Source organism: Pleurodeles waltl, chromosome 7 (assembly GCF_031143425.1).
Source record: "Pleurodeles waltl isolate 20211129_DDA chromosome 7, aPleWal1.hap1.20221129, whole genome shotgun sequence".
Taxonomy (NCBI): domain Eukaryota; kingdom Metazoa; phylum Chordata; class Amphibia; order Caudata; family Salamandridae; genus Pleurodeles; species Pleurodeles waltl.
The window spans coordinates 822,177,247-822,249,335 of record NC_090446.1 but is presented as its reverse complement, the minus strand read 5'-3'; positions in this window follow the sequence as shown (position 1 = coordinate 822,249,335).

Below are 72,089 nucleotides of genomic sequence, written 5' to 3'. Positions count from 1 at the left end.
TAAGAAAACACCAAAGGTAAGTAAAATACCTCAACCCAGAGCCCAGGAAATAAGGAGTAAAACACAGCAAGTTTCCTAAAACACACAAGAAGTCATGATAGAAGATAATGCAAGAACCAGAAGAGACTGCAAGACACCAATGATGGATTCCTGGACCTGAAGACCTGTGGAAGAAGGGGACCAAGTCCACGAAGCACTGAAGAGTCCAGGGAGAACAGGAGCCCATGCTAACCCGGATGAAGGAGCAAAAGTGGAACCACCAGTGAGAAGACAAAGTCAGTATTGCACCATAGAAGACAGATGTGGGTTTCTGGTTGGTGCAGAAGATGTTCTACACCGGATGGATGAATGCAGTCTGGTTTTTGTCGCTGGATCCTGCCAACAAGCATTGGAACCCGCAAAGCTTGTGGTTAGTGAAAAATGGCACTGCCTGGGACCAGGAGGGATCTGGTGGCCTCTACCCAGGAGGGGGAAACCGAGAGAGATCTCAGCAACTCAAAGAGCCCTCAGAAGACAAGGCAGAGTGCACAGGAGTCCCAGAGCACGAGGACAAAGGAGGTGCAAATGAAGGCCCACACAGCATGACACAAAGGATTCCCACGCCACCGGAGAACCACTCAGGAAGCTGTGCGTCACAGGATGGAGTGCTGAGGGCCTAAGCTGTGCTGTGCACAAAGAACTTCGTGGAAGGTCGCACACAAGCCTTAGCGACTGCAAGTCACGCATTGCATTTGGGTACTGTCTTGCATGGGAAGGCAAGCTCTTACCTCCACCAAAGTTGGACAGCTGGACAGTAGGACTGCCGGAGTCACTTTAGTGCACCACCCGTCTTGCTGGATCCACACCTGTCATCTGGAAAGGGGGTCCAAGCCACTGGTCGTAGCTGTAGAAAGGGGTCTGCTGAAGCAGGGAAGTGACTCCATCTCTCCACAGGAGATTCCTTTGGTTCTTCTGGTGCATGCTGAAGACGGGCAGTCCTCAGAGGACGGACGACCTGGAAACTGTTGCAGTTGCTGGTGGGAGCTGAAGTTACAAGGTTGCAAAAGTCATCTTAGCTTCTTTGTTGCAGTTTTGTAGAGATCCTGGAGCAGTCAGCGATTGATCCGTCGGTAGAAGATGAAGTAAAGGATAAAGAGGATTACTGCTGGAGTTTTGCTATCCGAATCTTAAAAAACACCAAGAGAAGAGACCCTATATAGCCCTGAGAGGGGGATTGGTCACCTAACCAGGTAAGCATCTATCAGGAGGTGTCTCTGATGTCACCTGCTGGCACTGGCCACTCAGATGATCTCAGAGTTTCCTGACCATCCTGAAAACAAGATGGCAGAACCCAGGGACATGCTGGAGGAACTCTGGGCACCATCCCAGGGGTGGTGATGAACAGGGGAATCGTCACTCCCTTTTCCTTTGTCCAGTTTTGCACCAGAGCTGGGTGTCCTTGAACCGGTGTTGACTGGATTATGCAAGGAGGGCACCATCGGTGCCCTTGAAAGCATTTCCAGAGGCTCTGGGAGGATACCCCTCCCACACATGTAACATCTATTTCCAAAGGGAGAGGGTGTAACACCCCTCTCCTAAAGGAACTGCATCCTTCTGCCTTTCTAGTATTGAGCTGCTCAATCCCCAGGAGGGCAGAATCCTGTCTGTGAGGTGGCAGCAGCTGGGGCTGCAGTGAAAACCTCAGAAGACTGGAATGGCAGTAATGGGGGGGGGGATGGTGGAGCCCCCAGTGTGCCTGGGATTATGCAACCAATACTGGAATCAATATTGGAGTACAATTCCCAGTTGTTAGACACCTTAAATGGCCATATTCAGAGTTGCCAATGTGAAGCTACATATATGTATTGACCTACATGTAGTGCAAACTTATAATGGTGTCCCTGCACTCTCCAAGTCTGGGAAAAGGGGCCTGAACGATGTGGGGACACTTCTGCTAGTGCAGGGGTGCCCTCATACACAAGTAGTTTGCACCCAGCCTTCAGGGTTGGAAGGCCTGACATATAGGTGACTTATAAGTGACCTGGTGCAGTGAAAATGGCTGTGAAATCATGGATGCATTATTTCACACAGGCTGCAATGGCAGTCCTGAAGAAGTGTTTGTATGGTCTCCTTATGGGTGGCAAAAGAAATGCTACAGCCCTTAAGGATTCCCTGGAAACTCAATGCCCTGGGTACCTATGTACCATCTACTAGAGGCTTATAAGGGGGGTCCAGAGTGCCAATTTGGAGTGAAATATGGAGTCAATAAACTGTAGTGACAAATTTAGAACGAGAGAGACAGTGACACAGTCAAAAACACATTGACATCAGGCAGAAATTGGGGGTAACATGCCAAAAAGAGCATACTTTCCTACATCCTGTCAGCAGTGCAGTCCTTTCCGGGAGCATTGTGACTGTAGCAGGCGAATGAGAAGTTGAGAGCAGGGTGTGTGGAGCCTGCAAACAGCCAGTTACAAGGGCTGAGGCAGCTGCCTTTACACCTTTACGTGGCGCATATTCATGGAGAGGCGGGTTTGCACAGACTCACACCGTTTTAGTGCTGAAGTCAAGAAGCCAGGATTAGAGCTCTGTCACGAGTTCCAAAGTTCCTCAGGACTTCAGGTGTGTTACTTTGTTGAACTTACTGAAGCAAACGGCTCACAGTTAAATTACCTGCTGTTGTGTGTGCCAATGTTTGTCCCTCCTTGGGGCGGTTTTGTTATGCCTTACAGACTGTCCTGATACATGATATTTGCACGATTGCCAAAATCTTTGACTGTGTGTGAACTTCTTTTTCCTTTTGTGTCTCTCCTTTGCACTCATGTTCATGGTGGCTGTGGCGCTTTGAATTGGCTTGCTTATCTTAAATAATGTTTTACTTTTCATTTTCAATTTATGTAGCAAAAAAGTCCAGTTAGGAATTTACATCGGCAATAGCTCTAACTGGAGAAAATGCAAGACCCATTGCATTGCAAATGCTTGTTGAACATGCCATTAATGGTGCATGTTGGGTCAATAGTTTGATTTCATCTGTTTTGTAACTGAGCAGTTTCTATTATAACAAGTCTGGCTATGTTTTAACATTTTGTCTTGTGTGTTATGCACGTCTGGCAGGATCCCACACAGTAAAAACATACTTAATTGTGAGAGTTCTTAATTTCTTAATTTTTTTCTCCCACATTTTGTTTTGGAGATTTGAATACAAATCTATTAAGAGCATATTTGTCTCTCTGGGTACTGTTAGTCTTGAACTCATGTCTACATTAAGATAATGTCAATTTCTTCCATAAATCACCTGTGTATTTACATAGGGAATTTGGTTTGGGAATCAGGAAGTATACTGTTGTCAAAGAAACCAATTATTTAGGGTAATATTATGGAATGAAATGTACCTTGGTCTGGGAGACTTGTTAAAAGCTAAGACATATTAGACTTGTATATCCTGGGAAACCAGATTATGCCTCATGCTGCTGCTTCTTTTTTGTGGAATATGTAAATGTGGGAATTCCAAATATTTTAGATTGAAAATATCAAGCTAAAATACCTAAAAACATTTCAATTGCCCTGGTATACAGTATGTTTTTTCTTTAATACATGTTTATAGATTCTCACACCCTAGCTTTAACTTTAGATCTGTTGATACTGAATCCTAAATCTAGAGTTTGATTACAGGTGCCTCTATTGATATGGAATAATTATTGCATCTGATAAAATCTGACATTGAGGGCCTCTAAATTTTTCAGGTGCGGTGATGATTCTCTATCCCAGGTTTTTCTGTGAAATGTGGATGTTTACTGCATAAAACTCCACTTGTATAGGTACTTTCCAAGTTGTATTCAATCTTTAAATTCCAACAGACGTGACTGGCTTCAAATTAATTAAGTGTGCAGACTATCACACCTGGCATGTCCAGGTGTGGTAAACATTGAGCCACTTCCAGATGTGATCCTTATAAAGATGTGTTTGCGCAGGTAACACAATTTACTGTGCTGTTCATAGTCAGGCTCACAGAATGTAGATTTAAGTTATGACAAGTTATTGGACATACTGTGATGTCCTTGCTAAGACTACAGCATCATTTGCTTGGAAGATTACAGCTGTTATCCGTTTTCCAATTGCAAGGACATCGTTGCCGGTTGCTAAAAAGTTTCAATTAAACCGTCAAAATGAGTGCACAGAGGAACACCACTGATAGACAGTGATAACAAATATGCCACTAATATTTTATGCTTGTTTTCATCCTTATTGAGCCAGCGTTTTGTTGGCGATTGAGACAGCTTTAGTGGAGTTGGAGGCTGAACAGAGTACTTCTGTTTGTCTATGAATGGAGGCACCAACATGTAAACAACTTTCAATTTTCAGCTCTTTCAAGCGACAAGGAAATGATGACTCCTCATAACTGCTAGTTTTATCTGTCTCAGCTGTCATGTAAACAAAAGCGTAGGCTGCTCTCCTGGGAGAATTTGCATTTGAGTAGAGGTGAATGCGGTAGTGCCCAAAGACAGAGCTTCGTTAATTATGACAAAATGACCTCACAAAACTGATCTGAATTCACAAATGAAGTAAAAAAAAGAATATTTGAAAGATCGCGCAACGTGGGAAATGGAAATTCTTGATTTCAGTAAAAAGTACACGGGGTGGGATTACAGAGCAGGGAATATTTTTTATCAAACAATCAATTTCATGATGCGGACATGGCCATTTCAACTGCAGGTCCCTTTTCTTATAGAGTCTACTTTCTAATAGATTGATCGACGAGTGGAGCGTTCACTGTTGAAATCCTATGTGCAGGGCACATGTTTAGATTTCGACCGGGCCACGAAAACCCTTTATCCTATGGTGGTCTATACATTAACGTAATTTATTTTGACGTTAATGTGACCCAACGAGGCCAAAATCCTCTTGCCTAATTTTAAGGGTGGTGCAATCCATGCATTGCGCCACCCTGTAACCCTTTGCACTACGTTACGCCTGCGCCAGGCATAATGTATGCAAAGGGGAAGTTCCTCCGTTAGGGGAGTAAGTAAAATGGTGCAAGGAAATCTATGGGATTTCCTTGCGCCATTTATTACAGCACTTTTAATACCTGATCAAGAGTAGGCATTAAAAGGGGGCTTCCATTCTTTGAAATGGGCCCCTATGAACTCTGCAGGAGTAGCGCCAAACTGTGCTACTCCTGCAGAGTACATCAATAGAGTAATAGAAAATGACTCTATTGCCCCCTACCCTGCACCATGGTGTGCCGTATTTTAAATACGATGCACACCTGGTGGCGGTAGGAGGAGGGTGCCAATGGGCGCAGGGGAAGTGCAGCTGCACTCGGTACAGCGCCACTTTCCATAAATCTGCCCCTAAGAATTGTTTAGTTTGTAAAATCAGCGCCTTGTATTGGCTGCTTTAAGAACTGCAAATCTAAGCTGTAAAACGTGATAAAATCACAAAATACCTCATCTCCCTAACCTCGGTCCATTCCTTGCAAGTGGAGTGAATGGCACAATCACTCTATTAATAAGTAATGGGAGGAGTAAGGAAGATTCAGAGTAATGGAGATTACCAGTAAGTAATCAAGGCATTCCACAACCTAGTGATGGCTGTCATTTCAATAATTTCTGTTTTGAGACAATTTAATTCACCCCATTCCAATGCTTTAAGTAGTATTTTATGTGGTTAGAAGAAAATGTGAACTATACTTATAATTATAATAATATGATATGATGTAATCTGATATAACATTGCAATGTAATATAATAGAACCAAAATAATCAACATAATTTATTGTATTATATAGCGGGAATCTTATAACCTATTTGGCACATTTATATTGATCGTTTCCAACTTCAGTCCTTGGTGTTTTCCAGAACAAGAATATAATATAACGGACCAGAGGCTATTAGATTAAAAGGAATGCATTGTTAAAGTGTCAATCAATTACCTGAGTGGCACAGTATTGAAATCACAGTGTGACAGGCAAGCTCAAGGTGACACTGGCGCCCTGCTATTGTTTGCTTCATGCTCAAAGAATGGTTCTGGAAAACAACCAGGAATCGAAAATGTGATAGCGGTAGGAGGCGGGGTTGGAGAGAGAAGAGAAGACTGCTTAGTCTTATTGAGAGAAGCAGAGAGGCGAGGAAGATGGAAGCATTTTTGCCTTTCTATTGGCCCCTGTTTTTAATGCGATCTGTCTGTTACTGTGCGAAGTTTGTGTTTATTTGTTTATATGGCACATTTGCCGTAACCTGCTTGCTTCTAGGATCTTTAGAGAGCCGCCTTCCCTGGCTGGTGGTCACGATTACGACAGCCAGAGCAACAAATTATCCAGTTGTATTCCTAGGTATTGTCGCAAGCATGTCAGGACACTAGAATAATTCACAAGTACAATTGTTACTGGCTACATGATCAAATGCACATCTAACACACTGGACACGTGTACGCCTGTGCAGGTCTATATATGAATACCCCTGAAGGTTCAAATATAAAAGGTTAGTCGCTTTATGTTGCCTGAAAGAAGGGTACCTATTATTGACGTGCATATTTTTGTTTGGTATATTTCTAATTTCTGTGATTTAGCCAATGAGAGACACGTGTAAGAAAAAGATATAGAAAATGTGTATTTTTAGCATTAGAATGAAGTTCTCTGACGTGAATAGCAAACAAGAAAAATCTGATGGGAAGATATTCTATAGGACTACGCTAGCAGTCACAACCAAGGACGTCAAATAGTAGTAGCCAGGGCAGAAGATGCTACACCTGGATACTACGCTGGTGTAAGAGGTGCCAGTGTCAGCAGCATGAACAGAAAGTAAACAAGCTCCAGGTTCCTTTACGCAGGACTGCCCCTTGAGATTGCTTTCCATATCTTCCCAGACTTCAGGTTCCCACATGATATACTTACAAAGTGACACGTTTGGACGGCGGGCTTCAACAATTGGTCTCTTACCTTGTTATTCATACCTTGCTTCTGCCACCCATAGAATGCTGCATGGGGCAATTAGCAACATTTACCCATTGGCTTTCTTCGTTTTGAGTGACTGCACAAAGCCTGTGCAGTCTTCACATCTGCCAAAACTATTTACTTTATTTTGAGCGATACGTTCGGCTTTAGTTCGGCTGAACTTTGGTTTCCTAAGTTGATGTAAGAACGTCTGCACGTGGCACTGTATATAGCATTGTGGCTGACTGCAGTTTGAGAGCCAGGTTTGGCTGTGATTTATTCTAACATCTTTAACAAATAATAAATGCAGGTCACAACTAAAGGCTGTGAAAAAATCACTAGTAAAGGAGCCACATCAGTAAAAAAAAAAAAAAAAAATATATATATATATATATATATATATATATATATATATATATATATATATATATATATATATTTATTATTGGAAGCAAATAGCAATGACAACAGGTGGATGCATGTTTTTTCCCTTTTTCGTGGCATATGCTTGCATACAAAAAATAGCGTTCACAAAGGATTGTGAAGGCCACATCTTTTTGCTTTGCCTTTGCTTGTTTTTATTTTTTGTAGCTTCTACCCATTGTCCTTCCCCTTGCACCTCATTAGCAAATAGGAATCTGATGAGGCAGGACAAATGGAACAAGATATCAAGACTGTGATGAGTACCAATAGCCCTACCATCGAAATTAATGAACGTACGTTGATGTTGTGTCCAAGAACTGCCCGTGCAGTTATCCCATTTTTCAAACAAAGGATTTCAATCGTGTTAAAAATCATTAGTGCTTCAAGTTATGGAAAATGCAGGTATGTGACCATCACAAGACCAACACGATAATCAAAAATGTAACTACAAGAAACGTATTGATCCATTTATAGACACGATAAGAAACCTTGCATCTTCAAACAGGCTCGAAACACTTCTGTAGCAGCCTATAAGCTCCATAGTCTGTGCTTACTTTGTGCTTGTTGTTTCCGGGGCTAAGCACCTGCACTTATTGTTGAGGGCCTGGCGCTTATTTTTCTGCCCCAAGCATTTACTGCGAGCAAAAGACACATATGGGGAAGTCAGAGGAAGAGAAAAATGAAAAAGCGCCATAAAGGAGAAAAGAAGAAAGCTGCAAGAGTGATCTGAAGGGGCAGGGAGTGGCTTAAAAATATATAGAAGACGCCTGAGATGGCTTCAGGATTATGCTCACTCGGTATTCTGTGCTCGCAGCAGCCACGAGTTTAAGAGGAGGACTTTGAGCACCGACACGTTTTAGTTTACAAATTAAGCACAGTCCATAGTTATAAGTCACAAAGAGTTTGATTTAGTTAGAACAATACCTGCTGGAAGTCTGCCCGGCAATGTGTTATTGGTTGAACTGTGTGTTTCTGACAGCATTTCTTTTGGTCCAATATAGTCGTTTTTTTGCTAGGTGGCAAGTTGATTGGGTTTCTAATTCTCTGTTCGACACGGATGAGGGGTTTTGCTGAGTGATCTGATGTGTTTTTCGTGTACAGAATTTGTTACAAGGTGATGTTTGTGGCACGATAGATGTGTTGGGGTATCGTAAAGTGTGATATCGTATGGCCACCTGAATAGTAGTATGGTATGAAGTGGTGAGGGATGGAGGATGCTTGTATTTTGTCAAGCTATTTGGGATGTGAGATGTAGCAGAATATGACGCAATATAGTAGCAGTACATTGTATAAAGAAGTAAAAGTCAGGGGTGTTGTATTAGCTTCGCATTATTATACTGCATAATTCACCCTATATGGCAGTAGAAATATGCGACCCGGTGGTAACTAGGATATCCGGTTTGTCGATCTAGGGGCACACTGGGTGGAGTGTGGTTCTGCGTAAAGCTGTTCATGATTTAGGCACGTTTTGGGTTACTCGCTGGTATATGAGCATAATTTCTTCTGTTGGCTTTCAAAGGATGAACTATGGAGTGATTATTTCAGGGTTACATACTGTTTCCATGATTTCTTTATGGTGCATGGAGAGCGTCTTCTGTGCTTGGTGTTGATGTTATGTTGAATACATCTGTAGGTGGTGTGATGCATGATGCGGTGGATAGTGTTCTTCGTGCTAAGGGTGGAGATCTGGGCAGATGTAAATAGTTAAAGGTTTTGGTGCAGGCAGAGTGTGATGAAGTTGTGGTACAGGTATATTTCGTACCCTTTTTTGGAGTGTGTTGTGGACAGTTATACAAGAGTACACGGGACTCAGTTTGTTGGATTTAGTTTGTGATAGTGACATGGTTGTGAGTTATGCAAAAGGTCTCTGTTCAGGTAGTTAATGCTTTATGGGTGTGGTGTATGAGGTGTGATGTGGTTTTCTTCGCGCCACTTTGTAATTTTTATGCTGCTATTGCTGTCAGATGGTGAGTGCTCTGTTATGTCAGGTATTAAAGTGGGCCTGTCTGGAGTGATGGCTTTCATGTGAGGAACAGCTGTGGAGTGAAAGTTGCATAAAGAATAGTGATAAAGTGTATGAAGGCTTTTGGATTGGCTAGAAATTGTATGGGAAATAACATGCAGGGGGTTTTGGAGATGTGCTGTGCAGTGTTACATAGTGGGCTCTGTTGATTTTGTTTGTTTAAATCTGTTTTATTATTTTCAATTTTTGTAGTCGAATTTACAGTGAACGGGTGTATACAATGGTATTGTCCGGTTTATGACTGTTTTTATTATGATAGATGTTGTTTAATGATTTTCATTATGCACAACACCATAAGTAAAAATGATTGAATCACCTTCAGCAAGAGCAATGTTTTACCTGGCAGGTGCACAACAGGTTTCTTCCGATTAACGACCATTCTCTGAGTGTAACCTCAGTTAACAGATCTTATAGATGTAAGGGTGTTTGATTACCTCGACCAATAAATAGCGGACTTTGAGTTTTACAAATACATCCACAGTATGAGTGAAACGAGGGTCCTAGGGATCCCACTCCGATGGCGCAATATGGGTATAGCATGTAGTTTGGGGCAGTGCTATCGTATATTGAACAAATACCATCTGTGTTTGCGTGTTGCATGTGGTCATGGGAGTATAAGTGAAAACTTTCTCAGCCCGACATTGTGTTTATTGAGGCAACTGATCCTTCCGTGCGGTGTCAGTGAGAGGTGTATGTAAATCTGCTAGTATTGTGTCCAACTGGCTCGCTATGTGGTATTTGTGGAAACCCAGCACATCCTCCCAGCAAAGTGCTACACTTTCCGCCTGTGCCAAATGGTCATGTATCGGGACTAGGCTTCATAACATGGCGCCTCAGTTTTCTTCCATCTTTGGGCAAATCATGTTTTGGCTACAATAAATCCTAGGTCAAGAAATCTGGAGGTTGCACAGGTATGTTTAGTATGGTGGAGTAGTCCTAGTACACATGTTTACCAGGTGTTAGTGATTTTTCGGCTCATACAATGCCGTAGTCTATCCATCACTGTCCTCCAGTAGTCCTGTAGCATGGGGCAGGACCACAACATGTGCAGAATATCTGCATCCAGTGGTTGACATCAGGGGGAGCTCATGTCAGTTTTGTGAAAGAAGCAATTGATTTGCTGTGGCCTCAGGTAAGCTCGATGGACAATATAGTATTGGATGAGGTGGAATCTAGCATTACATGGCACCCTCAGTGGGCTCTCCAATATTTGAGAGCATTGTTTATCTGTGTATGGTGCATGCTAATGAGCCTCCCAATGCTCACATCACGTTTTGAGTGGAGGGGAGGGGTAGTATCTCAGGGATTCTGCTAGCCAATGCACCAGGTGTGTTCCTGCACCAAGTACGTGCAAATATTGTAATGTCGGGTGTGTGGGAGGTTCTTGATTAATGTCCCCTCAGGCCTGCTGCAGTGCTCCAGTGAGAGAGCGGAGTAGAAGGAAGCTGCCAGGGGGTATATTAATATCTTCCTGTCATGTGGCATATTGGAGGGGAGTGCCGTTATGGTATAGGTCCACAAGTATATGTATCCCAGCTGCACTCCAGGTGGCCATGTCTGATGTTGACGTGATATGTGTTCCACGTGGCGTTTAAAACAAGTGCTATCGCTGGTGCGTATGGGATCACTTCTTTTGTGAGGGATAGACTGCTGCGATAAGTACGATACACTGTTAGCAGTAGAGAGGCCTCTGGTGTAGAATGTTTTGAACATAGGTGAAATAAGTTGAGCAAGTTTGGAAGTGTCCATGCCGGGGTGAGGGTTGCAATGTCGCCCAGATTCCTGCCAGCAAACCAGTGCAATACTCATTGAAGTTGGGCCGCGTCGTAATAAAGTTTAAAGTTAGGCAGTGCATTCCGTCCTGATCAGTGGTTCTGTAAAGTTTTGGGAGTTCTAACTGGCAACATGTACCATGCCATAGGAACTCCTGAAGGTAACATTCCAGTAAATGAAAATATGACACAGTATATGTTAGAAATGGGGTTTCTGGTTGGCTAGGGTATGCACCTCAGCCAGGCAGAACTTACCCACTCTAGTCAGGGCAAGGGAGTTACACGTCCAAGATAACCCCTGCTCACCCCCCTGGTAGCTTGGCACGAGCAGTCAGGCTTAACCTGGAGGCAATGTGTAAAGCGTTTGCACAGCACACACAACACATGTGACGCAATATCCCCACCACAAAGGAAACACAACACCAGATTATATGAAAATATACTGTATTGTACACAAGGCAATTATCAGACCAAACATCACATATCAGTACTATCCTGCTACCTTATCAGTTGTCAGAACATTACACATTAGTAACTCTGCAACCTAGCAGTAGTCACACATAACACACAGGTTACTCAGTATTCTGCAACATAAGCAGTAGTCAGGAAAACACGTTATTACATCACAGCACTTGTCATAAGAATATCATAAAATGCCCATAGAAGGAACATTAGAAAACATATGGCAAGTAAGAAAAACATATTAGCAATCATGTCCATGAAAGGAACATTTGCATACACATATGTAAAAAATCAAATGCAGGTAGGTAATATATGAATCAAACAAAAGTCTGTAGAAACAACTTTGGATTGCAACTATATTGGTCCTTTAAACAGTACCTGTTTGGATGAAGGCACCTCCAGTGCCTAGAAGGTGAACAATGGGGCCCCCAGCGCTCCTATGCGCAAAACGGGGGCCTCCCTTATACTCTGGGGTCAGAAGAGGGCGACATGCACCTCCTCTCTTTTATAGACAGGCCCCTCTGGGGACCGTGATTACTGGGGGCCCCCCAGCGCCTCAACCGGCCCTCATGAGGGGGGGCCAAAGCCAGCAAAAACAACTTAGGGCAGGAGGGGGACCACCACGCACCCCCTCCGGTTTAATGACAGGCCCCTCCCGGGACCCGCGATCACTGGGGGCCCCCCCGGGCCTCCACTGGCCCTTCCACCAAGGGGGGGCCCACAATAATGCCCGTTTTACCTAACAGCAGAAAAGGAGCGTCCTGCTCCTAACGCAGAGGCCAGAGGGAAGGGGGCACTCCCCGCGCCTTCCCCTGGTCCTGCCATGAATCCACAAGAAGATCGGACCCCTCCTGGGGCCCGAGCAGACAATCACCTTACCCGATGCGGTGCGCGAGTGTTCTTCCAGCTTCCCGGGCCGCTGCAGTGATCTTATTTAAAGGGGCACAATGCAGCAAGGAGCCTACGAGCTCCCAAGGCTCCATAAGCATGCTGCAATCAGCGCTATGGCAGCCGCAACCACGGAGAAGCACCCCTCGTGAAGAAATGGATGCAGGGGTCAGGGGCCACAGCACCCTGCCCCTTAGGAGCAGAATCTTAAGACAAGGTCCTCAGGTGGAGGGCCCAGCTACAGGCCAGCACAAGGGAAAGGCAGCAAGTGGCAAGTCTTTCACAGTGACCAGGCAGGTCACAGGTCAGCACAGCAGCAGCAGTCTATGGCGGTTCCTGGTGAGTCCTTTTAGCCTTTGGTGTCCAGTTCCAAGATGATTCCAAGAGTCTCCAAATTGTGGGGAAAATTCCCCTGTACTTATAGTCAGTTCTTACAGTGTTTTACAATGGTAGGGAGAGGAGGTTCCAGCCAGTTACAATGGTTCTGGGAGTGCCCCCTCTCTCCTTTCAGCACAGGCTCCAAACATCAGTGGGGGGTTAATGACCCTATTGTGTGAGGCCAGGGCACAGCCTTTACAAATGTAGGTGTGCCCCGCCTCTCCCTTCTCTCAGCCCAGGAAGACTATTCGTATGCAGATGCACCTCTGTGACACCTCCACCCTCCCTGTGTACAGGCTGTCTGAAAAGTATGCACAAAGCCCCAACTGTCACTCTGCCCAGACGTGGATTGGAGTCAAGCTGCAAAACACCAGAGTCATAAGCACAGATAAATGCGCACTTTCTAGAAGTGGCATTTCTGAGATAGTATTAAAAAATAAACCCACACCAGTAAGCAGTATTTATTATCACCATCACAACCATACCAAACACGCCTACGCTACCCCTCATAAATCAGACAGTACCCTTTACACATAAGGCAGGGCATTTCTAATGCAATCCAATGAGAAGGCAGCACTCACAGCAGTGAGACACCAAGTTAGGCTGTTTGTCACTACCAGGACAGGCCATGCAATATGGCACATGTCCTGTCTTTCTACATACATGGCACCCTGCCTATAGGGCTAGCTAGGGCGTACCTTAGGGGTGACTTACATGTAGTAAAAGGAGAGTTCTGAGCCAGGCAAGTAAGATTAGATGCCAGGTCCCTGTTGCAGAAAACTGTGCACACAGGCCCTGCGCTAGCAAGCCTGAGGCAGGTTTGAAAGTCTACTTCAGTGGGTGGTTAATTTACAGGCCCTGGGTATAGAGATACCACTGTACAAGGGACTTATAGGTACATTAAATATGCCAATTAGGTATAAGCCAATCATACCAACTTAAGATGGGAGAGCACCTGCACTTTAGCACTGGTCAGCAGTGATAAAGTGCTCAGAGTCCTAGAGCCAACAGCGAGAGGTCAGAAAAACCAGGAGGAAGGAGGCAAAAAGACTGGGGATGACCCTGCGTAAGGCAAAAAGTCCACCAGTATATATATTGGGAGATTTGTAAAGTCATATAATAAGCAAGGTAATGCAACTAGTTTTATCAGTGCAACTCGACCTGCATAGAGAGTGGAAAGGATTTCCAGAAGGTCATTTGTGTCCTCAAAGAGGTCACTGCCCACGTTATGTTGCCTTCCATCAGGTGATCATCTGTGCTTTATATCTGTATCCCAAAATATCTCATTGTTTGCAGTTCTATACCAATGGCGCTGCGACTGGGGAGGTCCAGGATCTGGTGTGGTAGACGAAAATGGTTCTGCAAAGGTAGTAAATGTTTCTATGCTAGAGATAGGCAGATGTGTGACATGCCATAGGTGAATGTGGATGTCATCCGCATATAACGATAATGCATGCATGCCATCTCCTTGGGGTATTCCCCGTTCCTGTCCCACTGTCCCAGTGCCACTGCTAAGGGTTTGACCACAAGGGTAGAAAGGAGGGGGTAGAGAAGGCATCCCTGGTGCGCACCCCTCTCTATAGAAATGGGAGGACATAGCACAGATCCTGTGCGCACTCTAATCATTGGTGATGTATAAAATAGCTGCACCATATTAGTGATTTGGGTGCCCAAATCCATACATTGTAATACCTGAAATAGGTACAGCCATTCCAGGGAATCAAAGGCCCTCTCCAAATCAAGCACCAGACAGGCGGCCATTGGCCACTGCATCAGTGTGTGTCTTTGGAGCTGAAAAAACCTACAGATATTGAACAATGATGTTCGGGTTGGTACAAAGACATTCTGATCTTTGTGGGCCAGGTCTGGTATCAGGGGTGCTAATCCGTCAGCTATAATCTTAACCAGTATCTTACACTTGGTGTTGATGAGCGCTATCAGCCTATCGGAGCTGGTTTGTGTTGGGCCCGTCTGTGGTTTTGGTAGGGTAATGAGAAAGGGTATCAGAGTGTGGTGGGGAGCTGAGCTAAGTCCAGTTCCTCCTCATAGAGAAGAAGCAAGTGGGGCGCTAACTGTGGGGCATGTGTTTTGTCAAATTCTGTAGGGCCAGAGGTTTTATTGGTAGACAGGGCTTTAATGGCGGACTGAATTTCAGATAACGAGATGGGTTCGTTCAACACTACTCGGTAATCTAATGACACCTGCGATAAGTGCAGACCCAGCAGGAACAAGTCTATTTCTCCCTCATGGGGAGTGCCAGTGGTGCGATATAGTGTAGTTAAATGGTGGGTCAACTCTGTATGGATTTCACGTTGAGTATACAATAATGCTCCCATGGAATCATGCAGCGCTTGGGTCTGTCTTGTTTTACTAGTCAAGCCAGAAGGGAACCAGCCCTATCTGCTGCAGTGTGAGTTCTAGCTGCAGGTGCTGAATAGTTTAAGCAACTTAATTTTTCTAAGAGAGACAATTGTTCCCAATGCTTCAGGGGACAGAGACACAGGACAACAGGGAAGCTGGGAGGACTGCTGTGCGACAGGAGGAGGACAGGCCCAGGAACCGGCTCTCCAGGAGGCACTTGCAGGGATCCTCGGAACATACCACCATTCCCAGGAGACGACTGTCCAGATACTGGACAAGTTGCAGGAGAGCCAGAGGCTGCAGGAGGGACAGTACCTGGGGAACAGGGAGGACCTGAAGGACATCAACACCACCCTGGTTACCATTGCAGGGGTGCTGGCAGGCATGGCCAACACCATGAGGGAGGCAGTGGCACACCACTGGGCCCCTGACACTAGCCAAACCAATGAACAGCCCTCCACCTCTGCTGCCGCTAGTGGACAGGAGGCCCTGAAACAGGAACAACAGGCAACCAGCACCCCTCCCCCGGAAGAAGGAGAACCACCTCACAAACAGTCCCTGCGATCCAGGCAGAAGCCAGAGAGCATTGCCAAGATCCCCGCCAGGAAATAGGACTCCCCTGATTGTCACCCTTGTGTCCCACACTGTCACCCTGTCCAACTTGAACTGCCACTGCTCCACTTCCTATGCCCCCTTGGACAATGCACCTGTGATACAAATATACTGGACTCTATCCTGGACTTTACTCCACCATCACCCTAGCCCATTACACATACCCCTCTACTTATAGGCACTTAAATAAACAACATTTAAAAAAATACAAGTATGGAGTCTGGCAAATGATTGAACTATGTATTTGTTTAACAAGCTTTAAATGCTGCAATAAAACTGTACATGAATGTATACATAGGAATGACCTGTAGTAGGCTGTTCTGTTGTCCTCATCCTCATCCTCTGCCTCCTCATCTTCACTGTCCACAGTGTCCACTGCTGCCACACGCCCATCTCCAGCCTCATCCTCCTGCAGAAAAGGTGCCTGGCGTCTCAAGGCAAGGTTATGCAACATGCAGCATGCCATGATTATCTGGCAGACCTTCTTGGGTGAGTAGTACAGGGATCCACCAGTTAGATGGAGGCAACGAAACCTGGCCTTCAGGAGGCCTCTCGATAATCCTTCTTGTCCGCCCAGGTGCCTCATTGTAACATTCCTCTGCCCTTGTCCTGAAAATCCTCACTGGGGTTAGTGGCCATGAGAGGTTAGGGTAACCAGAATCACCTGCAAATATCAAGGGACACCTGTTAGACACACACTAAACCTTAGGGCCAACACCATACTCATACACCAACATCCACTGGGTGAGAACCAGGGCTCACCTATTTGCCGTACCCGGTGCCTCTGGGTTTGAGCCATCACATTTGGGATGCTGATATTCCACAGGATAAAGGCATCATGCACAGACCCAGGATACGTTGCATTGACATGGGAGATGTACTGGTCTACCAGGCACACCATCTGCACATTCATGGAGTGAAATCTCATTTGATTTCTGAACAACTGTTCATTTCTCCAGGGGGGAACAAATGCAATGTGTGTACCATCAGTAGCCCCAATTATTTTGGGGATAATATGACCCATTGCATAGAAGTCAGCTTTCACTGTGGCCAAACCCTCCACCTGGGGGAAGATGATGTAGCTGTGCATGTGTTTAATCAGGGCAGCCAACAGTCTGGTCAGCACTATTGAGAACATTGGCTGTGACATTCCTGCTGCCAAGCCCACTGTCACTTGGAAGGAGCCAGTTGCCAAGAAATGGAGCACAGATAGGACTTGCACAAGAGGGGGGATCCTGGTGGGGTGATGGAAAGCAGATATCAGGTCAGGCTCCAATTGGGCACACAGCTCTGTGATTGTGGCCCTGTCCAGTTTATAGGTGAGGATTATGTGCCTGTCGTCCATTGTTGCTAGGTCCACCAGGGGTCTGTACACAGGGGATGTCTCGATCTCCTTTTCATCTGCAGTGGTTGTAATCTAGGGGGCAAAATGGGGAGCAGCTGGTCAGTATTCCACATTTCCATACACTACACTACATTGCATGTTGTGACTGTAGCACAATACTGTTGGATAGGACCAAATGGTGCATATATGAACTGTGACGCAGTTAGCTGCTATGGCCGGCGAAGTTGATGAGGACAAAACAGGGCTCGGCCTCATGCCAGAGGAAGCAGGTGCGGGGGAGGCCACTACATCCACAGAGAAGGAACGCGAAACGGGTCCGGGGGGGCGACGCAGAGAGTTGACACTCTGGGGCATAGTATTAAGGGACTGCCTGTCATATGAGGTATGTGGCGCAGTGTGACCGTTGTAGGGCCATACTATAGGTAACTAAAATCAGCAGGAGACAAGGGCAGATTGGGAAACCACTGCAACCTAGCAAAGACCATGAACACTGTGAGTAGGGGAGGCACTGAACGCCTACCCAACGGCCCTGGGGTACAGAGTGAATGCAAAAACCATGAAGTGGGACTCATGGTGCTGGATGTCTAATCACCCTAATCACTGAGGCCAAAGTGCTAGAAACACAGGCACATTTAATGTAATCCATGGCAGATAGCAGAGACAATTACGCTATAGACATTGCAATAAGAGATGATAATCGACCCAAATAAAGTGCTAAAATATTGCCATTTCCTGACCCATAGGAGCAACCCTGTGATGGCCCAAGCACCTACTATTGAAGGAATGATTGTGTGATGTCATCCCTTGTTCTTGGGTGCTGTCCCACGGCGTTGACATTGTCCACGATTCTCCGCCATAGCTCCATCTTCCTAGTGATGGATATCTGCTGCATCTTTGATCCATATAGCTGTGGCTCTACCAGGATGATTTCCTTCACCATGACCCTTAGCTCCTCCTCTGAGAACCTGGGGTGTCTTTGTGGTGGCATGGGTGTAGTGTGAGTGGTGTGTGTGAGGGTGTGAGGAGTGATGTTTTGGGATGTGTGCTGTAAGGTTCGTGGATGGTGTATGGGTGATGGTGTTATGTGGCTCTGGTTCTGTGGGTGCTCTTGGTCTATCTATCTCAGTTAGCATTTTGTTTAGTCGTAAAGGGTTGTGGGTAGTGTGTGTGTGTTTTATAGTGGTGTGGGTGTGGTGTGTGTATGTGTATCTGATGTGTGTAGTTTGAATTGTCCAATGTAGTGTTGTTTTGTTTGAGTATGTGTATTTTGAGCGCAGCAGTATGTACTGCCAATGGTTTAGCACCATTGAATGTCTGCTGCGGTTATTCATGGGTCATAATGCTGTGGGTGTTGTTGTGTTAGCATAACGGTGTGAGTTTTGGTACTGCCAGTTTATCACTGACCTTTGGGCAGGCGGACTTGTGTGAGGCTGCATAGTGAAGGATTGCTATGTGTGTGTCATAACATGGTGTGTGAGGCGGAGGAGGGGTCAGTGATACAGAGGACTCGGACTCGGATTTTCAGGGCCCTATACGGGCGTAAGTACTCTTTATTTATTGTAGTAAGCTTATTGAGATAATGATAATGGCTGTACTTCTTCTCAATTCCTCCTTGGAGAATTTCTGTCGGAAACTTGGTTGGCTTTTATGAGTCTTTAATGGTCTTTCTTTTTCTCCCTGTTCTTTAGGTGGTGTTCTCCAGACAGCGTCTTCTTGGTTCCCGTAGACACTCGGAAAAACAAGAGGATACGTCTAGGTAAGTAGGAAGGTAGTTTGCTATCTCTTTGATCTGTTAGTAAAAAGGGGCTGTGAGGGAAGAAACTACAGAAGGTGGTGTGTTATCCGAAGTTCTGGCACCAAGGAGGGAGCTACAGTGGCTATTTAGATAATAGGGTGGGAAGGGTGTCTCTAGCTCCCCGGTTCCCAACACCCAACACACCCTGTCCTGTCCCCTCTGTGTCCTCCCCGCCCCCTTATCCCTCTAATGTCGGTGCCCCTTAAATATGGCCCGTACCTTGTTCAGCCACGACCCTCCTGGGTCGTGGCAGGACTTCTCTCCTCCTCGTGGTTCTTCCCCTGCTCCTCCACTCGGACTGGGCTCCTGCTTCCCGTCGTTCGCGTTGGTCGTCTTCTCTCTCTCTCCGGTTGTTTTCGCCGTCTCTCCCTCTTCACAGGTCCGCGTCTCCTCGCGTTCGGCGTCTTCTTTGCTTTCGGCGTCCTCTTTGTTTTTGGCGTCCTCCTCTTTCTCAGGTGCGGCAACCCGGAAATCCAGTGTCGCTCGGGTGCTCCGCCCCCACGCGTCCCCTTGGTAACGCGGGACAGGGACGGAGTAGGTGCGCAGTCGGCGCCATGTTGGAGCGCCGATAGGTGATGTGGACGACACCCGCCTACACACCCCATCCCATGAACGGGACTGGTATAGGACCGTTGAATCCGGGCAGTGGGAGAGAAAGTCAGCGGGGCACTGGCTGGATCCAGGGATGGGACGGACCTGAAAGGTAAAGGGCTGGAGTTCAAGGAACCAGCGTAACACCCGGGAGTTAGTATCCTTATGGGAAGCTAACCAAGTCCGAGGGGCATGGTCGGTATAGAGAACGAAAGGGTGTCCCAAGAGATAATACTGTAGACACTCAATTCCTTCTCAATAGTGGGGTAGTGGGTTTCCCTAGGTAGCAACTTACGGCTAATATAGACGATGGGATGGTCATGTCCCTGATCGTCGGGCTCTGCTACTACTGCTCCTAGGCCGACGTTGGAAGCGTCGTTAAAAAGATGGAAGGGTTTAGAAAAATCAGGACATCTCAAAACTGGTTCGGTTGAGAGGGCCTCCTTAAGTAACTGAAAACCCTGAAGTTGAGAAGGAGAAAAATAAGGAAGAGTGGTAGGATATTGCTTCTTTAGCAAGTCTGTCAGGGGGGCAGTAATGGTAGAATATTGTGGAATGAATCTACGATAATACCCCACCAACCCCAGAAATGAACGAAGTTCCTTTTTAGTTCGGGGAAGGGGTATCTGTCGAATAGCGTCTACTTTATCTTTCTGAGGACGCAACACTCCCATACCAATGACATACCGAGATATGCTATTTGGGTTTGACGTAGGACACACTTTGTAGGATTGGCGGTAAGCCCTGCCCTTGCTAGGGTGGAAAACACTTTTTCTAGGTGTTGGAGATGTTCGGCCCAGGTTGTACTATAAATAACAATATCGTCAAGATAGGCTGCAGTGAACTCTTGAAAGGGCCGTAGGAGTCGGTCCATCAAGCGTTGGATTGTAGCGGGTGCTCCGTGGAGACCAAAAGGAAGGACAGTGAACTGATATAATCCAGAAGGGGTCGCAAACGCTGTCTTTTCTTTGTCTTGTTAGGGCTAAGGGAATCTGCCAATATCCCTTAGTTAGATCAATAGTGGAGATAAAACGTGCATGACCTATCTTCTCTAGGACCTCGTCTACCCGGGGAATAGGATAGGTATCGAAGAGTGATATCTCATTGAGCCTTCTGAAGTCGATACAAAACCGGACAGAACCATCCGGTTTCGGTACCAAGACGACAGGGGAACACCATGGACTTGTGGAAGGTTCAATGACATTTAAAGATAACATCTTTGTTATCTCTCCCTCTATAAGAATCTTTCTTGCTTCGGGAATTCGGTAGGGCCGGAGGCGCACAATTCGACCCTCGGATGTTCGAATATGATGTTGGATCAGAGATGTTCGCCCGGGGAGTTCAGAAAAGAATTCGGAATGAGTTTGTATTAACTCAAATAATTGACATTTCTCAGTGTCGAGTAGGGTATCATTAACACAAGGGTTTATTTGTTTTTCTGGTTGGAGGGAGGGATAGAGGTTTAGCCCTAATGAGTTGGTCGGTGTAACTAGGTATCCCGTAGCGGGAGGATCAATATTGTTCCCAGGATTCTCCCATTTCTTCAATAAATTAATGTGATAGATTTGAGTCCGTTTAGGGCGATCGTTTAGTTCAATCAGCTAAGTAACAGGGGTGACTGCTTTTATTACTCGATACGGCCCCTGCCATTTTGCCAGTAACTTATGTTCAGAGGTAGGTCGCATGATTAATACCTGGTCATCGGGTTGAAGAACCCGCAGTTTCGTACCTTGATCGTAATAATTTTTTTGAGTTTCTTGGGCTTTCTCTAAATGGCGTCTTACATCTTCCCAGACCGTCTGGAGGTGTGACTTTAAATTGTGGATATAATCTAGGAGGGGTCTCTCCTCATTGTTCTCTTCCTCCCATAACTCTGCCACCATGTCCAGTAAATTACGGGGCTGTCTCCCGAATACCAGCTCAAATGGACTATGCCCGGTAGAGGACTGTTTGTGTGTCCTTATTGCATAAAGCACTAGGGGTAGTTTTTGATCCCAGTCTTTTCTCGAATCGCTTACTATCTTTTGCAAGAGAGTTTTAATGGTGCGGTTATACCATTCCACTAAACCATCGGTTTGTGGATGATACACTGCTGTCTTTATTTGGGTAATCCCTATGGTTTTACATATCTGTTTTATAAGCCCAGATACGAATGGTGTCCCTTGATCGGTAAGAATTTCTTCGGGGAACCCAACCCGTGAAAAAAATGTTATCATAGCTTGGGCAACGGCTTTGGTAGTGGTAGTAGTAAGAGGGATAGCCTCAGGATATCTGCTGGCATAATCAACCAGAACGAGGATATGGGTGTGGCCCTTAGTAGAAGGTAAAAGAGGTCCGACCAAGTCCATGCCTACTCTTTTGAAGGGAGTATCGATAATTGGTATCGGACGTAACGGGGCTCTCCTAGTGGTTCCTGGTTCTACTAGTTGACATTTTGGGCATTGGGTACAGTACCTTCGGATATGGGCATAGACCCCTTGCCAGTAAAACCGTCTCAATAAGTATTCCTCTGTTTTTTCTCGGCCACAATGGCCTCCTCCCAGTTGGTTATGAGCTAGGAATAATACCTGGGTCCGGTACGGCTCAGGGACCACTAGCTGTCTCTTCTCGCCATTTGCTGTCGCGGAAACTCTATATAGTAGGTCCTTATGTACTATAAAGTGAGGACCTACCTCTCCGGTAGAGTCCTTTTCGGCACTTCTCCAGGTGTGCTCGAGGGTTGGATCTTCGCGTTGGCTTACTCTAAACGACACTGGGGCACTGGTTACATTGGCCACTGGTTTTTCTGATTTCTCTTGTCTTTGTTTAACAGCATATCTTTGTTTTTCTGCCCTTCTCTCTTTCCGGGTTAATTTTTTCCGCTCGGGGGGGGGGGGCTATAAATAGGGGTGTTTCTAAATGGAGCGTCAACCCACCAGTCATCGATGGGGTTGTGCTTCCTTGTTTGGTCTAAAAGATCATGAAATCGCGGATAATCAGTCCCAATGACACAGTCTTCCATTAATTTATCCATGAGTCCCATGGGGAGGAAATCATGATAGGTGTCCCACTCTACTTCTACCAACTCAAGGGGATACTGAGCTCGATCCCCATGGATACAACATATCGTCACACCAGTGATCTGCAGTGGAATTTATTGACTTGACTATATCTCGACGTATCACTGATTGACTACACCCGGAGTCAACCAAGGCCATGACCAATTGTCCATTTATTCGTAGGGGGTGTTTGAAAGACTTCTCACCTTTCCCTATGCACAGGACTCTCCCTCGAGTAACCCCTATCTCCATAGGCTCTACTCCCTCATGTTTCTTTGGACACCCTCGGGCTATGTGGCTCCACTCCCCACAACTGAAACACTGGGGTTGTTGCATGGGACTTCGGTCTGTACTCCGGGAGGATCCGGACTCCTCTAGGGTTCGTCTCAGGGTATATTGAGGAGGAGTTATGGGCATTCTGCTCTGGGGTCCGGAAGTTTGGCTTTTAACATCCACCGACCGGTGATAGGAACAAGCCAAGTCGACGGCTAGTTCGGTGTCGATTTTAGGGTGCTGCCTTATCCAATTCCGAGTGCTCCCAGGAAGAGAATCCAGATATTGTTCTAAAATGCTGGCCTTAATGACGTCTTCTCGGTTAGTCCCTAAGGGCCCTAACCACTTCAGTCCTAGGTCCTTCACCCGGTAGTAAAATGTACGTAGATCTTCATTCTGGCTCCATTTGACTTTGCGGAACTTCATCCTATAATATCCAGTATCATGCCCTACTCTCTCAAGAATGCTCTTCTTAACATCGGAATACGGGGTGGTGCCACCAGGATTTGCGGCCTGATAGGCGGACTGGAGGGTGCCGGTTAAAAGGGGAGCGATATATTGTCCCCATCGATTTTCAGGCCATTGAGCTGAGGAGGCGACTCTTTCAAAGTTTGCAAAAAAGGAGTTGGGGTCTTCGCCCTATTGATACTTTTGTAGAACGGAAGTAGGCACATTTGGGTGTACTTTGCTGGCGGCTATTGTATCGGTCAATTTCTGAAGGGCGGTTTCATGAACTAGTTGATTATTGGCCATTATAGTGGCCTGACTCTTCAAGGCGGCTTGGAGGGCCTCTCTGTCTTCTCTGGCCTCCCTTTGTTGTGCCTCCCACACTAGATGGAGGTGACGTTGACCCTCCGCCAATTGTTTTATCATGTCCTCTAGCGTTGGTTTTTCCTCCATGTTCACAACACCTCTATACGCCCAAAAGGGGCGGGGGGGGAAAGACTTTTGATCCCATTTCTGACACCACTGTGTGAGGTGGGGGAGGGGTCAGTGGTACAGAGGACTCGGACTCGGATTTTCAGGGCCCTATACGGGCGTAAGTACTCTTTATTTATTGTAGTAAGCTGATTGAGATAATGATAATGGCTGTACTTCTTCTCAATTCCTCCTTGGAGAATTTCTGTCGGAAACTTGGTTGGCTTTTATGAGTCTTTAATGGTCTTTCTTTTTCTCCCTGTTCTTTAGGTGGTGTTCTCCAGACAGCGTCTTCTTGGTTCCCATAGACACTCGGAAAAACAAGAGGATACGTCTAGGTAAGTAGGAAGGTAGTTTGCTATCTCTTTGATCTGTTAGTAAAAAGGGGCTGTGAGGGAAGAAACTACAGAAGGTGGTGTGTTATCCGAAGTTCTGGCACCAAGGAGGGAGCTATAGTGGCTATTTAGATAATAGGGTGGGAAGGGTGTCTCTAGCTTCCCGGTTCCCAACACCCAACACACCCTGTCCTGTCCCCTCTGTGTCCTCCCCGCCCCCTTGTCCCTCTAATGTCGGTGCCCCTTAAATATGGCCCGTACCTTGTTCAGCCACGACCCTCCTGGGTCGTGGCAGGACTTCTCTCCTCCTCATGGTTCTTCCCCTGCTCCTCCACTCGGACTGGGCTCCTGCTTCCCGTCGTTCGCGTCGGTCGTCTTCTCTCTCTCTCCGGTTGTTTTCGCCGTCTCTCCCTCTTCACAGGTCCGCGTCTCCTCGCGTTCAGCGTCTTCTTTGCTTTCGGCGTCGTCTTTGTTTTCGGCGTCCTCCTATTTCTCAGGTGCGGCAACCCGGAAATCCGGTGTCGCTCGGGTGCTCCGCCCCCACGCGTCCCCTTGGTAACGCGGGACAGGGACGGAGGAGGTGCGCAGTCAGCGCCATGTTGGAGCGTCGATAGGCGAGGTGGATGACACCCGCCTACACATGGGTAGCAGAAATCCGCCACAGCGGTGGTATGTTGGTGGCAGTCAGCATGGCGGTAAGCAGGACTTACCGCCAATGTCATAATGAGGGCCATAATATGTTCCTGTGACTTAGCTCCCTTTGGGAGATTTACAACCTCATTACTATTTTGGGAGTCTTACTCCGGGACTGTCAAACTCACAGGGAGGATGCCACCACCATGACTATGGTGCCCCGCCTTATTACAATGTTCCTGCTGGTCTGACCATGGGAACATTGCAATAGAGCATTCCCTCTGGTCAGAACAACAGAAACAGTGCTACAAGATAGCACTTGGCTCCCTTAAAGAAGCCTAGTGCTATCTCATTGCACAGAGGGGGCCAACTACCAGCCTCAGAATATGCACAAAGCATTCTGATGTTGCTCGACAGAGGGGTCCCTGCACTGCCTATGACATGGGCAAAGACATTGGCCCCATGCACACCCTCACTGCCAGCCTTTCATGCCGGGTAGACCGCCATGGAAAGTCTGGCGGTGAGGGGAGTTATAATCAGCCAGATGCCCTGGATGAGTACAACTCTGGCTTCTGTCATGCCATCAAGAACCATGTTCCCCGCAGGGACGGCGGTCCCCTTGTGGGTCTGCCCACCAGGGTTGCTATTGGCCAGTCGTACCACCTGGAACACAGTGGTCTGACCATCAAGGCGAGTGGGGTGGCGCTTGGACCACCACACTCATAATGAGGGCATTAATGTAGAGGACACAGTCCTACTCAAAACACCTTTCTTGCTGGAGGAACTGCAAACTGCTATATCAGATTTGCCCTCGGAAAAGCAGTAGAAGGGGACAAGATCCCGCTTGATTTTTATAAAGTTTTTTTACAATTAAAATCAGATTTACTATCTACATTTCTGCGGATCCAAAAGGTGCTTGCCAGCTCTAGACTCATAGCCTTTTGCAAATATTATTGCTTGCCCAAAAAAAAGGTGAACCGCCACAAGAACCAGGGTCATATAGGCCGATAACCCTTATTAACAGCAATACAAAAATCTATTGGGAAATCCTATCCTCACGCCTGAGCCTAGTTATAAGTAATTTAGTCTTGCCAAGACAGCATGGGCTTATACGCAGGAGGGGAACTACAGATCATACTTGCTGTGTTATCTTTTTGATGCCTTGACTGCGTCTGGGAACCCTATGGCCTTGATACTTATAGATGCAGAAAAAGCATTTGATAGGGTTTCCTGGAAATTTCTATGGACAGTTGTGGACTAGAACCAGAATAGAACCTGGTATATCAAGGCAGTGAGAGCAGTGTATGGATATCTGACTGCTTGATTGCAACTGATGGTGGGTCAACCAGGGGAAATTCAAAACCAAGGGGCTCCAAGCAGGGGGTCCTTGTTCCCCTGTAGTAGTAATGCTATAGTTTTTAACCCTTTAATTTCAAAATTGGAGCTGAATCCTTTAATAGTACCTATGCAAAATCAGAGCTGGGTTACTAAAGTGCTTGCTTACATGAAGTATCTGGCAATAGTTACAGCTAACCCCACGGTAGCCTTAACCCAAATTGAAAGAGAAGCGCAGGTATTTGGGCACCTCTCAGGTTACATGCTCAACTGAAGTAAAACTTAGGTAGTAATAAATTTATATCTACAGTTTAGTTATAATAGAGTAGTTGGGAGTGCTGTGTACCTGGGAATTACCATGATAGCTGAGCTGGGTCAATTGGTTGGACTCAATCTTGCCCCCATTATCAGGAGGGAAAATAGGGATTTGCATAGATTATATAATTTACACTTATCTATAGTGGGCCATAATAATATTATTAAGATGATCTTTTTGCTGAAAGTTTTTCAATCTGTTTAAGGCCATCCCTCTAGAACTTAATAACTTTTGGTTTAAGCAATGAACAACATGATTACACAGTTTATTTGGACTTACTTCAAGACCATAAGGGCACACACATATTTAACCCTCCCTAGGGATAGAGGTTGCTGGGCAGTACTGGATTTAAAACTTTATTATGAGGCAGCGGCTCTTCAATATATGTGCTCACTCTTTACGGCAAAGATGACAGGGTTGGAACTCTGTCTATATATGAAGTTTTGCTTGGTAAAGAAGCCAGAGGATTTTTTTATGACAAGTTGAACCCAGCTACTTTAAGAAAACTTGGTTTAAGACTTTACAGGGAGCATATAAGAATTGGGTCTCGCTTCATAATAAATTGGGGCTTGGGTGCTTTCATTATTATAGCTGCTACAAAGAAACCCGTTACTACTGGACATCTTTTCGGGTTCTCCAGCCTCTCACTGGAAGACCTGTGGAATAATATTAGGTGATTTCTTTACATAGGATGGAATAGTTTCATTCAAAGAGTTGCAGGATAGGTTTGAAGTGTTCCGGAAAGATTTTTTTAAGTACTTACAAATTTGGCATTTTTTTATTAAAAAAGGGGGGGTCAGGGGTTTCAGACAATTGAGTTGTTGGATTGGTAGTTCGCAACTGATTTAATTTTACTATTGGTCAATATTATAAAGACATGAATGTCGTTATATTAGAATTTTTTGAAAGACAATCCACAAAAAGTCAGAATACCTTGGGGTCAACTGATTGTCCTTTTCTGGATTCATTGGAGTTAACCTGCAGTACACTACTTTTGGCCAGTTTGCAACCACAACATTATAAGACCATTATTGATGTGTATTATATGCCCTGGAAAATTGCTGGTTGGGAGGGATTGGCAGGTACTACATGCCCACATTCTTAACATCCTGAGGCTGATCTAATGCATGTGATTTGTAGTCACTTTTGCCTGCAACCACAACAAAGTGAGATTTCCACATTTTTTTATTCTTGTTTGGGAATGAGGATTGTGTTAACCCCTAAATTTATCTTGTTGGGGTACATGATGAAGTACTTCCTGGCACTGCCCAGCAGTTTACATTTATTGCCATGGCAGTGGTCAATTTGGCACTACATCATCCTGGCTAGATAAAGTACCTCCGACCTTTCAACAGTGGTTTGCCAAATTTCTGGCAATATTTAATCTGAAAATGGATCTATGTTAAAAAAGAGGTAAAAAGGGAAATCCGAAAGGGAAACAGATTTTGCCACCTTTTTAAGATTGCTCTAACCCTTTATTGTCAGACAGGTTGGTCATTCAAGGGGTGGAGGGAGAATGATTGATATCTGCTATCAAAATGGGGTTTTTATATGCTTTTAAAATGTATCATTTGCAGGTCTTGGCTTGCCCATAAGAGCAGTCAAATTTTCCCTATACACTTAGCACTTGAAGATTTTGCTGCAATAGGAGTTTTCCTTGAAGGGGTTTTTAGGCAAGTATGTTTTTATGTTAGCCTCCTGAATTTTATAATTATGTTAGTGATTAAATGAGCTTTCTCCACATGTTATGAATATTTATTAATTCCTTTCACTTGTTTTAGTATTTTTGCTTCTTTGGGAATAATTTTTATTTTAGTTTTATAAATACTCTGCTTATGTGCTGCTTTTTATTTTTTCAAATTTCAATAAAAATATTTTATTTTTAAAAGGATTATAGTTTGGATAAGTGACACATTTGATGGCTCGAGATTTGAAGATGTTGTACACATTCATCCTAAGGGGAATTATTTCAAATTTACTTTCTAGCGCTACGCTATCCCCTTTGTGTCTGGGGCTCCTCACTCTTTGGTGAGGCTTTAGAAAACCTGTTGGTTGCAGAGTTGAACTCCTATAATGTAGTTTTACAGAAGATTCACTAAAAACCTTTGGTTTTAGTGAAGATCAATTTAATAGGATTATCAGTGGCAGTGTTAAAATCGGAAGTTAGTTAACACATCTTAAATGACAGTGAGAAGTCAGATAAACTAATGAACTTAAAAAAGAAATTAAAAAAGAATAGAATTAGATGCAGATTGTTTAATTGATTATTACAACACTGGTTTCCTCCCTATGGGCCTGCAGGTAAAGAACTAGCCATGGCTTTTTATTGACAACAAGAAATGTAGTTCAGGAAGTGATCCTTATTTACAAAAGTAATGGAAGAGTTAGAATTAAACCTAAAAGGAGTACAGCACTAGAAGAAGCAAAAAAGAAGATAGAAGAGAGGAATCATAAAATTGAGGAATGTAGGGGACATCCTGTCAACAAAAAGACCATTAAGCCTACAAAAGAAAGTAATAAATTTAGTCATGACATTATCTAACCTTACCTGAATAAGGGACACTATGATGAACAGAAGAGGGAACAAGCATGGGAGAGATGGCAAAGGGGAAGTCCTTTCCAGTATAGACCAAGAAAACAGTTAACTTTCCCAAACTCTTCAGGGTCTAGTAGTGATGAGGATGGCCTAAGGAGAGGAGAGTGATAGTCACATACCAATAGATCTGGGCTTAGACCAAAATCGACCTTTACTCCCACAATCACTCAAGTTGGAAACAATATGGAAAGGTTTGAGAGAGTTGCTGGGATAGGTGCTCGCAGAGAGTTAGATGACTCCTGCTTTCAAGTGAACAATTTATCTAAGAAACATGGAGAAATTATGTATTCACTGAAGGGAGATTTCTCAATTGCCACTAAGCCCACCGATAAGGGGGGAGGGATGGTGATCTTTGAACTATGGATTATTAAGATTTAAGACTTGTAATTACTGTTGGTGGGAGAACATTGCTAAAGGGTATCTAGGACTTGGTTGGCGGATCTTAAAAGGATCTTTAAAGGGAGGTTTTTCAATTTGGTGAAGGAGGCTAAGGTAGAGGAATATATTTTTGATAAGGAGTATAGGCTCCTGAGTCACGAAGACCCAATTAGTACAGCTTTCTGTGAATTGCCTTAAATCCATAAGAGTTTAGAAGATCCCCCCTAAGACCTATTGTCATCTGTTTGGGTTCCCTGATAGAACCACTGAGTAAAAATGTGGGCTCTTTCTTGAAACCTCTAGCTAGTAAACAGAGATCTTACATTAAAGATTCAGCACATATGATCTCTATATTTGAATTTGACAGTACAAGGTGCTTTTTGACATTGAAGCTCAATATACTAACACTCCCCAATATGACACAATTGAAGTAGTCCTGGATGTGTTGGTGCATTCAGAGACAAAAGGGGAGAATATTGAGTTTTTAGTCAACTGTTTTACTATGATTTAAAAAAATAACATTTTCCTGTTTAAGGGTGATTAGTTTCTACAACTAAAAGGGACTATAACAGAAGCTACCAGTGCACCTAGCTTAGCCTGTCTTTATGTTGGAGTGTTCAAAAGCAAGTACATATAAAATGAATTAGACCCTTTTTTTGAGAATGTCAAGCACTGGTATAATTTTACTGACAATATCTTTTTTTGTTTGTGAGGGCTTGGAAAAGCAACTAGAGGAGTTCATGGAATGGCTGATCCAACAGGATACAAACTTGATGTTTACATCCACAAGGTAAGGTGTAGGGTTGATTTCTTGATATTTCAATTAAGGACATATGGGGTAATTTTGAGGTTGAGCTGTTTAAAAAGCCCACAGATAAAAACATCCTGTTGCACTATTCCAGCTATCATTCTAAGAGCCAAAGGACAACATTTCCTTTGGATAATTTCTCTGATTGAGAAAAAATTGTACATAGATGAATGATTTTTACTGACATTCAGAAACTCTGAAGAAGAACTTAAAAGATAGGGGATATTCAAAGAAATTGATTAGCTTTGTAATCAAAGGAGCAAGATTCTTTGATAGGGATAGTATGCCCTATAAGGAAAATAAAAATAATTGCAAAAATAGGATTGAATTTGTGAGCTATTTTTCAGGGGTGAGCAATAGGATTAAAAATGTGATCAACTATAATTGGAACATTCATAATAGTGACAAAGGTGTAAGATAGGAGAGATCTATTTTCGCCTTTTGGCATAACTGAAACCTAAGGAATGCCTTGGTGCATACATTCAGAAAGAATACACCTCTTACACAGGTTTCTATGGATAGAGAATGGGTAATGGGGAACTACAGGTTTGGAAGCTGTAGTGTCTGTGGTCAATGTGTCAGAGACAATAGTGTGGAGTCACACAGTCCCAAATTTACAACAAGGTCCCTCAACAATTGTAGAAGCAAAAGTATTGTCAATCTCATTATTTGTCCATATGGATTAGGATATGTAGAGAAATTGGTAGGGAATTACGGGTGAGGCTGAATAAGCACAAATCAGCCACTAGAACTAGGAAGAGTAAGGCCCACCTTGTGGAACTTTTGTGGAGAAAGGTCATGGGTAAAATTATTTTTCTTGGTTTATCCTACAGAAAATAATAGGGAGGATGAGAGTAGGCAACATTGATGCCAAAATGAAACTTAGAGATTCGTTTTTTATGTCCACATTTAACGCCATTAGATGGAATTGAACACCAAGAAAGTCTGGGAACATTGTACTGGGGGATAAGCTGGAAGAACTACTCTTAATGGTGAAGTAATCCCGTTGGGGCAGATGAGATGGTCCCTGAATGGATGAGTGGTAGAGGGCCAGGTAAGGTATGAAGTATCAGTTGGACTAAGCTGGTGCCCATAACTATGAAAAATAGAATCCTGGTTTGGTATATTATGAGCTCACTATTGGCACAGAGTGTGAGTAGACTTTTTCAACTTTGAGGTTAATACTTAAGTAGTGTTGGGCTATGCTTTATTTTATGTTATACAAGAGGTTTTAAGGTGGTGTCCAAAGTGGTAAAGAGGAAGAACCTGGTGTGGGATGTCACAAGTTGCATGCCCAAGCTGTGTGGTGCTCTGCTATAGATGGTATGAGCAGTTGAGAGAAGGATCCTGGTGTGGGATGTTATAAGTCATGTGCCCAAGCTTCGGGAATAAATGATTTCTAATACCTATATAATGTACAGTCATTCTAAGATGGCACTCATGTTGGTAGGGAAGAGGATCCCTTATTAACACACCATGAATTAACTACTGTTATTGGGTGAATATTGGTGGATACAATGTTTTTGTAATTTGATGTTGATAGCCTTGTGGAATAATAAATACCTCAGCAGCACTGGTATGTGTAGTTGTATGTTTGAATCAATATTATTTACATGGTTCCAAGAAGGCCCTCATAATAGTAGAGAGGAGAAGCCTTGTGGGGGAGGTCACAGGTCATGTGCCTAAGCCTTGAGATGTGCTGTCACAGGTGAGGTACATTGAGGATAGCTAATGCAAACACTTAGCTGAGTCTTTGGTAATGGGGATTGTCTTACATTGAGCACTCTCCAGTAGAAAACAGAGGTTTCTTGAGATGAGGAGAACAGCGAGTGGGGAAGATGGGTCAACACAGTCATGGGGTCATTAGCAAGACAAGGGTGGTTTGAGAGGACCCCTTAGTTGTCAGTGAGTTTTTTCCACACAAAGTTTAGGGCATAATAAGACAACAGGAGCGCTTCCCTGGGAGTGAGTGATGGAATGAGTTGACACAGTCTATTTTATTTGGGAGACATGAGTCTGTGAAGATAGGTGATATGTGTGAGATATTTGCCCATATTGACATCTTGAGTGATTGACAATTGGTGTTGGGTGAGATCACATTTACTTTGATGATATTGAAAATGTTTTTTTTTTAAACTATGGGTAGCAAAGAATTGGCAACTGATGAAAATTTGGACCTCTTATTTCCTGAGTATGATTTGTGGATATACAGGTAAGAAGTAACGTAGAAAATGTATTGGAAATATAAGTGTAGAACACAATACATTAACACTATAGCTGCACTTTCCATGGGCTACTGAAATAACAATAAGCCTTATTCAGTACATTATTTGAAGTATGGTGAAGGATTTGAAGGATATTTTTTGCCAATTTTAAATTTGCTGAGTTGATTATTTCACTCAAACTCTTTGTTGTAGATCCTGGATTGAACCACTGCATGATAGCTTGGGGAATAGGCGGTGAGCCTCCGTTGATGGATATGTTCGATGTGATGGTGAGATTATATAAATAGATTAGGTTATATACTCAAACATTGTGGTTTAGGACCTGGATTGGTTCATTGCTTGTTGGAATGAATGGTGTGTATTTGTTGATTGGTTAGCTTGTTGTGGTGGTGAACTTATATGAGTAACATTGGGGTTGAGTGGTATACTCAGTTTTAATAAGAGGTTTTTATTTTTAATAAATGTTTGTGATTTACCTTAGACAGTTTATATTGTTTCTATGGATGCATTTTAAGTAATCTGTGGGGGATTGAATTGTTTGTCTTGTCCTGAAGTAGGTGGTTGTCATCAACATTTCCACTGAAACCTGTCGACGTACACCTGTGCAGAATGTGCTATACACTGGAAAACCTACATGAGGAACTGTGAGTCTCATTAATACCTGTTTATACTTGAAGTAGCAACACAAAAGGATGATGGGCGGAGTGCTGACAATGAAAACACTCACCTCCAGTCACAGATCTGGGTTTAATCCATTGTTCTGCAAAAGAACGATGGATTAAACCCAGATCTGTGACTGGGGGTGAGTGTTTGCATTGTCAGCACTCCGTCCATCATCCTTTTGCGTTACTAATGTTGCCCTAAGTGGGAAGGGTATGCCCAGATGTGGGTCCCTTGCTCACTGTGCCACTGGAATCAAGCTAGCCTGGCTGAAGAAGGGTGATACCCTGAAACCGGTCCCAGGATGCTTGTTTCTGGTCCAGGGAGGACCTGGCCTAGCAGTTCGGGCTGGACTGTCCCATGAGGAACAGGGTCAAGACTGATTTGCATATAGCTGGGTCCGAACTGGGGTGGCATGGTGAGCAAAACAACAATGGATTAAACCCAGATCTGTGACTGGGGGTGAGTGTTTGCATTGTCAGCACTCCATCCCTCATCCTTTTGTGTTACTAATGTTGCCCTAAGTGGGAAGGGTATGCCCAGACGTGGGTCCCTTGCTCACTGTGCCACTGGAATCAAGCTAGCCTGACTGAAGAAGGGTGATACCCTGAAACCGTTCGCAGGATGCTTGTTTCCAGTCCAGGGAGGACCTGGCCTAGCAGTTTGGGATGGACTTTTCCCATGAGGAGCAGGGTCAAGACTGATTTGCATATAGCTGGGTCCGAACTGGGGTGGCATGATGAGCAAAAGAACGATGGATTAAACCCAGATCTGTGACTGGGGGTGAGTGTTTGCATTGTCAGCACTCTGTCCATCATCCTTTTGTGTTACTATGCTTGAAGTAGATCATACAGAAATAAAATAGCCAAACTGTTGTGTATTAATTGTTCTCTCTGGTCTTTTTGTTTTTGTGGGTAATGGGGTTCTGAAAATTGTTTCACTTTCTGTGATATACATGTTTGTAATCTATTGTATGGGATTTAGCATTGAACATAAATACAAAATAAATTTGGGTTTAAAGCTATTTGTGTTTTTCACAATCTTGTGTGGAACTTGTTAATGGTGAATGGGGGGTTTGGAATGTAGTTTAGATGACTGACAACTTTGATTGCTTGTGATTTGAAGTTGGTGTGCACATTCATCCTAAGGTGAATTCTTTGAAATGTACTAAAAGGGGGAAGGCCTGTAACTTATAGACCACTATCAATGATTGTTGGGCAAGAGAATCCCCATAAGCACATAATCAATAGATCTTAATATACAAATAAGGGTAGGTAAAAGCACATATGGTGGGAGCTGTATGAATTATTGGTGAGGTTCCTGACCTACTCTATATGAACAACTTATGTTCCATTGTATACACTTCTGACTGACAATACTAGTTGTTTATGATTTTCTGGTATACTAGGAGGTTTTTGTTATTGGTTGGGAAGAGAAGGGGCAGAAGGATATGCTGATCTTCACATTTCATTAAAGGATGTGCCAGTTGTGGTAGATCCAGATTATTTCTAAGTCTATTGTGACCCTATGCCTTTTGTGTATCTTTTGAGATGTGTAACCCTAGGACACACTGTCCATATAATGGTATGCCCTGTCCATCTTTTAGAGGGTTTTTTTGTTACTGTTTCTCCTTGTAGAAATATACTGTGTCTCTTCATGGGTGCTTTCCTGTTCTAACGCTTTGGTGAATGGTGTACTGTACTTTTTTGTGGGGGTTGCTATGTGATTTACCACTTAGCTACTTATCCTTTCTACCTAGAAGACTGAGATTTTTTATATTTGGAATAAGCCTCACTTAAGCCTTCAGTAGCTTTTTTCCACAGAAGATATCCTTGCAAATTATGCTTCCTTTTCACACATGTTGGGTACTATAAAGGTATCCGTGGTTTGTGAATTTCACTGGAGGGATCTAAGAACATAAACAAAATGTTGCACCAGAAATGGGAAAAAGTGATGTCCAAGAAAGTGCATGTTTTTTTTCTAAAAATTGCATCAACAAAAATGTGAGGTGCAAATATAACACATTTTCCATCTCTCAGGAACAAGTTCAATTGTAAAAAAAACATTTTGTATCACTGTTTTTGCAATTTAATAATTGTTAATCAATTTTTCTTTTTTGTGATTTCTACTTACTTGCAGTTTGTAGAAGAAACAGGCATGAAAGCCAAGGATCAATCTGGAAAGCAATACTTTTCTAGAAAGTAGACAAAATTCAGAAATCCGCAAGGGGTCATTTGTGTATATAGCTCTTGGTTTTTATAAAGGCACAAATTAAAAGAAATAAAATTGATGAAAAAAAGAAGGAAAGTGTAGACTTTATCATTTAGAAAAATACCATCTTTTGCATGGTTTACCTCCATGCATTTGCTGACTTTGGAACTTTGAACAGTTTTTCCTGCTGACCAGCAGTAAAGTGACAGTGCTCCTCCTTTCAATATGATGAAATTGGCATACCACTAGTGGGAATATTTTAAGTATGCATTTGTCCCAAGTATATGTTACAAAACTGTACCTGGGGTAGGTAATTTAAATGTCACAGTGGACTGTACTACCCATTGTGCTGTCCACTACAGTGACAGTATAAACAAAACTGCAGGCCTTCCATTTATAGCATGGCTGTTGCACTTTTCAAAATATCCTTTTTTTGGGAGGCATAACACTTTTCTTTTAAATAGTACCAAGTCACCCCAAGTGGACTTTACTGTCCATAAGGCAGGGTTCATGGTATTTAAAAATAGGCCATGTAATGGTGAATGTGAAACATGGCCTTACAGTGCAAAACCATGAATGCTATTTTCACAGCAGCATAACTGGTTGTTCCACAGGAAAGCATGCATATGCAATATTAAATGTATTAATGTTATCTCTCACTAGCAGCCTAATTCACTGGTGAAAAATATTTTGGAAAATGTGCTTTTAGAAATTTACCATTGTCCTGCCTAACACCTGTGGAGGTTCATTTGCATGAGCTCCAACTGTCACCTAGCAGCTTAAAAACCCTACTCGGCAGGTGTGATAACAGCTTCCTGATGAGGACAAAGGCTTGGGTATGAAACATTATTTTTGCTCCTCTGGCTACATTACAATTTGGGCTGTGGCAAGGAACTTGATGAACTTCAAACAGACCTACCTTGTCAGAGCCAAATGTTATTTGTCACCAAGGCCTGCCCTTTCTTTGTTCCCTTAGTCACATAGGCACCAATAGTAGTGGGAGTGGAGCTGCCTCCAGAACTGGTTCAGAGTGCCCACGAGGGAAGGATTGCTCCTTTCCATGGCCATGCCTTTGGGGTGAGAACACAGCTCTGCACAAAAAGCGAAAGGTTTCATCAGCTTGGAGATGGAGTTGTGGGAATGTTTACAGTACGCCACATAGGAAGTGTTGAAAATATGGGTAGGATAACTCCCACATGTTATCCAATTGGTTAGGGAGGTGCCAGGGGTCACACCAACCAACAGGCCAGTGCCAGGCATAATTGTAACATCCACAGTACCATCTTTCAAACACTACTGGACTTGTGGACGGTGAGATGAGGACAAAATCTGCTGTCTGATGCCTGATGTTGGAAAATGGGTTATTGGTAAGGGCAGGTAGGTACCTACACCTAGCAACAAGCCACCAACCTCCACTTAGGTACAGTTAGGTCTCAGTAAATTAATCCCAGCTCAACCCTTGGTAGCTTGGCAACAAGCGTCAAGGCTTAACTTAGGAGACAGTGTGTAAAGCATTCAAATATCACAAAACAGTAATTAAATAAAACACAGGAAACAGTTTAAAAATCCAAAACCAAATTATGAAAATAGTTTATATTTTTATCTTTAAAATGACACAAAAATGAATAAAATCGGATAAAGGGAACCGGAGATATGAATTTTTAAAGAATTATTATTTTTCTAGCGCTTAGAAACAAAAAGCGCCAATCGGGTCATCTGGTTGCACCACGACCGGGGCAAAGTCAAAGTTTAAGGCCGACCGCGATGGAGCCCTGCTCGGCTACAAGTCGCGGGAGGCCTCGGTTAAAAAGTTACCTTCTGACTTAGTCTTTATTTTGAAGATTTTCTTCAGCGGGACGAACCTGCCAGTCGAATCCGACCTCCTGGAGCCCTTGTCCGGATACGCAATGCTGGATTCCTCGGTGGAGATTTTTACCTTCGGACTTAGTCGTTTTTTCGAGGTGAAAATCCTTCGACCGGGGTAAACCTGGATCTTGATCCGACGTCCGTGGAGCCCTTCTCGGATACGATGGCTGGGAGGTCCCGGTCAACTTTTTACCTTCGGACTTAGGTGGTCATTCTGACCTCGGCGGTAAAAGGCGCCTGCCGCCGGTCAGAAATCCTCCATAATTCCGCCGCGGTCGCGGTAACCCGCCACGGTCATTCTGACCCGCAGCAGCCAAACCTCCGAAAATCCGACAGCCACAACAGACCACCAGACCAGCGGTTGGCGGAAAAGTGGAGGTGACCAAACCTCCACCGTCACGCCAACAGAAATACGCCCATGCCATTACGACCCACGAATCCACGCGGCTGTCTTTCAAACGCGGTTTTCCATTGGCGGTACACACAAACGAACAAAACTCAGCCACATTGGCCGATTTGAATTCCACACACCTGATACACATACACACACCACTCCCACACACACAATACAATATAAAACACACACCCACATCACCCACAAACCCCTACGACCAAAAATTCAGAAAGAAGCACTGAGAGACACATCAGGGATCACAGAATACCATCACACAGAGGCACACTACACCATCACCCACACAATATCCACACACAAAACAACACACACCACCACACTCAACACACTTAACTACACATACTCCACCCCACACATCATACACAGCACTCCATGGCACCCCAAAGACACCCCCGCTTCTCAGACGAAGAACTCAGGGTCATGGTGGAGGAAATCGTTCGGGTAGAGCCCCAGCTCTTCGGCACACAGGTCCAATACACCAGCATTGCCCGGAGGACGGAGCTATGGCAGAGGATTATCGACAGGGTCAACGCTGTGGGACAGCACCCCAGAAATCAGGAAGACATCAGGAAGCGATGGAACGACCTACGGGGGAAGGTGCGTTCCATGGTATCCAGGCACAACATCGCCGTGCAGAAGACTTGCGGAGGACCCCCACCTCAACCCCCACAATTTATAACATGGGAGGAGGAAGTCTTGAACATCCTGCATCCTGAAGGCCTCGCAGGAGTCGGCGGAGGAATGGATACTGGTAAGTTGAAGCTTCACTACTGCTTCCCCCCCACCTGCATGCCAAATCATACCCCAACCCTCACCCCCATCCTCGAACCCCACCCTCACCCCCACCCCCATCCTCACCCCCACCCTCACCCCCACCACCATCCTCACCCCCACCCCCAGCACACCTATCCCCTGCCAATGTCTCACCATCACAACCCACACATCCCAAAACCTAGGCCTGCATGCGTCCACTAAGCATGGACACCCATCACCAAAGCATGCCCAATGCATATACACATCCCCCCCACAAGCCACCCTCACCAAAGCCCCCACACACGAATGCCAGCACTTGGGGACACGGGAACCCACAGATACACCCATATGCCACACATTGAAACTATAACCATACCTCTATACCCCTGCAGGACCCGACCGTCAACACACCGCCACGGAGGGCCCAGAATTCTCCACACCCCCCACCCAAGAGGCCGTCAGCGATGACAGCAGCTCTGTCGACCTGGACACTGATGACCAGCCCGGACCATCGGGGACCTCTGGACAGTCGGTTCCCCTCACACAGGCACAGGCCACTACAGACCCAAACCCCTCTGGGAACACCAGCACAGCTCCCACCCAGCGGGCCCATGCCTCTGTCTCCAGGGCGCGTCAATCTGCTGTGTGTCTACCACTACAGGGCACCCAGGATAACCCACCACCCCAACAACAACAGGGACCTGGGGGCAGTGGTAGTGGGCACACCGGCCAGGGGGCAGAGGCCCAGGGAAACAGGGCAACTCGGAGGGCAGCTGTGCGATAGGGGGGGGACGGGCCCAGGGAACCCACTCTCCACGAGGCCCTCACCACCATCATGGGAGCATACAACCGCTCCCAGGAGACGATGGCGACGGTACTGGCCCGGTTCCAGGAGATCCAGGTACTGCAGGAGGAACACTATCGGGGGTACAGGGAGGACATCAGAGCCCTCACCTCCACCCTGGTTACCATGGTAGGGCTGCTGCAGGACCTCATCAACACCAGGACGGACACTCAACAACAACAAAGGGCCCCTGCCACTAGCCTGGACCAAGAACAGCCAACCACCTCCGCCGGCGCTAGTGGACAGGAGGCCCCCGCACAACAGCAGCCCACCAGACCCCCACCTCCTGCAGGAGAAGAACCACCCCGCAAGAGGGCCCTGAGATCTCGCAAGAAGACAGAGTAGGATGTCAAGACCCCCGCCAGCAAAGGATACCACCTCATGTCATCCCACTGTCCCACATTGTCACCCTGTCCATCCTTGAACTGCCCATGCTCCATCTCTCCACAGGCCTCTGGACAATGCACCTGTGTGACTGTTACTCTGGACTCTGCCATGGACATTCCTTCACCATAGCCCCCACCCACTTGAAACCACCCATCCCATTTTGAGCACTGAAATAAACACCTATTTTGCACAAAACTATCTGGAGTCTGGCTGTGATTTCAAAATATTGTAATTGACATGACAGTGCAAATATGTCCTTGTACATAGTGAAGTCAACAAACAGCTGCCACAAAGCTGTAGTCCATGGGGAAATGAAGCACAGGACTCGTAGTGGGGACCCCAGATCTGAAATAGGGAGGGAAAAGCCACAACTCAGTCATCATACACTGGGGCAAATAGACAGGCAGCAGAGATGCAGGAGAGTAGTTCACATTTACTAAATTATGTTTGAATTGTTACCTGTGTCCTATTGGAAGTACTGTTCAATGATTCTGTCCCTGTTGTCTGTTTCAGCCCCGTCGTCTTCCTCCTCGTCACTCTCCACAGGTTCCACAGCTGCCACAACACCACCGTCTCGACCATCCTTCTGCAGGAAAGGCACCTGGCGGCGCAAAGCCAGGTTGTGAAGCATGCAGCAGGCCACGATGATGTGACACACCTTCTTAGGTGAGTACATTAGGGATCCACCTGTGATATGCAGGCACCTAAACCTGGCCTTTAGGAGGCCAAAGGTGCGTTCGATCACCCTCCTAGTACGCCCATGGGCCTCATTGTACCGTTCCTCTGCCCTGGTCCGGGGATTCCTTACTGGGGTCAGTAGCCACGACAGGTTGGGGTACCCAGAGTCCCCCAATAGCCATACACGGTGTCTCTCTAGCTGTTCCATCACGTAAGGGATGCTGCTATTCCTCAGGATGTAGGCGTCATGCACTGACCCTGGGAATTTGGCATTTACATGCGAGATGCACTGGTCAGCCAAACACACCACCTGGATGTTCATGGAATGGTAACTTTTTCTGTTCCTGTACACCTGCTCCCTGTCTCTTGGGGGAACCAAAGCCACATGGGTCCCATCAATGGCACCAATGACATTGGGAATATGTCCAAGGGCGTAGAAATCACCCTTCACTGTAGCCAATTCGCCCACCTCAGGGAAAATGATGTAGCTCCTCACGTATTTCATCAGGGCAGACAACACTCTGGATAACACCTTCGAAAACATGGGCTGAGACATCCCAGAAGCAATTCCCACTGTTGTCTGAAATGACCCACTTGCCAAGAAATGGAGTACTGACAGGACCTGCACCAGAGGGGGAATCCCTGTGGGTTGGCGGATGGGGGACATCAGGTCGGGCTCCAGCTGGGCACACAGTTCATGTATAGTGGCACGGTCAAGCCGGTAGGTCAGGATAATGTGGCGTTCTTCCATTGTCGACAGGTCCACCAGCGGTCGGTACACGCGAGGATTCATCCATCTCCTCGCCAAACCCAGCGGACGGTGCCTAGGAAGGACAACATGGAGCACACAGTCAAGCAACCCACAGGTACGTACTCACAGCTTGCACAGTAAACGATTCTCTATGCAGTGAATGGCGTGTCTGAGTGGCTATGCAAGGCCTAGGCCTGTGTGACGCAGTTGAAATTGAGCCATGTGGACCCTCGAAATGGCGGCTGCCTGACCTGTGAAGTGTGACAATGGGATGTGAGGTCAATGCGCTGGCGTGGCACACCGCAGCGGTCGGCGGTCGAAGACCGCGGCGCGAAGCCGCATTGGTTAACATTGAAGCCTATGGGTTTCAGGAGCCAATGGCGAAGGGCGCCGGTGGTGGCGGTACGCACCGCCGCGGTACGCACCACCGCGGACGTGACCGCCATTTCCTATCTACTTATCCACTTGCGACTTGAACTTTCACAGGAGAGGACCTATACTGCAAGTGTTGCTGTGACCTCGGTCTGGAAGGGACAATGGCTGCTGCGACTGGGGAAAGGGCCCCTGCCTTCACTGGAGAGGAGTTGGAGAAACTTGTGGATGGGGTCCTCTCCCAGTATGCGCTACTCTACGGTCCTCCAGACCAACAAGTGAGTTTAATTCAATATGGATTTGGGGCCACTGGTTGGCTTGGGGGCCTGGCGGGGGGCCTGGCGGGGATGGGGGGCATGTTGGGGCTGGCAGGGGGCCTGGCGGGGATGGGGGGCATGTTGGGCCTGGCGGGGGGCCTGGCGGCTATGGGGGGCATGTTGGGCCTGGCGGGGGGCCTGGCGGGGGCCTGGCGGGGATGGGGGGCATGTTGGGCCTGGCGGGGGGCCTGGCGGGGATGGGGGGCATGTTGGGGCTGTCGGGGGGCCTGGCGGGGATGGGGGGCATGTTGGGCCTGGCGGGGGGCCTGGCGGGGGGCCTGGCGGGGATGGGGGGCATGTTGGGCCTGGCGGGGGGCCTGGCGGGGATGGAGGGCATGTTGGGCCTGGCGGGGGGCCTGGCGGGGGGCCTGGCGGGGATGGGGGGCATGTTGGGCCTGGCGGGGGGCCTGGCGGGGATGGGGGGCATGTTGGGCCTGGCGGGGGGCCTGGCGGGGGGCCTGGGGGGGATGGGGGGCGTTGGGCCACTGGCAACGAAAATGCAGACAAACTTGAACGTGGTATTTCTCCCTCCCTGTACGTGTCACATAGGTCCGCGCCCATGAGAAGATCGGGATTTGGCGTGCCATCGCCAAGGAAGTCCGGACCCTGGGGGTCCACCATCGACGGGGCACCCACTGCCGCAAGAGGTGGGAGGACATCCGCCGCGGGACCAAGAAGACCGCTGAGTCTCTGCTGGGGATGGCCTCCCAACGTAGGCGGGGTGCCTGCCGTCAACTGACCCCCCTGATGTTCCGGATCCTGGCGGTGGCCTACCCTGATTTGGATGGGCGCGTGAGGGCAGCACAGCAGACACAAGGGGGTGAGTACAAGCATTATCTACTCTGTTGTCGCGCAGTGGAGGTGTCTGGGTGGGGGAGGAGGGCTGTGGGTCCCCCTAGGCCAGGGCGATATCTGTAGGCTGGGCACCCCCGTAAGCCCCTGTGTCCCCAGCCACCACCCTCAGTAGTGTGTCAGTACAGCCATCCCTGGGCCGTGTCATCCATGGGTGCAGTTGTCAACTCTAGGCGTGTAGGGCATGTTCCACGGAATGCGTAGTGGACCCCAAGTGCGCAACTTAGTGCAGGGGGCATCTGTGTCTGTCATGTCCGCTAACTGTACCGGTGATCCATGTACTCAAAATCTCTTTATTTCTCTCTCCCCCCCTTTTTGTTTGTCTTTCTGTGCTTGTGTGCATCAGCATCATCAGGCGGAGGAGAAGTGGCATCGGGGCAGGAGGGAGCTGCATCTCACATGGCCCAGGAGGGCCATGCCACAGAGTCTGACTGGACCAGTGAGACGGAGGGCGAGGGGAGCTCCACAACGGGGACGACTGGACCCTGCAGCGACACCGACACGTCCTCGGAAGGGAGCTCCCTTGCGGGGGTAGCACCATCCGTGCCCCCCGCCATTACAGGTACAGCCGCCACCCAGCACACCATCTCCGCCCTACCAGCAGCCCCTCAGCGTTCGCCCCGTGCCCGCTCTGCCAGGAAGCCGGGCATCTCCTTCGCCCCAGGCACCTCAGGCCCTGCCCCTGTTACCCCCGCTGCCCTCAGTGAGGAGGTCATTGACCTCCTCCGAACGCTCATTGTTGGGCAGACTACCCTTTTGAATGCCATCCAGGGGGTGGAGAGGGAGGTTCATCGCAGCAATGCGTACCTGGAGGGCATTCATTCGGGTCAGGCTGCCCATCAGCGATCGTTCCAGGCTCTGGCCTCAGCACTGACGGCAGCCATTGTCCCTGTCTCCTGCCTCCCTCTACTAACTCCCTCCTCCCAGTCTCCTGTTCCTCTGCCTGTCCCACCCACACCATCAGACCAGCCTGCACACACCTCAACACCCAAGAGCAGCTCATCCAAACATAAGCACCACAGATCACGCAGACATTCACACAAGCAACATTCCGATGCAGACATGCCAACAGTCACTACCACCTCTGTGACCCCCACCTCCTCGTCTCTCTCCTCCCTCCCTGTGACGTCTACACTCACACCTTCATTCACCTCACCATCAGCCAGTGTTTCCATCACCAGCATACCCTCCACTACAGTCCGCACACGTGCAGTCACCACCCCCACTGCCATTTACACGTCCCCTGTGTCCTCTCCCACTGTGTCTGTCACCCCCTCTTCCACACCACACAAACGCAGCCACCCACCCACCCAACAGCCATCCACCTCACGACAGCCTCCCGCTCCTGCACCTGCACCCAAAGACAGCAAACTTGTCTCGCCTACAACCACATCCTCTCCCTCCACTCCCATACCCACTGTACCTACCACTCTCCATTGTCCCAAGAAAATCTATCTCTCTACTGCTACCTTCTTTCCTGACCCTGAGCCCCCCCCTCCTTCTCGTCGGGGTAAAAAGAGCACCTCAGCCACCACCAGCTCTGCAGCCCCCTTGACAAGGGTGCAGGGGTATTGGAGCCCACCAGCCCGCAGGTCTGGATCTTCGCCCAGCAGCAAGGGGACAGCCAGCCCACCCCCTGGGAAGAGGAGCAGAAGGCGGAAGGGCCGCCGCCGGAGCCCGGATTCGATATCCCCCCAGGACACTAGCCAGCCACCGTCAACAGCCACAGCTCCAAAGGGAGGAAAGGGCCACAGACTCCCGACTAAGGAGGGCAAGGGCAGCAAGGCGGAGAAGTCAGGCAGCAGGCCTGCTGCCCATGGAGGACCCGTCACAGCTGCCCAGGAGGAGCCCGCAACCCCCATAGCCGCTGCCCCGGGAGGAACCGGCACAGCTGCCCCGGGAGAGCCCACCACCCCCATAGCCGCTGCCCAGGGAGGACCCAGCCCAGCTGGCCAGGAGGGCCCCACCACCCACAGCCCAGGTGGGCATTGAAGGAGCACCATCCCCGCTGCCCAGGAGGGCACCACCAGGCAATGAGCAGTTGGCCATAGAATGGCCGCCGTCTCCAGCACCGCTCCCCTGGGGCCCGCCGTCTCAAGAACCGCTGAACTGGGCCCTTCAAGGCAAGAACCGCTGAACTGGGCCCTTCAAGGCAAGAACCGCTGAACTGGGTCCCGCCGTCTCCAGCACCGCTCCGCTGGGGACCGCCATCTCAAGAACCGCTGAACTGGGCCCTTCAAGGCAAGAACCGCTGAACTGGGCCCCGCCGTCTCCAGCACCGCTCCGCTGGGGCCCGCCGTCTCAAGAACCGCTGAACTGGGCCCTTCAAGGCAAGAACCGCTGAACTGGGCCCTTCAAGGCAAGAACCGCTGAACTGGGCCCCGCCGTCTCCAGCACCGCTCCGCTGGGGACCGCCGTCTCAAGAACCGCTGAACTGGGCCCTTCAAGGCAAGAACCGCTGAACTGGGCCCCGCCGTCTCCAGCACCGCTCCGCTGGGGACCGCCGTCTCAAGAACCGCTGAACTGGGCCCTTCAAGGCAAGAACCGCTGAACTGGGCCCCGCCGTCTCCAGCACCGCTCCGCTGGGGCCCGCCGTCTCAAGAACCGCTGAACTGGGCCCTTCAAGGCAAGAACCGCTGAACTGGGCCCTTCAAGGCAAGAACCGCTGAACTGGGCCCTTCAAGGCAAGAACCGCTGAACTGGGCCCTTCAAGGCAAGAACCGCTGAACTGGGCCCTTCAATGCAAGAACCGCTGAACTGGGCCCCGCCGTCTCCAGCACCGCTCCGCTGGGAACCGCCGTCTCAAGAACCGCTGAACTGGGCCCTTCAAGGCAAGAACCGCTGAACTGGGCCCTTCCAGGCAGGAACCGCTGGCCCTTTGGCAGACGTGGCAGGGCAGGATCTGTCTCGGGCAGGGCTGCAGGATGTCCTCTGGCCAACATGCCTCCTCCAGTGGCAGTGGAGTCTGTTATGGACTGTTTGGACTGTGGCTTTGCTCTCCCCAGGATGGCCCAGTGGGCAGGCCACCCACTGTATGGACTGTTTGGACTGTGGCTTTGCTCTCCCCAGGATGGCCCAGTGGGCAGGCCACCCACTGTATGGACTGTTTGGACTGTGGCTTTGCTCTCCCCAGGATGGCCCAGTGGGCAGGCCACCCACTGTATGGACTGTTTGGACTGTGGATTTGCTCTCCCTAAGATGGCCCAGTGGGCAGGCCACCCACTGTATGCACTGTTTGGACTGTGGCTTTGCTCTCCCCAGGATGGGCCAGTGGTCATGGAGTCCCCTCGTGGATCTGGCGTCGTGTACTCAAGTGGCTGAGGTGCCCCCCCTTCCCTTCCCCCTGAGGTGCCTGTCCTTTTTTCTTTCTGATGCCCCTGCAGTGTTCTCTCCGTGGAGTTCTTGTCGTGGGACTGGGCCTTGCCCCTTTGCTCAGGACCCCTATGGTCCACGGACAGTGGTTGGACTACATTTAGTAGCTGTATATATTTTGTACATAGTTTATTTATTTATTTGGATTACTGCTGTCCATTTTTCAATATATCTGCCCGTTTGAGATCTCTTCTTTTGGTCTTTGCATTATTTCGGAAGGGGGGGGTTTGTGGGTTGTGACAGTGATCTGTGGGAATGCATTGATGTGTGTGTTGTAGTGGGTGTGGGTGGGTGGGTGTGTGCCGGTAATCTTTTCCCTCCCCTGTGTCGTAGGTGCAGTACTCACCGATGTCTTCCGCGCCGCCGGGCGTGCTCCTGGTACAGGAGCAGGTATAGGAGTGCGGGGATGACCTGCAACTCGGGTTCCATACTGCCGGAATCTCGCGTGGAGTATGTGGAGGTGAGCGTTTTCCCGTTCGTAGTCTGTTTCCGCCGTGTTTTTATCGGCGGTGCTTCCGCCCCGGAAAAGGTGGCGGATTGGTGGGTCGTGATAGGGTGGGCGGTACATTGTCTGCCGCCTGGCTGTTGGCGGGGACCGCCGCGCTGTTTGTTTGTTCCGCCGTGGCGGGCGGAGTGTTAATGCGGCGGGCTGTGTTGGCGGTTCCCGCCAGGGTCAGAATTGCATATTTTGGACCGCCGGCCTGTTGGCGGGTTGGCCGCCGCTTTATCACCGACCGCCAGGGTCAGAATGAGGGCCTTAGTCTCTTTTTCAGAGATTTTTCTTTACCGGGACGAACCACCAAGTCAGGCCGGGTCGCGGTTGAGGCAAGCCGGCTAGAATTTCCGCGGCGGGTCGGTCCCTCTCTGGAGCTTTTTTACAAAAATTCTCAAATCTTCTCCAAACTTCTGGGGCTTCGCCCAGATGTTCTTTTAAGGTTCTTTTGGGGTCCACAGCTCACCCCAAGGGTCCAGAAGTTCTGAGCTGGTCCTTGGGGGGTGCGGACTTCAACTCCCAGAATGCACCTGGCGCAAACTCCTTTTTGGCCACTGGACAGTGGTCAGCTGGTCACTTTTCAGGAGTTGGTGCAGGGGGACTCTGGATAGCAATTTTTCACCTGTAGCAAACAGGGAGTCTCTCCTTGAACCAGTTGAAGCCAGGCAAAGTCCTTCTTGTGGTGAAGCCCAAGTGTGCAGCTGCTGCAGTCCTTCTGAGTGCAGGTTCCAGGTGCAGGGCAGGGGTCCAGCAGGGCAGTCCTTCTTCTCCTTTAGTTCTTTTCTTGTTGAAATCTGGTGGGGATCTGAGGTGTGGGGGCAGGTCTGCCAGTTTTATCCTTGCTCCTGGGTGAAAAGCAGGGGGGTCCTGGTTCTCCAATCAGGTACAGGGTCGTCCCCCTGTGATGACTACTTCCTGGGAAGTGTGGCAAAAATCCATCTCAAAAGGCAACATTCTCTAAAAATCCAACATGGCTGAATCTGATTTTTGGAGGTTACATCTGGCTGAGCCCACCCACTGGTGTGGCTAAAAATCATAAACACACCCCTCTCCTGCCCTCTCCTAATCTAATCAAGGGGGCACCTAGTTGTCTGGGGTTGCAGGATGTGGGGGTGTTGCTGGTTGCTCCAAATGTCCTTCTCTGCCTTTGAAGACCAGTTTGGCAGCCCTCCCCCTTCCTGCCTCACCATCTGCTGAGGGGAGATTCTCTCCCACAAGCACATTCCTTTGTGTGAAGCCAGGCCACTTCACACCTCATCAAGGCAGCTTGACAAAGCTGCTGCAGGCTGGCCAATCAGAGCACAGCAGCAAAAACAATGCAGGGCTGAAATTGGCAACTTTTTAGGTAAAGTCTAAAACTCTTTACCTGAACAAGTTATATTAAATCCAACAACTGGAAGTTGTGGGATTTATTGCAACAATTAATTTGATACCAAATTCTTGGTATGCAACATTTAAGGAGACTTTAAAATTTAAAATAAAGTCTCCCCATTCTAGCCTATGAAGGCCATTTACTTCTATGAGGGAAAAACGAATTTGGCTATTTTTACCTCACCAGGGTTTATAAATCTATTTTTATAAAGTCCCTGCTTATAGTTACATGGCACCCAGCCCTAGGGGCACATAGGGCACACCTTAGGGGTGACTTATATGTAAAAATAAGGTAGTTTAAGACTTTGGAAGTACTTTTAATTCCAAAGTCGAATTTGCATATAACTTTAATTTAAAAGCAGCCAGCAAGGCAGGCCTGCCTTTAAAATGACACTGGGCACCTCAGCAGTGCACCTATGGGTGCACCACCTATGTTGTGGTCCCTAAACCTACATGCCCTACCATATACTAGGGACTTATAGGTAGGTTAACTTAGACAATTATAATTAGCCTAATTTGCATATTGATTTTACACAGAGCACAGGCCCTGGGACTGGATAGCAGTACCCAGGGCACCATCAGAGTCAGGAAAACACCAGCATAAAGTGGAAAATGGGGGCAAAAAGTTAGGGGGCCTCTGCAATCAGCCCTGTTTTCTCACACCTGAGAACAGCCGAGAAGACTGGAGCCTGGTCTCTTTCTTGTACCTTGGACATATATGTGAACTCCAATGATCCTCAGGCTGGGCACCTGTTCAAGCTTCAGGAACACATCAAGCCACAAGAGACCTTGTATGCAATTGCCATGCTAACCAGTTCCAGCTGGACCTGCCCTGGACCCTGTTGCTGACCTCATCTGGAATGAGTTTATATCCCCAAGTGTTGTCCCCAATGTCCTGGGACATTTGTATTTTTCAAACTATGCTCCTCCTAACATATCCTGAAATCTGGAGGTCAGATACGTTTTGGCTCCAATGTCTCTGGAGGACCAGGGCCAAACTGCCAAGCCAATCTGAAGAACATGCATTGTCACTGGGCTGAAAAGTGATGTTGCTCTTGCTTGGAGATTTTCTGTAGCAACAAATCCAATTTAAAGGGACTTGCCTTGTGGAGCCTTCTTTAGCTAAAGCCTGCAACCTTGCCTCAATGCAAGAACCTGAGCTCCAAAAGAGTGACTAAGTTTGAATGAAGATATTTTTTTCTGTTGAAGTTACGAAATTATTTGGCCTGCGAGGGACATTCTCTGAGTGCAGCATTCAAATTTTACCTGAACAGAACCTTCCTGCCAAAAGTCAAAAGCTTCACCAAAACCTTATACAGGGGCTACCTAACAACATGGAGCCCTTTTTGGCCACAGCCTGCTGCCTTGCCTTACCAAGGATTTTTGACTTCCATTTCAGAAACAGAATCTGAAGGTCACACTTTGGACCCGGTTGATCCTGGTTTCTCTTCCAGCCCACACACTATCACAGTTGACCTTAAATTGCTTTTAGGTAGTGTTCAAGCACAAACAGGGGCCAGCAGCTGGCATTTAACTGTTTTCATGCTATTTTGAAAGTTACACTTTAAAAATTCACATATCTGGTGCCCCTCAGTGGATTTGTGTTATTTCAGCTTAATTTATTTAATAAAATGTTATATATATTTTTCTAAAAGGTTTGGGATTTTCTTTATCTTTATTACTGATTTAATACTGCATAAATACTTTACATGTTGCATCTAAGTTGGATCTGCTCTGTGCATTAGCTGCTAGTGGGTTTAGCAACAATTGTGGCTATTGCTTAGCATGGGTCACCACCCCCTTAACTAATAACTCCAATTTCTCATAGTTGACAATGTTTTCATATATAATATTTAGTCCCAATTGCCAAATGACAAAAGTTATATATCATTATATCCAACAGACTTGCAAAGATTTATGTTTGTTTTGGTCACCCAAAAACATGAGATAGTCAGAGAGATCGATTGAGCTGTAGCTTATGATGCGTTATCATTGTGTTCTGATCATGAATAAATTCACAATGTAAAATCTAATGAATGGCAAATAGATGAAAAAGAAGCCTATGCATTTTTAAATGTGCTCAAGACAATTAGTCTAGGAATGGTGATTATTTGCACAACTGTGACTGTGGGATTAACCATAATATCATTCAGAGGGCACTTTGAAAAACATGATCTGTCTCCTACATTGGCTTTCATTTATAAGTTAGAAATGGACAGAAATTCAATTGATAATAACAGATGTTCATTAGTCAGTTCTGCACTTCCTGATTAAAACTCTAGCCCACTTTTGTGTCTGGGTCTGTCACCCACAACAAGTATGGATGGTAGTCAAGACTTTTCCTTGGAATTTAGAGCTTTCTGGTAATGGAGTAGCTGTGAGATTTGGGCCCACCATCACTCAGCACTGACAGACAAACCCAGTAATTCCTGAAATCTCGACAGCTTTAGTAGTCCAGAGAAGCCTGCATTATGTGAATCCCCCCATTTCCTTATTCAGAATGTCCTGCAAACATCAAACTTTAGTCAAAAGCATGGCTTTTAGTCAGAATTCTGTGAGGAAAAGTTGCAGAATCTACAGAGTTCCTCAGATTCTTACCACCCAGAACACAAAAATTAGGCCAAGTAATTAGCCGGAACTTAGGAAAAACTTCCAAACCAGATATGTCTGAAACCTATGGCCATCGGAGTTAAGGGTGGTGTGACTTGAATGGATTGAACAAGGTTTTCTTACCTAGAATGCTCTACAAATATCAAACTTTGTTTTTTAACACACAAATCCACAGATTTCTGCAACAGAAAGTTTTCAGAATCTGCTGGGTTCCAAATAAATCCTTTTCCTAGTATTCCCACACTTCTGTCAATAAAAGTGATGCCCCACATGTGTTCTTGGGTCTATTGACCTCAATAGCAACAAGTCAAACTTGAACCATATGAAGTCAGTCTGGTGTCAAAGAGATCGTGCATTGTTACAATGTTGATCAATTCCTCTGACACATGGTAAGTCCACCCACACAAGAGACAATAATGTTTCAGTCTGGAAAAGTGCAGAGACACAGTGTGGTAAGGTTTTGAACATTGGATAGCATTGTCTGAGTTGTATGTGACATTGAAATGGAGAAAATAGTATTTTAATTTGAGGTTTGCAAGACATTCTGGGCAAGAAAACATGCTGGGATCCATGCAAGTCACCCCACCTTGTGTTCTCCTGGGCACTAAGTTTCATATATGCATCATGGTGGTAGGGTATACTGGTTGCCAGCTGACCCAGAGCATGAATACAGCATCCATGTGTTGTAATTTAGTAGTGATTAGATTAAGCATTAGTCCTTGAAAACTGTTAGCCCCTCCTACCTGTTGACTGTGCATTTCCATATGACCTTATATGTATGCAAGTCTTGCTTCTATAATTGTACCACCTTCTTTTTAGCCCCTGCGTGGGTATAAAAGGACCATGCTCTCTCAGTTCAGTGTGCTACTTCAAACATTACCGAAGGGTGATGTTTGAACTGTTCTACCACCTCATGAAGTTTAATAAACTTTGGCCCTCATTCTGACCCTGGCGGTCAAAGACCGCCAGGGCGGAGGACCGCGGGAGCACCGCCGACAGGCCGGCGGTGCTCCAATGGGGATTCCGACCGCGGCGGTAAAGCCGCGGTCGGACCGGCACCACTGGCGGGCTCCCGCCAGTGTACCGCCGCCCCATTGAATCCTCCACGGCGGCGCAGCTTGCTGCACCGCCGCGGGGATTCCGACCCCCCCTACCGCCATCCAGAACCCGGCGGTCCGACCGCCGGGATCCGGATGGCGGTAGGGGGGGTCGCGGGGCCCCTGGGGGCCCCTGCAGTGCCCATGCCACTGGCATGGGCATTGCAGGGGCCCCCGTAAGAGGGCCCCTACATGTATTTCACTGTCTGCTGCGCAGACAGTGAAATACGCGACGGGTGCAACTGCACCCGTCGCACAGCTTCCACTCCGCCGGCTCGATTCCGAGCCGGCTTCATCGTGGAAGCCTCTTTCCCGCTGGGCTGGCGGGCGGTCTGAAGGCGACCGCCCGCCAGCCCAGCGGGAAAGTCAGAATTACCGCCGCGGTCTTTCGACCGCGGAACGGTAACCTGACGGCGGGACTTTGGCGGGCGGCCTCCGCCGCCCGCCAAGGTCAGAATGAGGGCCTTTGTCTTTTATTTCAGTTTCTGTGCCAACTTCTTCCTATATGGTCTGAGGACTTTGTGCAGAGAAGGGCGAACAAATTGGTGCCCAAACAGGGACTCATCGGCGACTCAGACGCCCGACGGATTGGTCGCGACGAAGGAATGGGATCTTGCTGCGGACGATCAATGCCTGAGGAGACCAGGGTCTTGGCAACTACTGTGTTTTTCCCTTCTTTCTGATTTGACCATCCAGGTGGCGCCGGTCCTTGACTGAGATTCTTTTTGTTCATTCGTCATGCAGTGACCACTTTTAGAACTTGCCAGTTGGAACCTGGACGCCCTGTGGTTGTTAAGAGCCGTTTTACGGCACTTGCTGTGGGTTTTGATGCCTTTGTTTCACCACTTACTGTGGCTCTCGTGTTTTGGGTGACTAGTCAATTTGTGTCCTTTGAATTGATATATAAATTACAATTTATATAGGCAGGTAATGAGGAGAATTTTCTCCAATTTAATTTTGATTTGAACGCCACCTTAAGTGTTACTTTGATTATAATACTGCATATTCTGCACTATTTTTGGCATGCCTGTTTTTAGCGCAATTCGTAGGATGTGTTGCTTGTGTAATGGTACCAATTTGAGACTGGAAGAATCAGAACCTGCACACCCAGAGGGGACGCCCAATAGAGATATGTATGTTAAACATGGTCTTTCTTCTATAATGTACAGCACATTATGGAATAAATACACTTGTGCGGATCCTGAGTTACGTTGGCCTGTGCATGGGTCATTTGATTTGCAAAAGTTTGAGTATGTGGAACAATGTACGTGTAAGCGAAGGTCTAGGCAAGATATGTTTGACTGTGTACGAATGTGGGAGAAAGAAGTGCGTGGACGAGTGAAGCGTGAGCAAGCCTTGCTGGAGAAAGAGCAGCTGAAGAATGTATATGTGAAAGCATTGGAAATGAGAAAGAAAGAATTAAACGATTTAAAGGAGATAGAAGAGAAAGAACATAAATTACAAGTAACTGGCCAATACACTGTTCGGCAACCTCTCTATCCTATCCTTAATAAACCGCACAATGTTTTTTTGTTACTAGATCGCCCTCCACCTCCGTATGTCGTTCCTTCTGCCCCTCATGAGTTAGCTGAGGTCTCTGGTATGGAGCAACAGAAGATACGAGACAGTCGCTCTATGTTGGAATTGTGGGTTGATAGGTCTTGTTTGAAGTTGCCAGAGGGTACGACCTCAGCTGCATATGCAATCACCACAATACACACAGTAGTGGAGACAGCTCGTATACCACAGAAGTCAGCTCAAACAGCTGAACTAATAGCTTTGACACAATCAAGTGAGCTTAGTACTGACTTATGTGTGAACATTTATACAGACAGCCACTATGCTTTTGGAGTGCCTCATGATTTTGGTTTGCTTTGGAAGGAGAGAGGCTTTCTCATATCCCACGGGATGCAGATAATGCATGGAGAATTAGTGCATAACCTCTTGACTGCATTAACATATCCAAAGAAAATAGTGACATCATTAAAAATAGATATAAAAGGACCATAAGTACAAATGAGGTAGACCAAACGGACACTAGCCTGCAAAAATATTTTGATTTTAATTTAGGGTTGTACTCCTTTGTGGGTGCTGCGTTAAACAGTAGGAAAGTGAGACGATTGACTAGGGTTGTGGAAGCTGTTACAAATCAGGCAGCTCTGGCACTTGGTAATATTACCGAGAAGCTCCAAATTGCGAGGATTGTAGCGCTCCAAAATCATATGGTACTAGATGTGATATTAGCTGATCGAGGTGGTGCATGTCGCATCATCGGTAGTAGTTGCTGCATTTTCATTCCAGATCACTCACCTTCAGTATATGATGCAATATCTAAATTGCATAAAATTGCTGCAGAAATTCACACAGAGAGTGGTACTTGGACTTTTTCTTGGTGGTTTTGGGCTCTTGTTTCCGCCTCGGGCTGGAAACTAATAACTATCCTGTGTGTAATGATTACAATATTTTTCACATGCTGTATCTGTATTCAGTGTGGTCCAATGTTCTGCTCCATATGTTTTACTGCTTGTATGCCTACCAAAAGAGATATTCCAGAAATGAAAACACAACACATGTTAGATAAGGAAATAGCTGAAATGATGAGCATAAATATACCAGATGAATATTTAGATTATCCCAGAAAGACGAATGTCTTCAGCTAATGCTGAAAGGGTCGTCTGTTGTAATTTAGTAGCGATTAGACTAAGCATTAGCAGAAGATATCTTGTATTTAGCAACTATTGTGAACATTTCGCGGAATCCATTTTGTATTCATGGCAGCCATTATCTCTGCCACATGCTGCCATGTGCTCGCCATGTGCTCTGACCTACCTTCCTGTTAACTACTCTTGAAAATCTGTCCAGTGACAAGTTAAATTTAGAATCTCCCACTTTCGCACTTGCCCAGTAAAATGTGCAGCTGTTAGTAATTAGTAACAGACAGTAAATGTGTCAACTAGTCCTTGAACACTGTTAGCCCCTCCTACCTGTTGACTGTGCATTTCCAAATGACCTTATATGTATACAAGTCTTGCTTCTATAATTGTACCACCTTCTTTTTAGCCCCTGCGTGGGTATAAAAGGACCATGCTCTCTCAGTTCAGTATGCTACTTCAAACATTAGCGAAGGGTGCTGTTTGAACTGTAGTACCACCTCATGAGGTTTAATAAACTTTGGCTCTCATTACAACATTGGCGGTAAAAGCCGCTTACCGCCGTGCAGAAGACCACCAACACACCGCCGCAGCTGTGGAATTCCGACACAGCTATTATGACCCACAGTTCGGAATCCGCCAAACTTCAGACACCCACACAAGTCCGCCACACCAAAGGTCAGTGATAAACTGGCGATAACAAAACCTCCATCGTCACGCCAACAGAAATACGCCCACACTATCATGACCCACGAATCCACGAATCCATGCAGCAGTCTTTCAACCGCGGCATTTCATTTGCGTTACACACCGCCGCGCTCAAAATACACACACATTTACAAAACACAGCCACATTGGGCAATTTGAAATACACACACCTGATACACATACACACACCACTCCCACACATCCAATACAATATAAAACACACACCCACATCACCCACAAATCCCTACTACCAAAAATTCCGAAAGAAGGCCAGAGAGAGACAGCACCAGCAAGAACAACAGCATCCACAGGCACACAACACCATCATCCACAGAAATTCCACACACCTCACACAATACACCACTACTTATCAGCACACTTATCACCACACACTCCACTCCACACATCACCCACACCACCCATGGCACGGCAAAGGCACCCCAGGTTCTTGGAGGAGGAGCTCAGGGTCATGGTGGAGGAAATCGTCCAGGTAGAGCCACAGCTATTAGGATCACAGGTGCAGCACACCTCCATTGCAAGGAAGATGGAGCTATGGCAAAGAATCGTGGACAGGGTAAACGCAGTGGGACAGCACCCAAGAAATCGGGAGGACATCAGGAAGAGGTGGAACGACCTACGGGGGAAGGTGCGTTCTGTGGTCTCAAGACACCACATCGCGGTTCAGCGGACTGGCGGCGGACCCCCACCTCCTCCCCCACAACTAACAACATGGGAGGAGCAGGTCTTGGCGATTCTGCATCCTGAGGGCCTCGCAGGAGTAGGTGGAGGAATGGACTCTGGTAAGTCAAATCTTAACTATTACATCCCCCACCCTACCTGCATGCCAAAACATACCCCCACCTTCACCCTCACCCCATCACTCTAACTCCTCACAAATGTCCCTACATCACAAACCACACATCCTCACACCAAGCCCTGCATGTAACAACAACGCATGGACACCCATCACCAAAGCATGCCCACTGCACATATCCATACAACCCCCTAAACCATCATCACACAAGGTCCCACACAGGAATGCAAGCACTGGGGTACATGGTCACCCAACAATTGCACACCATGGCACACACAGATGTAATCACCATCCTTTTATACCCCTGCAGGACCCCTACCCAATGTCACCGGACAGGAGGGTCCACACATGTCCATACCACCAACAGAAGCGGCCCACAGTGATGACAGCACCTCTGTCCAACTGGATCTAGATGACCAGCCCGGCCCATCGGGGACCTCTGGACAGTCGGTTCCCCTGACACAGTCACAGGCCACTACAGACCTTCCCTGCTCTGGAAACACCAGAACAGCACCCACCCAGTGGACCCATACCTCCGTCCCCAGGACACGCCAATCAGCTGTGTGTCCACCACTACAGGGAACCCAGGCTAACCCACCACCCCAACAACAACAGGTACCTGGGGGCAGTGGCATTGGGCACACGGTCCAGGGGACGGAGGCCCAGGAACACAGGGGAACTGGGAGGGCTGCTGTGTGACAGGGGTCAGACAGGCCAAGGTACGAGGCCCTCTCCTCCATCATGGGAGCCTACCACCACTCCCAGAAGACGATGGCAACAGTAGTGGCCAAGTTTCAGGAGACCCAGCGCCTGCAGGAGGAACAGTATATGGGCTTCAGGGAGGAACTCAGAACCATCAGCTCCACCCTGGGCACCATCGTAGGGGTGCTGAAGGAACTCGTGAACACCAGGAGGGACACTGTGGCACTACAAGGGGCCCCTGACACTAGCATGGACGATGAACTGCCCACCACCTCCCCTGGCGATAGTGGACAGGACGCCCCGCCACAGGACCACCACACCAGCACCCCACCCCCTGCAGAGGGAGAACCACCCCGCAAACGGTCCCTGAGATCCAGGACAAAGACAGAGCATGATGTCAAGACCCCCGCCAAGAAATTAGACCACCCTGATTGTCATCCGACTGTCCCACTTTGTCACCCTGTCCATACTTAAACTGCCCCAGCTCCACTTCCTATGCCCATGTGGGCAATGCACCTGTGAGACTAATAGACTGGAATCTGCCATGGACATTCCTCCGCCATCACCCCTCACAATTTTACTACCCCCTCCAATATTGAGCACTTAAATAAACACACTTAGAGCACAAAACAATCTGGAGTCTGTCTGTGATTTCGAAATAGTGTATTAGCAATTACAGTGACAAAATGCTCTTACAAATGTAATGTCAACATACCTATGTCACAAAGCTCTAGTCCATGAGGAATCTAAGCAGATGTCGCACAGTGGGACCCACATCTGTGAAATCGTAAGGGAAAGTGACAACTCAGTGCCAACATACTGGGTGAAAAGGACAGACAGGAGAGAGAAAGTAGTGTTAAAGTACATGTAGTAGGCAGGTCTGTACTCTTACCTGTTTCTCACTGGAAATATTGCTGGATCACCGAGTTCCTGTTGTTCATGTCTTCTTCCTCTGCTTCCTCGTCTTCACTGTCCACAGGCTCTACAGCTGTCACAACACCGCCATCTGGACCATCCTCCTGCAGAAAAGACACCTGGTGTCGCAAAGCCAAGTTGTGAAGCATACAGCAGGCCATGATGATCTGGCACACCTTCTTTGGTGAGTAGAATAGGGATCTACCTGTCATATGGAGGAACCGGAACCTGGCCTTCAGGAGGCCGAAGTTCCGCTCGATCACCCTCCTAGTTCGCCCATGGGCCTCATTGTAGCGTTCCTCTGCCCTTGTCCTGGGATTCCTCAATGGGGTCAGTAGCCATGACAGGTTGGGGTAACCAGAGTCACCTGCAAATGGCGAGGGACACCTGTTAGACACAGACTAACCTGTAGGGATATCCCCAGACCCAGACAACCATTCCCACTGTCTTGCTCCCAGGTGCTCACCTAATAGCCACACACGGTGCCTCTGGAGTTGCCCCATCACATAAGGGATGCTGCTATTCCGCAGGATATAGGCGTCATGCACTGAGCCAGGGAACATGGCATTCACATGGGAGATGTACTGGTCGGCCAAACATACCATCTGTACATTCATTGAATGATAACTCTTCCTGTTTCTGTACACCTGTTCACTCCTGTGGGGGGGACCAAAGCCACATGGGTCCCATCAATGGCACCTATGATGTTGGGTATAAGTCCCAGGGCATAGAAATCACCTTTCACTGTAGGCAAATCCTCCACCTGAGGGAAAACGATGTAGCTCTACATGTGTTTCAGCAGGGCAGACAACACTCTGGACAACACGTTGGAAAACATAGGCTGGGACATCCCTGATGCTATGGCCACAGTAGTTTGAAATGACCCACTTGCAAGGACATGGAGCACTGACAGCACCTGCACTTGAGGGGGGATTCCTGTGGGATGGCGGATTGCTGACATCAGGTCTGGCTCCAACTGGGTACACAGTTCCTGGATTGCGGCACGGTCAAGCCTGTATGTAATAATCACATGTCGCTCCTCCATTGTCGACAGGTCCACCAATGGTCGGTACACCGGAGGATGCAGCCATCTCCTCACATGTCCCAGCGGACGGTGCCTATGAAGGACAACAGCGAGCACAGACTCAGTGGTACGTACCCACAGTTTACACAGAACACCATTAATATACAAAAGGTGGCCTGTATGTGTGTTGAGTCTAGGCCTAGGTATGTGTGACGCAGTTGAAAATTAATCCATGTGGGCCCCTGAAATGGCGGCTGCCTGACATCTAAAGTGGGACAATTGGATGTGAGGTAACTGCGCTGGCGATGTACACTGTCGTGGTAGGCGGTCGAAGACCGCGGCACAATGCTGCATTGGTTAGCATTGGACCCTATGTGTCCCAGGAGCCAATGACGATGTACGCCGGCGGTGACTGTAGGCACCGTGCGACGTGACCGACATTTTCTATCTGTTAAATCACTCGATACCTGATCTTCGACAGGAGAGGACCTACACTGCAAGTGCTGCTGTGACCTCGGTCTGGAAGAGACAATGCCTCGAGTGTCTGGGGAAAGGGCCCCTGCCTTCACATCGGAGGCGTTGGAGAAACTCGTGGATGGGGTCCTCGCCCAGTACACGCTACTCTACGGTCCTCCAGACAAACAGGTAAGTACACTGGGAGCATGCTGTATGGGCTATGTGTGTGGAGAGGGCTGGATGTAAGAAGGAAGGGGGGAAAGTGCGGCGTGCATGAAACTACGGTGAATACATGTGCCACATGGCAAGGGTAGGGATGGGGGCCAATCACTTTGACGGTGCAGTTGGTAATAACTTACTCTTCCCCCTGTACATTTCATGTAGGTCAGCGCCCACCAGAAAAAACATATTTGGCGTGCCATCGCCAAGGACGTCCAGACCCTGGGGGTCTACCACAGACGGAGCACCCACTGCTGGAAAAGATGGGAGGACATTCGCTGCTGGAGCAAGAAGACGGCGGAGGCTCAGCTGGGGATAGCCTCCCAATGTGGGAGGGGTGCCCATCGCACCATGACCCCCCTGATGTTCAGGATCCTGGCGGTGTCTACCCAGAGCTGGATGGGCACTTGAGGGCATCACAGCAGACACAAGGGGGTTAGTACACTTTCATTCTGCTAACTTTGCGCACAGTGGAGGTGTCTGGGTGGGGGAGGTGGGCTGTGGGTTTCCCTAGGCCAGGGCAAGTTCCGTAGTCAAGGTCCCTCCGTAAGGCAGGCATGTGACACCCCACCCCACCTCTGTAGAGTGCCAAATACACCTAGTCATGCCCCTGTGTCATCTATGTGTGCAGATGTCGTCCATAGCCTTGTAGGGCATTTCCCAGGAACTGAACAGTGGAGCCCAAGAGCGCGGCGTAGTGCAGGGGGCTTCTGTGTCTGTCGTGTCTGCCAACAATAGCGGTAATGCATGCACTCAACATGTCTTTCTTCTGTTGTCCCCCCCTTTTTGTGGTCTCCCTGTTTTTGTGTGCATTAGCATCATCAGGCAGAGTAGCAGTGGCACCGGAACACCAGGGGGCTGCATCCCACATGGCCATGGAGGGCCACAGTATGGACTCGGACTTCACCAGTGGGACGGAGGGCGAGGGGAGCTTCACGGTGGGGACAGGAGCTGAGACCAGTGACACGGACACGTCCTCTAATGGGAGCTCCCTTGTGGTGGCGGCAACATCAGTGTCCCCCCATCTACAGGTACAGCCGCCACCCCCACTTCAAGCACCGCCCACCCAGCAGCCCCTCAGCCTTCGCCCCGTGCCCGCTCACCCTGGAGGGTGGGCATCACCTTCGCCCCAGGCACCTCAGGCCCTGCCCCAGTCACCCCTGCTGCCCTCAGTGAGGAGGCCATTGACCTCCTCAGGTCCCTCACTGTTGGGCAGTCTACCATTTTGAATGCCATCCAGGGTGTAGAAAGGCAGTTGCAACAAACAAATGCATTCCTGGAGGGCATTCATACTGGTCAGGTGGCCCTTCAGTGAGCTTTTCAGACTCTGGCATCAGCAATGATGGCATCCATTGTCCCTATGTCTAGCCTCCCCCCTCCAACTTCCTCCACCCAACCCAATCCCCTGTACCTTCGCCTATCCCAAGCACACCTACCGACCAGCATGCACACACCTCAACACACAAGGGAAGCTCAGGCAAACATAAGCACCACACATCCCACAGGCACTCACGCAAGCATCACACACATGCAGACACACCAACATCCACTGCCTCCACTGTGTCCCCCTCCTCCTCGTCTCCCTCCTCCCTCCCAGTCTCATCTACACTCACACCTGCATGCACTAACTCTACAGCCACTACGTCCCTCTCCAGAACACCCACCAACACACCCCACTCACGTGCAGTCACCACCCCACTACCATTCACACGTCCTCTGTGTCCTCTCCCAGTGTGTCTGTGATGCCCCCTCCCAAGATACACAAACGCAGGCACAAACCCACCCAACAGCCATCCACCTCACGACAGCCTCCAGCGCATGCACCTTAACCCAAAGTCAGCAAACGAACACCTCCTACAACCACCACCTCTTCCACCACTCCCAAACCCCCTCCAGCTACCCATCCCAGTGTGTCAAAAAAACTTTTCCTGTCCAACCTTGACCTCTTTCCCACACCTCCCCCACCCCGTCCGTCTCCTAGGTCCCGAACTAGCACCTCAGCCACAACAACTCCGGGACCAGTGGTACCTGTAGTCACCGGAATCTGGAGTGCACCGGCCACCAGGGCAGCCAGTGTGGCACGGAGCCACAGCACAGACAGTCCCCCACCTGTGAAACATCAGAAGTTGGCCAGTGCCCGGTGGGAGAGGGGGAAGACTTCAGCCACCAAAGCTGCTGCCAGGTGTCCCGGTGGGAGTGTGGACTCAGCTGTGACACCCTCCAAGGTGGGGAAGGGCCACAAGAAACCAGGAAATTCTGGGAAGAGCACGGTGAGAAGACCGTCATCATCCCTGCTGCCCAGGAGGCCACCTCCAGCACCAGCCCAGCTGCCAGGACAGGACCACCAGCACAAGCCCAGCTGCCCAGGACAGGACCGCCAGCACAAGCCCACCTGCCCAGGAGGCCACCACCAGCAAAAGCCCTGCTGGGCCTTGAAGAACCGCCAGCAGCTGAGTCCCTGCAGTGGAGACCGCCGTCTCAAGCACTGCTGCACAGGGCACCGCCATCTCAAGCACCGCTGAACAGGGCACCGCCCTCTCAAGCACCGCTGAACAGGGCACCACCGTCTCAAGCACCGCTGAACAGGGCACCACCGTCTCAAGCACCGCTGCACAGGGCACCACCGTCTCAAGCACCTCTGGCCCATGAGCGGCAAGGGCACTGACACAACTGAGTCCGTCACGGGGTGAATGATGCACTCTGGGCACCATTCCCCCTCCAGAACCAGTGGAGACTGTCATTCACTACCTCTGTCCTTGGCAGAATGAAGCACTCTGGGCACCATGCCTCCTCCAGAACCAGTGGAGACTGTCATCCACTACCCCTGTCCTTAGCAGGATGAAGCACTCTGGGCACCATGCCCCCTCCAGAACCAGTGGAGACTGTCATCCACTACCTCTGTCCTTAGCAGGATGAAGCACTCTGGTCACAAAGCCCCCTCCAGAACCAGTGGAGTATCACATTTACTACCTCTGTCCTTGGCAGGAAGAAGCTCTCTGGGCACAAGGCCCCCTCCAGAACCAGTGGAGACTGTCATCCACTTGAGACAATGTGGCTTTGCACTCCCCAGGATTGAACAGTGGGCAAACCACCCACTGTAGAGACTTGTGAGACTGTGGCTTTGCACTCCCCAGGACTGAACATTGGGCAAACCACCCACTGGAGAGACTTGTGAGACTGTGGCTTAGCACTCCCCAGGATTGAACAGTGGGCAACCCACCCACTGTCGAGACTTGTGAGACTGTGGCTTTGCACTCCCCAGGATTGAACAGTGGGCAACCCACCCACTGTAGAGAATTGTGAGACTGTGGCTTTGCACTCCCCAGGATTGAACAGTGGGCAAACTACCCACTGGAGAGACTTGTGAGACTGTGGCTTTGCACTCCCCAGGATTGAACAGTGGGCATGTGGCCCCCTCGTGGATTTGGCGTTGTGCACTCAAGCGGCTGAGGTGCCCCCCCTTTCTCTCCCCCTGAGGTGCCTGTTTAGTTGCTCTCTGATGCCCCTGCAGGGTTCTCTCCATCATGGTCTGGGATCTTGTGTGGTCCTCGCCCATACCGTGTGGTCCCAGTGTTCCACGGACTTTATTAGAGCACTACCTGGACTACTATGCTTGGTATATATTTTGTGCATGGTGTATATATATGTTTCTGCCTACTTGCTTTTAATATATTACAATGGTTGCACTCATTTTCTATTGTCTTTGCATTCTTCCAGGGGATTTGGGGGGTGTAACTGTGATGTATTGATATGCATTAGTGTGTGTGTTGTGGTGGGTGAGGGTGGGGGTGTTGCGTGTTGCGTGTCCCTGTTTTTTCCCTCCCCCCTCCCCTGTGTCATAGGTGCAGTACTCACAGTGGTCTTCGCCGCCGGCGTTTGTGCTCCTGGTAGAGGAGCAGGAAGACTATTGCAGGTAGAATTTGAAATTCCGGATCCATGGGATCCACGTTCCTCGTGGGGGGTGTAGAGGTGAGCGTTTTTCCTTCGGGATTCCGGTTTCCGCTGTGTTTTTATCCGCGGTGAATTCACCCCGGAAAAGGTGGTGGATTGGCCTGTCATAATAGTGTGGGCGGTACATTGTCTCCCGCCCGTCTGTTGGCGGTGACCGCCGTGCTGTTTGTTTGTACCGCCGTGACGGTCGGAGTGTTAAAGTGGCTGTCTTTGTTGGCGGTTTCCGCCACGGTCGTAATTGCAAATTTTTTAGCGCCGGCCTGTTGGCGGTTTTACCGCTGCTTTAACACTGACCGCCAGGGTTATAATGACCAACTTTGTCTTTTATTTCAGTTTCTGTGCCCACTTCTTCCTATATGGTCTGAGGACATTGTGCAGAGAAGGGCGGACCCCTTGCACTAGTAGGCCTTGCTGAGTATTACTTCGACACATGAAAAGTAAGAGGAGATCAGGATTTGTTTGGTGGGTGAAGCTTTAGTGTATGGGGTGGCAGAGAGGGAAAAACCTCTGCTTCTGCCCCCTCTTGGAGCAGAAATATTGTCTGGAGCCAGTGAATGAGGCCTGATTCCATGATGATCATCATCCCCATTCTGTTTGCTTCTTCACTGTTTCCCCTTGTAGACTGATGTGACATTTGCATGCCTAGATGGGCAGATTGGCTTGTTGAGCACCTATCAGCCTGCCTCTCCACAAGTAAAGAATTGAGAAACAGAATTGAGGGTGGGGCTTATCCATCCTCACACTGGACTGCAGTGACTACTCTTGGGCTTTGACAGCCTTTGTGACCCCTTATGTGGAATTTTCAAGGGTTTACCTCCTAGTCTCCTGCCCCAGGGAAAAGACAGCCTACTAGATACCAGAGATTGGTGTCTAAAAAAAGAATGGTGGGGCATGTCAGCCAATCCTGGCATTGGGCCCTATTCCCAGCCACCAGATAGTATTTTTGCTGATAAAGTGTGTTTACTCATTCTCCGTCAGAACATATGTAAAAATTATGCTCTCAGGATCACAAACTTCCTCTTCCATGTGATGGGGATGGCTGAAGTACTCAAATTCTGGACTCAAGGGGACAGAAAAACAATATGGCTTCCAGTAGTAGGTGTGTGGCCTAATAGCCTGGACAAGACCCCACCCAATTCTACTTTTTCTTTTAAAAACAGTATTGGGCCATATTACACACCAGACACAATATCCCAGATTTTGTCACAGAACACTCTTCATTAGGTAAATTTGTAGGTTAACTTTTGCAGACCAAGACAGTGTGCCGATAACCAAAAAAATAAACTGCTGTCTTCCTCAAAGGTGCAAGCTGTCAGTTTAGTGAAAGACAGAGCTGCAAGATAAAAATGCAGCTCCATTTTTCACTGGAGGCAGTCTGGCCATATTTTAAAATAGTGATGTATGAGGGTACCCAGGGAGCCACATGTCCACACTGTGACACACTGACTATGCACTACCATTATAAGTCACAGAGTCAGTGTGTCTGTAGTGTTGTGTGAATATGAATGATGGAACCCTTTTGGCTCCTGAAGGACTCTGTAGAGCTGTGACATAAGTGTTAGAATGTGAGGAAGTAAATGCAGGTTCAGAATGTTGAGTTTGTGGTTACACGTAGTCGAATAAAGATGTGTAATACATAGCTCTATGCATGGCGTATTGAATGGTGGGTACCCAGGCTGGGGAGGACATTACAACTGGAGACGAGATAAGAAATAAGTAACCCAAAGATTGACAATGTTCTCCCATATAGATTGCCGTAGTCCAAGGAAACTGCTTGTACATTCCACATGTGCCTTTGTCAAAGTGCAGAATCAACATTTGGAGTATGTGAAGTCAAAGTACAACAACCAGCGGTGTGAAGCATTTAAAGATAAAGAAAGCTTCACTGAGAAGTCTATGCATTGTTAGCCGAAAACCTGCTAGCAAGGCTACAAAGACAGGTACCGTGCTAGAGGCAATATAAAACTAGTTAGTCAACGGAGTGAAAATGCTAAAGGTGATCACAAATGGACACATAAAAGAGAGATAAAAGACAGAACAGTTAATACCAAAGGCTACTGTTGTTGCACTTACTGGAACCTCAAGCAGAAGAGCTCTCTGACCTCAGCAGTGGGTTGGGAGACCCAAGGAGAAGCATAGGGGTTGTGCTTACCGAGCTGTGAAATACCTGAGATGGTGCACCACCAAAGATGTGAGCTCTGCACGACTACAGAATTCTCCAGAAAGTGAAGGGCTGTAAAGGAGACCAAGAAAGAGGTAACAGTTTCAAAGACTGTCCAAGATGACCTAAAGGCCAGCATTAACAAGCCTTAGAGATGGCGTGCATGAACAAATTCTCCACATCCACCAAGTAGAGTTGGAGGGAGCTTCAGTTTCAGTGATAGCCAATCCCATAAATAGTTGCATTGCTGCCACCTTCCTGAAACTACCAAATCATTTGACACTGTCAAAAGTAAAATATTGACATTTGTTGATTTCAATCATGTGCTAGAAGAAATAAATAACAACATGATTATCAAGTACCTGAATAATCTTGCTGGTAATGGTGTAAAAGAAGTTATAAAGAAAATACTGCGAGCTGATGACTCTTTTCTATTGTCAATTGAATTTCAAGTTCAATCCAATGCTGAATGTAGATTATGAAAGGTACATTTACAGTCATGAAAAATAAAGAGTTGGTGAACCATAGACAACTTTGTTGAGAGACTGGACATGCTCATCAAACACTATGGGGGTCATTCTGACCCTGGCGGTAAAATCCGCCAGGGCCAACAACCGCGGGAGCACCGCCAACAGGCTGGCGGTGCTCCCTTGGGCATTCTGACCGCGGCGGTACAGCCGCGGTCAGAAACGGAAAACCGGCGGTGTACCGCCGTTCTTCCGCTGCCCTGGGGAATCCTCCATGGCGGCGCAGCTTGCTGCGCCGCCATGGGGATTCCGACCCCCATACCGCCATCCTGTTCCTGGTGGTTTTGGCCGCCAGGCACAGGATGGCGGTATGGGGTGTCGTGGGGCCCCTGGGGGCCCCTGCAGTGCCCATGCCAATGGCATGGGCACTGCAGGGGTCGCCGTAACAGGGCCCCACCATGATTTTCAGTGTCTGCCATGCAGACACTGAAAATCGCGACGGGTTCAACTGCACCCGTCGCACCCCTTCCACTCCGCCGGCTCCATTCGGAGCCGGCATCCTCATGGAAGGGTGTTTCCCGCTGGGCTGGCGGGCGGCCTACTGGCGGTCGCCCGCCAGCCCAGCGGGAAACCCAGAATACCCGCGGCGGTCTTTTGACCGCGCAGCGGTATTCTGGCGGTCCCAGCCAGGCCAGCGGCTTCCGCCGCCGGCCGGGGTCAGAATGACCCCCTATATATTCAACAAATTTAATGATTAGGAAGCAATGTTTCGGAGTTATTGACGGATGCTTTTCAGATTCATTCAGACGATGAATGCTGAGAGAAACTCTTAGTCTGGAGTGGGTTCTCATGGCTGTCAGAGCTGAAGAGCATACTGATCAACAAACTGCTGACATGGACGCCAGAGGTGCCCAAAATGAGTCAATCATGAACATGAAAAGCAAGGAAAAACAAAACGCTGAAGGACACAAGGTGATGTTTCCAGAGAAGAAGAAGTTGTGTTTCAGGTGCGGACTGTCATTTCTAATCAAAGGTAAATGTCCTGTTATTGGAGTGGAAAGATACACAAAGGCTGTGGTGAGAAGAACCATTTTGTAATGATTTGCAAGGTGATGGAAAAAGTAATTGAGTCAAGGCAAGACAACAAAATGTCTGACCGGCTTTCCAAAACCAACATTCGGCGCACTCCCATGAGGCCAAGCGATGTCAGTTGAGACAAATCAACACCAAATGAAGCTGATCATCATCTAAATCATTGTCAAAAGGTTTGTCAGCAATAGTATCAAGTGAAAGTGAAGAAGAAGGTTGTGTAATGTCAATGTTTATCTCAGAAAAATGTTCACATGTTAGACTGGCTACATATGAAGAAAAATAGCAAACAAAGAAAAGTCACCAATGTCATTCAAACATTGTCTGAAGATTACACTCAAGCTAAATGGTTGTTCCATACCGTTCATCATTGACAGTGGTGGGTCAATAAGTATTATGCCTGAGGAGAAATAAAATGAACTATCGCCATTGCCACGACAAACGTCATCAAAAACTAAAATGAACACATGTTAACATCGAAATCCTTGAAAAGTAAAGGGTTATTCATAGTGATTATAAAACGTCAAGAAAACAATAGAGCATGCACTCATCCATGTGCTTCAAGGTACGGCATCAAGTGCCTGTTTACTTAGTTTCAGCACAGCTTCTGAAATGGGACTGATCTCAGTAAACTACAACATTAATGCTTATCATGAATTTGTAAGTCAGCCCCTTTTATTGTTTCATGGGATAGGAAAACTTAAGACTATGGAAGTACAGTTGCCTATTTGAGGATGTTCTTCCTGCTGAACAAAGTTACAGAATTGTTTTTCATTTACAAAAAGTTGTTGAAAAGGAACTCTAATCATTACGTAAGCCTGATATCATTGAACATTCTACCTGTCCGACGTCATGAGTGTCTCACGTCATGGTAGTGCCCAAATAGGACAGGACTATATGGATATATGTGGGTATGCATCAAGCAAACAAGGCAATTCAAAGAGACTTGGATCATAAAAAGAAACTGAAGGCCTATGCAGACATTGGCCCTCTTTACAACCCTGGTGGTTGGTGATAAAGCGGCGGTAATACCGCCAACAGGCCGGCTGTAACAAAAATGGAATCACAGATCACGGTGGAAACCGCCAACACCTACAGCCACTTTAACACTTCGACTGCCACGGCGGTAGCAACAAACACTGCAGCGGTAACTGCCAACAGCCAGCCGGAAGACAATGTACAGCCCACAGAATTACAACCCGCCCATCTGCCAGCTTTTCTGGTGCGGTACCAACACCATCAAAAGCACAGCAGGAACAGTACTTTGAAGGGAAACCACTCACCTCTTGACACTCAAGGAAGAACCAGGATGCCATGGAGCCCGAGCTGCAGGTCCTCCCCATGCTGGTGTATCTGCTCATATACCAGGAGCAACAAAGCCGGCGACGACGACCACGGTGAGTACTGGACCTGGCACACAAAGGAGGGGGGAGGAAAAAGAGAGTGATACACATATGCAAAATGCAACACCCCCAAAACCATACACACACACAGATGCAACAACATTACATTTACAACCCATAACCCTCAGGAATAACACAAGGACAAAAGGAATGGAGTCAAATGAGTGTAATAATAGAAATACTTAGAAATACCCACATAAATAAATGACCAGTATGTACAATATATACAATATTATCAAAATGAGGGACAATGTCCACACTAAAATAGTCCGTCGCCCACTGGGCCATAACATATAGGCCAAGCCTACACTTGACTCCTGCCTCAAAACGGAGAGAACACCGCAGGGGCATCAGGTCAAAAACACACAGGCACCTCAGGGGGACAGGGAAGAGGGGCACCTCAGCAGGAAGATGGTACTATGCCACTGCTCCAGGAGGGGGCTCCATGCCCACTGCTTGGTCCTGGGGAGTGCAAGGTCACAGTCTCTCTAGTGGGTGGTTTGCCCACTGCTCGGTGCTGGGGAGTACAAGGCCACAGTCTGTCAAGTGGGTGGTTTGACCACTGCTTGGTCCTGGGGAGTGCAAAGCCACAGTACCTCAAGTGGGTGGTTTGCCCAGTGCTTGGTCCTTGGGAGTGCAATGCCAGAGTCTCTTTAGTGGATAGCTTCTTCCACTGGTTCTGGAGGGGGCTTTTTGCCCAGTGTGCTTCATCCTGCCAAGGATAGGGTGAGTGGATGCCTTCTTCCACTAGTTCTGGAGGGGGCTTTGTGCCCAATGTGCTTCATCCTGCCAAGGATACGGTGAGTGGATGGCTTCTTCCACTGGTTATGGAGGGGGCCTTGTGCCCAGTGATGCAACACTTGGTGGGTACAAGGTCACAGTCCCTCACCTGGGTGTCAGAGCCACGAGATTTGCAGTGGCCAGTATGCATGATACTCCATGGAGGCAGGACTATAGTCCATCTGCTGGTGGCTACGGCTGCACAGTGGTGGTAGTGCTGGTGCTGGTGGGGGTGCTGCCAGTCGTGGGGGGAGGCTCCAGCCCTTCCCCTGCAGCCTTGGATGGCTGCCCACTGGGGCTGCTGCTTCTGGCAGTGGTGCTATTTTCAGCGGTGCATTTGGCAGGTGCCGGTGCTGCCAGTGGTGAGGGGAGGCTCCATCCCTTCCCCTGCAGCCTCGGACGGCTTCCCACTGGGGCTGCTGCTGCTGACAGTAGTGGTGCTTGTGGCGGTGCAGGTGGCGGTGCTGGCCACGGTGCAGGTGCCGGTGCTGCCAGTGGTGGGAGGAGGCTCCAGCCCTTACCCTGCAGCCTTGGATGGCTTCCCGCTAGGGCTGCTGACAGTAGTGGTGCTTGCGGTGGTGCAGCTGGTGGTGCTGGCAGCGGTACAGGTTCCGGTGCTGCCTGTGGTTGGGGGAGGCTCCAGCCCTTCCCCTGCAGCCTCGAACAGCTTCCCACTGGGGCTGCTGACAGTAGTGGTGCTTGCGGCAGTGCAGGTGGAGGTGCAGGTGGCGGTTCTTGCGGCGGTGCTTGTGGCGGTGCAGGTGGCGGTGCTGGCCGCAGTGCAGATGGAGGTGCTGGTGGTTGTACTGGTAGCTACCAGGCCTTCACCTGCAGGCTCGGATGGATGAAGTGTTTTGGCTGGTGTTCTATGCCCCTTCCTGCCCTGTGCAGATGGTGGTCTCACCTTGGGTCTGGCAGCTGGAGTTTTTGACATGGCCTTGCTGGGTGGTTGTGGCTCCTTCTCCTTGCTGGATACTGTCCCCTTCTTGACCTTGCCAGGTGGTGGAATCTTTTTGGCCTTGTCAGGGGTTGGTGGCACACTGGCTGGGCTGACGGGTGCCCCCTTAGAGCCTCTGACAGCTGCAGAAACCACAGCGCATGTGGACTTGGTGGCTGAGTTGTTGGGCTGGGTTCTGGCCACCCTGGCCCGAGATGAAGGACAGAGGGGGTAGGAAAAAGGGCAATGCTGGCTAGAAAAAGCTTCTTAGGGACACTGGGGGAAGAGGGTGAAGGTTTGGGAGTGGAGGAAGAGGGAGTGGTTGTAGGTGGTGTCAGTCTGCTGTGTTTGGGTGCAGGTGCATGAGCTGGATGCTGTTGTGAGGTGGATGGCTGTTGGGTGGGTGTGTCCTTGCATTTGTTTACTTTGGGAGGATGGGTCACAGACACAGTGGAAGAGGACACAGGGGACATGTGCATAGATGTGGGGGTAGTGACTGCCAGTGAGGGGGGTGTAGTGATGGGCGTGCTGGTGATGGAGGTAGTGGATGAAGATGTAGTGCATGAAGGTGTGAGTGGAGATGCTACTGGGAGGGATGTGGATGATGAGGAGGAGGGAGACACAATGGAGGCAGTGGATGTTGGTGTGTTTGGATGGGGATGGTGCTTGTGTGAGTGCCTGTGAGATGAAGTGTGGTGCTTGTGTTTGCCTGAGCCACTTCTGTGTGTTGATTTGGGTGAATGCTGGTCTGACGGTGTGCTTGGGATAGGCTGGGGTTGAGGGGATTGGTTCTGGGTAGAGGAAGTTGGAGGGGGAGGCTGGAGACAGGGAAAATGGCTGCCATCAGTGCAGAGGCCAGAGCCTGAAATGTTCTCTGTTGGGCCGCCACGCCAGAGTGAATGCCCTCCAGGTATGCATTTGTTTGTTGCAATTGCCTCTTGACACCATATGGTTAACTGCCCAACAGTGAGGGATCTCAGGAGGTCAATAGCCTCCTCACTGAAGGCAGTAGGGCTGAGTGGGGCAGGGCCTGAGGTGCCTGTGACAAAACAAGCTGAGGGGCTGCTGGGAGGGCGGTGCTGGTAGGGGGGCTGGCAGCTGTACCTGTTGTTGGGGTGGGCACAGAGGTGTCCACCACTGCCAGGGAGCTTCCATTGGAGGAGGAGTTGCTGTCTGTACTGTCCCCTCCTGTCTCCGTCATGGTGCTCCCCTCACCCTTTGTCCCACTGGTCAGTGGATTCGGCCTCCAGGCCTATGTGGGATGCAGCTCTCTCCATCTCCAGTGGCTCTGCTCCTCCACCAGATGATGCTAATACACACAAGGACAGGGTGACAAAACAACAAGGGGGGAGAGACAGAGGATACACTTGGTCAATGCCAGCAACAAAACTACTGTTGTTGTACACAACACATCAGCCCTATGCACTAGGCCATGCACCACCAGTAACAAAGATAATCACCAGCCTATGGGGTACATAGAATAACGCCATCAGCTGCACACCTGAAACAAACAGGGCCCTGCGAAGTTGCGTAGCGGTCATCGACTGCCAACCGCTACAGCGCACAACACCAGCGTAATTACCTCATTTCCACTTGTCTCTCTTCAGAGGTCAGGCAGCCGCCATTTCAGGAGGGCACAGTCTATGGCAGCTAACTGCGCCACTGCAGACATTGGCTACTGACCCCAATGGGGAATGCCAGGACAAGGGCAGAGGAATGTTACAATAAGGCACATGGGCGAACAAGAAGGATCATTGATAGAACCTTTGGCCACCTGAAGACCAGGTTCCAGTGCCTACATCTGACTGGTGGATCCCTGTACTACTCACCCAAGAAGGTGTGCCAGATCATCGTCACATGTTGCATGTTGCACAACCTGGCCTTGAGATGCCAGGTGCAATTTCTGCAGGAAGATGAGCCTGGAGATGGTCTTGTGGCAGCGGTGGAGCCTGTGGACAGTGAGGAAGAGGAGGCAGAGGAAGAAGATGTTGAAGATCACTCATACAACAGTACTTCCAGTGACACACAGGTAGGACAATGTAATTTCACTTTCCATTGCAGTTTTGTGTTGGACATTGTACATGGCAGCCTGATTTTCCATATTGTATGGCCACTTACTGTACCCTTTGGCATCTCTATTTTCAGATCTATGTGCCCCACTCTAGCTCTTGGTGTGTTCCCTGCTGCCCGCTACAGGTCATACCTATGTATACATGACTGTACAGTTGAATTTCAATGTTTACAGCTTGTTAAACAAATTCATATTTGAATCAATTGACAGACGCCATACATGTATTAGTTCTAAGGGTGATTATTTATGGTCAAACAAGTGGAGGGGGTATTGCAATGGG